Raw genomic sequence first — 52,774 nt, forward strand, 5'->3', positions numbered from 1 at the left:
TATACGAAAAATTTGTCATAAACTCTCGAATTTGGGGGTTTGAAATATTATCATGAAGATCACTGACTTAAGTAGATGAATAAATGATTAAGGTAGTGATTTAATTGGGGCTGCTTACTTTCTAATAATATTCTTTAAACTTTTCTAGAAATTTATAATTAACTTGATCTATGCTTATGAAAATAATTATGATATTTTCAATATTCTTAAGTATAGTAGACTCCTAATATTGGCATTTATTTGCAGTTATTTAACTATTTGCTGTTCTAGTGGAGGGAGAAACACCTTACAGTGTTGGAATTCATTTCCCTCTTTTGCCACAAGATGGCAGCATCTAAATATTGTTCATTTTTTCCCCAGATACTTAATACTTTCTTAGGTAAAAACTTGGTCAGTGCAGTCTGAGTCGAGATTGTTGCTAAATAAGATCTTGATCCCAGCAGCACTACTGTGCTGTGTAATGCTTCCCTGTAAAAATAAGTTTTGTCACATAGGAAAATGCTCACATTTGAAAATTTTGCATAAAAATTATGTATGCTTTTTGGAACATTCTAAAATGTTAGAAATACTTTTTAGTAAAGTTCGCGACAGATTTCAGCACTAATATAGCTTTCTACAATTTAATTGCCTGAGATTTTATTTCTATCTTAAAATTCGGATTTGGGGCCAGAGAGATAGTACAGGGATTGAGGCTCTTGCCTGCCACTGGCCAATCCTAGTTAAATCTCCAGGATTGCAAACGGTTCCCCAGGCGCGGCCAGTAGTGATCTATCTCTGAGCACAGAGCCAGAGTAATCTCTGAACGCTCCCCTACTCCAAAGAGACAGATCTAGCATTCATAAATCTGAAATTTCTCTCTCTGTCATCAGAGTTAAAAATATAATCCGTGTGTGTGTTGTCTGTGGGTGAGAAAAATCCTTTCTCGGGAGATATTTTAATTTTCAGAAACAGGGTTCTCACAATGTGATGTATTACAGGCATTAGCAAACAGAAAAAATATACACAACATTTTCTCATTCACCATTCCCTTCCTGGCATCAAGTCTAGAATGAGTCACTAAATTAATGATGGTTTCTTAGTCACAGTATGATGCTTCATCTCTTCTGGAGCTTTGCTTTGGTTAATCTTTAGTATCATCACAGAATAATACAAAAATCAGTCGCCTAAAATTTACTCTCTTTCAAAAATAACTGCAACACATAAATTTAAAATTACTAAAAAGTCTTTGAAAAGACTTTCTAAAAAATATATGGGAATGTGCTATGGAATTACATAGTTTTTTGTGGAAATTAAAAATGTAAAGCTTATCATGAGAACATTGTGTGAGATGGCTTTTCACACAAGATTAAAAAAATCATTGGCTCAATAAAGATCAATAAAATAGGTATTATTAAACATTCTACATTTCAGTTTTTCTCAGTTAGGTATTTTTTTCATACTAAGTTCTCTAAAATTTAGATCCTAATACACAAAATGAGGATGAAAATACAACTCTTGGGGCTGGAGCGATAGCACAGTGGGTAGGGGGTTTGCCTTGCACTCAACCAACCTGGGTTCGATTCCCAGCATCCCATATGGTCCCCCGAGCACCCCCAGGAGTAATTCCTGAGTGCAGAGCTAGGAGTAACCCCTGTGCAGTGCCAGGTGTGACCCAAAAAGCAAAAAAAAAAAATACATCTCTTAAAGAGTTTTGGATGACTCAGTGAATCATATATACAAAGCATGACAGTGAATGTTAGAGGTGCTTTAGTTGCTATTTCTATGATAGAGGCTAGATAGTAATACTTCTAGAATTGGCAATGTAATGTTTCTGCATTGTAGTGAGACAGCTTTATAATGGGAATAACTAAGATGAATAGGACATGACAAAATTTCTTTCTTTGATTTATTGCTGGTTTGGAGTATCTCTACAGTTAAGAAACATCAAGAAGTGCTTTTCACTTGTGGTGCCAGGGATTGAACCCAAAACCTCACATAAGCAAGATAATTGCTCTCCCACTAAGTCATCTGGCCCCCAAGAGAAAACACTTGACTTTATATTCTCCCATAGGAAATGTAGGTGGAGAAGATTGACTACTATATTACATAATTTTTTTTAATCCTCATCCTTCCAGTTTTGTTCTTCTTTTCTCCATTTCAGAGCTTATTTTATGTTGTCTGTGATAGGAGTATTTATCTTTTTTCTTCTTTTTTTCATTTTGGGTCACACCCGGCGATGCTCAGGGGTTACTCCTAGCTCATGCACTCAGGAATTACTCCCTGGAGGTGCTCGGGGGACTATACGGGATGCTGGGAATCGAACCTGGGTCGGCCGCATGCAAGGCAAATGCCCTACCTACTGTGCTATTGCTCCAGCTCCAGTAGTATGTATCTTAAATATTTAGAAAACCTCTTTTGTTCCATTCCAGGTTAGATATTTTGAAGCAAGAAAATCAAACTTTTTTTAACTTCATAAAACTGTGTGACCTCCAGAGAAAAAGAACCACTGAAAACTTCTGCCATATCAATAGACAGAGCTCCACATCTCCTGAACCTCTCTGCTTGCTTCCGCACTCTTCCAGGTAATATTAATTTCCCAGCTGACATATCTGGGGCTGTTTTGGAATGGGAAATGATTTCCTCTCCTTTCCAGCTAGGTTCTGGGAGCCTTCGTGCCAGACCTCCACCTTCAGATCTCCAACTCTGAATCTCCTGAACGGTGTGATCACACAACAGCTCTACTCATCAAATCTCTGCTCACAATTATGCTTCCTGTTACCGGCTGAAGACCAGCAAGGAAGGAAAAGAATAACTCCCAGCCTAATCCCTGAGAGACTCCCAGGAGGGCTAACTACAAAGACTCACCCTCAGCACAGCAGGAACACAGCAAACCCAGTGGGGAAGATGCATAGAAGTCTACTAAGCTTAATGAGCAAAAGCAGTAACACAGAAGGCTTAACTAGTGCCAATCAGCTCTATAGAGCCTGAGAATAACTTTAGTGACACCACGTGTTGAGGATGTTTTGTGAGCTCAAAGGAATCATGCCACAAATAATCAGCAAAACGCAATTATGTATGAGTGAAAATGAGAAAATTGCAAGCTGAAATGACAGAAATGAAGACTATGATAGGTAATATTTAAAAATATATAATAGGAGGCCACAATGATAGTACAGAGTAAGACATCTGCCTTGTATGTGGCTGACCAGAGTTTGACCTACACACCCCAGATGGTCCCCTGAACCCACCGAAGTGATCCCTGAGTACAAAGAAACTTCTAGAAAACAAGAAAAAACGTACAGAAAGAAAAGAATATATCAGATAACTATCAGATAACTATGGGGTGAGCTCAAGAGGAACAATAAAAGAATCATGAGAGTCCCTGAAGAGAGCACTGTAGTACTGTCACTGTCATCCCGTTGTTCCTCGATTTGCTCGAGTGGGCACCAGTAACGTTTCCAGTGTGAGACTTGTTGTTACTGTTTTTGGCATATCGAATACGTCACGAGTAGCTTGCTAGGCTCTGCTGTGCAGGTGGGATACTCTCAGTAGCTTGCTGGACTCTCCAAGAGGGACAGAGGAATTGAACCTGGGTCAGCCGTGTGCAAGGCAAACGCCTTGCCTTACCTCTATGCTATTGTCTACGGCCGTATCACCCTAAATGCACCTGATCTCGTCTGGCCTGAAGAGAAGGAAAGTAAATTTGATGAAGAACCAGTAGTTAAATAAATTGTAAATAAGAATTTTCCAGCATTGAGGAATATAGGTAGAAGAGACCAAAGGGTCCCACTCGAAATAGACTCAAATAGGAAAATGTTAAGATTCATTGTACTCAGAATGATCAAAGACAAAGACAAAGACAGAATATTGAATGCAGCAAGATGGAAAAAGGAACTTACATACAAAGGAAAGCCCACAATATTCACAATTGATCTAGTAACTGAGACTCCATGAGCCAGAATAGAATGGATGGATATAGTACAAAAATCTCAATTAAATAAACAAATCAAGAATATATCCAACTAGATTGGCATTCAGATTTGAAAAAATGATACAGAAGTTCAGTGACAGGCAATAGTGCATAGGATTCATAACCTTGAAATCAGTTTTGTAAGGAGTGTTAAAGGAACTTCTTTGAAAAGCAAAACAGACACTTCCCATTTCGCATCGTGTATGGCATTCACTTGTGTGCTTATGATTACCTCTATATTGAGAAAGGTTTGTATACTTTTGTAGGATAAAACACTTGTATTTTTATAGGACAATTCATATTTCTCCCCTAATATTTTCTTAAAATTTTTTACTAAATCTTACATTCTGAGACTTACATATTTCATGTAAATTTCAAAATGTTTTAGCATAGACTTAATCAAATTAATTTTTACTTTACATATCTATAAAAAGTAAAGGTATATAGGATTTAAAAAAATTTCTCAACTTAACACTGATTTACAATTCTGTAAAATTTTAAGAGCTCAGACATCTCTATCTATATTTCTGTCTATCTTTCTACCTATCTACCTAGATATTCATCCCAACAATAATTTAATAAATATAAACCTTTCATATGTGGAAAAGGGAAAAACAACTGCACAAAGTCATCAGCTCTAGTCTTTTTTGTCTATTGAGATTTTGTCTATAGGAGCTTACATTGGAGAGTGTTTTGGAGGGTCCTTGGTGCACTGGTGAAGGGTGTGGGGTGGAATGGCATAAACATGAAAAGTATAATTAACAGTACTGCAAATTCAAGTACTTCCATAAACATGGTAAAAAAAATAGAACAACTTGAATGTCTCAAATCGCTAGTTTCCCCAAATAAAAAATTTCTTTTATTTAACACTATTACCGTGAAAACAAAAGCTCGAATATAGCCATTCTTCAGTCAAGGTTTATTTTTTCATTGTATTTCAATATGACAAGTTTATCTGGGGGCATAGACACATATTTTCTGAATTTGTGTTTTTTATAGTCCACACGTTGGAAAGTTCTTGTCACACATTTCTTCATCTTTCTCTCTCTTTGACACGTAGAGATTCAGCTGAATATATCTCTCAGAACTCATCATCTAAAATTCCATTTACTTGTTGCCTTGAGATTGCAGTGCTCTGAAACTCTCTTAGATGCTCTGTATTTGCTTTTAATATCCATTTTCCATTCTCTCCTTCAGTTTAGATAATTTGTATTCATTAATATTCAGGTTTGTTGTTTAATCTCATGGTGTATTGAACCTGTTGATAGTTCTACTGTTAAGATTTATCTCTGATACTGTGTATTGACCCTGAAGACGTTTTTTTTTTTCTTCTGTAGGTTTCTCTTCTATCTTTACTTTTTGTTTTATCTTAGCAGTAAGGACCTTTATTTCTGGATCTGGAGGACAATGAGTGAGTGTTCTGCCCTTCTGCAGCATCAAAGAACTTTTGCTTTGCATGAGAAGATGACCCACTTATTATATCTGTTTTAGCAGCAATCACCACTGGCACATATTAAACTATGGAGAGAACTTGGTAATGTTTGCCTTGTAGAAATGGTTTGGAAAGATTTCTGTTTCTTCTACTTTTCTGGAGGAGCATGAGAATTATTGGAAGTAGGTCTTCACTGAAGGTTTGAAAGGATTCACAGGAAAGGCCTGGGTTTTCTTTGGGGGTATAATTGTATTTCTATTACAATTTTTATTTCACTGTTAGTAATTGGCCTGTTCAGGTGCTCTGTTTCCTACTGATTCAGTCTTTGAACATTGTGAGTTGGGAAATGTATCCATTTCTTCTAGGTAGTCCAGTTTTTAAAACTTATTTGTTTTGGGGTCACACCTTGCGATGCTGAGGAATTACTTCTGACTCTGCACCCAGGAATCACTCCCGGTGGTGATCAGGGACCATATGGCTGCCAGGGATCAAACTCATGTCGACTGCATGCAAGGCAAGTGCTCTACTCACTATATTACCACTCCTGTTGTAGGGAGTTGGTCTAATTTTGTGGCATAAACTTTTCATACTAATCCCTACTAATGTTTTGAAATTCTGCTGTATCTGTTGTACTATATTTCCTTTCATTTCTAATTGAGGTTATTAGTGTTTTCTCTCTTTCTACATGAGTCTAAGGGCTTGTCAACCAGTATTTCTTATTAAAATATGTGGGGGTGTCTCACTTGACTCCTGCATAAGCAGAAGTAGAATTTCTTGCTGATGTTGGCCATACCTGGCAGTGCCAGGGCATACTCCTGACTCAGTGCTCAGGGATTACTCCCAATTGTTATTGAGGTTCCATAAGAAGTAGTTGGCCACATGCAAGGCAAGCACCTTATCTCCTCCAGCCCCCGCTTTTTAAAAAATTTTATTGAATCACCATGTGGAGGGTTACAGGTTACATAGTTCTCAGGATTATGTCAGTTATACAATACTCAAACACCCTTCCCTTCACCAGTGCCCCTATTCCATCACCAACCACCCCAGTATACCTCGTGCCCCCCCCGTCCCCGCCCTTGTAATTGATAAGTTTCACTTCATTTACGCTTTATCTTGGTTACATTCTATGTTTCAACACATAACTCGCTATTGTTGCTGGGGTTTCAAACAAGTCCCATTGTTTGTTACATAACTTTTCTATTTTTTTTCCCCCCTCGTCCCATGCCACCGAGTTCATGCCTGTTTAGTATTCACCACGCTGCCTGACAAAGGAAAAAAAAACCGGAAAAGATGGTTATTTCCTGTCATCAGCCGGCATGGGGCTCTGGCTTAGTTGATAGTCTGGTAGAAAGTCTGCAGTTTCTGGAACCAAAAGTAGTGTGCTGGTATCGGCCCCGACTCGAGATTCCACCAGCGTCCCGCTGTTCCATGTACATAATACTTTATTCCCTTGTATCCCATTCCCATGCCACCAGGTCCGTGTCAACTTAATGGACATCATACTATGGTTAACGCCACGCCGCGTTTCTTCCCGAGAAAGAAGGATATTTCTTCTCAGCTGGTGTGGGGATATGGCTTAGTTCAATCTAGAGAGATGGCTACCCTTTTGGTTGCCTTCAATATTTCAACAAAAATCTTACTATTCTTGTTAGGGTTTCCCACCAAAGTCCGACCCGTTAAAAGGGAACCATTTCATATTGCTGATGATTAGATGACATTAGGTCGCACGGCCGCGGTTTTGGGTTTCTGTATAAAGTCCAGGGAAAATTCTGCCTGAAATTCTATCGCTACAATCTTTTACCCTTTTATGGTGCTCATAAGATGGGAAAAACTAGAGAAATACCGGGCCCCCACACGGGCGGAAGTGGGAAAGCTCCCTTGTCCTCCTCAGTCATACTGGAGCTGCGGGCGCGGTGAAGTGGGAAAGCCCACGTGGCTGCACTCTCTTTAAGTGTCTGAGGTGGGCGGAGACCGGTACTTCCCCGCCCTCGATCTCCCGAGCGTTTCCGCCAGGACCCCCTCGTGCGGGGGCCCAGCGTTTCTCTCTCTTTTTTAATCTCTCTCTCTCCCTCAACCTCTCCTGGGCTCCAGCCCCCGCTTTTAAAACAATGGAATATTTTGTCCCCCTTAGACCATAGAACTAACTACTAACGACTACTAACTACAACTAACTACTTAGACCATAGAACTAACTACTAAGAACCCTCTTTTAACATTTTATTCAGGATGTAACAGCACATACTATAGACGAAGGTAGAATTTTGAAGTTTTGTTTCTTATCTCTGTTTGGAAAAGAACAAATAACAATAGGAGATCATATCCCATAAGTCTTTCCCCCTACCTTTTATATGCTTGGTTGGAGGTCTAATTTAGAACTACCTTTAAAATGCTTGGTTGCAAGTGGGGGGGTGGTTTGTCTAATTTAGATCCATTAGAAACTTTCTAATGGATCTTCCATTAGAAGCTTTCTAATGGATCTGGACAACTAAAGAACATAAGCGGACACATTTCTAACAACAGGAAAGCTGCATGCTCTGGACAAATTCCCCAGTAGACCTTTCCAACAGGGCATGGAGTAAGAGAAAATAGAGAAATAAGTCTGGGGTGGCTTTCTTGATTCATACTCTCAACAAAGGTATCAAAATTGTATGAAAAAATGCAGAAATAAATCACCCATTTATTAAAGTATGTAGCTCCTAAATGTCAGTCTCTAGCTACTCTATGGAATTTAATGAAGATGTCTGAGCAAGCAGGGAAGAAAGAAACTATTGTCACTCCATTTCTGCCAAGGTAAGAAAGTATAATTTTAATTGAACCCTAACAGTACATTTTTCTAAAAAGAACTTATTTTCCAGCTTTTAAGTTCCAAAAAAATGGTTTCATAGACTGTTTTATTACCCTGGGTAAATTTATTAATAAGTATGTTCTTAGACTTTATGCTAAAAGACAATTTCTCATTATTTATGTAGATTAAGTACCGTATGAACGAACAGGGAGTGCTTTAAAATTATTTGAGAAAACTACAGCTCCCGGAAGAGAGCGCCGCAGGATGTACTGACCCTGTGCCAGGCTGTCTTGACCAGGGCACCTCAGAGGGGAGTGGGTTGAGTTTCCCTCCCGCCCCAAGCAGAAACTCGGCAGCCAAAAACTTCCAGAACGCAACCACCGCCATGCCCAAGGCCATTCCCCACATATTCAGACGACTTAAAGCAGGGGTGAGCCTCACTCAAGACAGGATGAACCTCACTCAAGAGTGGACCAGCAGGAAAACCCAGGTATGCGGGACCTGTGGCTGAGATCTCCAAGCCCACTGGGATCGGGGCTGGGCCTCTCCCCCAACCTCCCCAGTTTTCCAGTAGCCTGGCAGTCATACCCATAAACTGCCCCCAGCGCTGTCGAGGTCCTGGCCAGTCAATCCCGGCACACTAGAGTGTGAGCCCCGAAGTCACCGGCCTTACTCCCTATAGGAGAGGGAGTGGAAGGGGAGAATCCTCTGCCCTGACCATCTGCTCGCTGCAGGATTCCTATTGTTGAGAAAGAAGCCAACCGAGAAGGTCACCAGCAGAGCGGGGTAGCCTGGTGGTCAAGAAGACTCCGTTTATTGATTCTTACACAGGGGATTTTATACACACAATCTAGGGTGGGGGGACATTCCATGCATGTATCACGTTTACCCCGTGGAGCTCAGTACAGATGCCAGTTAATGATTTGTATTCCCCAATCTCAGGACCATGTTAACTAGCTCAGGTAAATGCTAACTGTCACACCCCTCATCCCATTGTCTCCTCAACCAGAGTGCCTGTGTGTGGAATTCTGGAGTGTATGGAATGCAGAGTCCCTGGGCCCCTATAAACAGGGCCGACTCTTGCTTTGAGGAGCAGGGGGTTTAGTCAAAATCTTAGGCCGGCTACTGAGACCCCAACACACTAATCATCAGAGAGATGCAGATCAAAACAACCACGAGATACCACCTCACACCACAGAGACTAGCACACAGGCAAAAGAACAAAAGCAACCTCTGTTGGAGAGGATGTGGGGAGAAAGGGACCCTTCTACACTGCTGGTGGGAATGCCAACTGGTTCAGCCCTTCTGGAAAACAATATGGACGATTCTCAAAAAACTAGAGGTTGAGCTCCCATTTGACCCAGCAATACCACTGCTGGGAATATATCCCAGAGATGCAAAAAAGTATAATCGAAACAACATCTGCACATGTATGTTCATTGCAGCACTGTTTACAATAGCCAGAATCTGGAAAAAACCCAAATGCCCTAGAATGGATGACTGGTTGAGGAAACTTTGGTACATCTATACAATGGAATACTATGCAGCTGTTAGAAAAAAGGAGGTCATGAATTTTGTATTCAAGTGGATCGGTATGAAAAGTTTCATGCTAAGTGAAATGAGTCAGAAAGAGAGAGACAGACATAGAAAGATTGCACTCACCTATGGCATATAGAATAACAGAGTGGGAGACTAACACCCAAGAATCGTAGAAATAAGTACCAGGAGGTTGACTCCATGGCTTGGAGACTGACCTCACATTCTGGGGAAAGGGCAACTCAAGGAAGGGATCACCAACTATAATGTAGTTGAAGGCCATGCGGGGGAAGGGAGTTTCGGGCTGAATGAGGGCTAGAGACTGAGCACAGTGGCCACTCAACACCTTTATTGCAAACCTCAACAGCTAATTAGAGAGAGAGAACAGAAGGGGATGCCCTGCCACAGTGGCAGGGTGGGGTGGGGGGGAGATGGGATTGGGGAGGGTGGGAGGGATGCTGGGTTTACTGGTGGTGGAGAATGGGCACTGGGGAAGGGATGAGGTCCCGAATTTTGTATGAGGGAAGCATAAGCACAAAAGTGTATAAATCTGTAACTGTACCCTCACGGTGATTCACTAATTAAAAATGAATAAATTTAAAAAAGATGTTACTACACACAAATTAAAAAAAAATTAGAAATTGAGCTTCCATTTGACCCAGCAATACCACTCCTGGGAATATATCCCAGTAGAGATGAAATCTGCATTTCTATGTTCATTGCAGCACTGTTTACAATAGCCACAATCTTGGAAAAACCAAATTGCCCCAAAACAGATAACTGGCTAAAGAAACTCTGGTACATCTACACAGTGGAATACTATGTAGCTGTCAGAAAACATGAAGTCATGAAATTTTCATATAAATGAATCAACATGGAAAGTATTATGTTGAGTGAAATGAGTCAGAAAGAAAGAGGCAGACATAGAAAGATTGCACTCATATGTGGAATATAAAATAGCTAAGAGGTACGAGCTTGCAATGATGCAATTTCTGGCAGATATTTCTCTGGACTTATTTACTAAAATACTAAAATACAGAAATCCAAAACCGTGCGACTGCTAGTGCGGCCGATTGGCCTCATATCTCTTCATTCTCAGCAATGGAAAACAAATTATCAAATGCTTCCTTTTCAAGCAGGTCCGACATTAGGTGGGAAAAACTCCAAATAATAATAGTGAGGTGTCTTTATTGAAATACTGAATGTAATAAAAGTAAAGTGAAAGTAAAGTGAAATTTATCAGTTACACAGGCAGGGTGGGGGGCTGGGGATGTGGGAGGAAGGGGTGGAGCTATACTGTGATTCTTGGTAGTGGAATATGTGCACTGGTGAAGGGATGGGTGCTCGATCATTGTATAACTGAGACTTAAACCTAAATAAATAAATAAATAAATAAATAATTTTAACTTCTTTATTTATAGGGTAATATAGCAATCATTCCTCACACCTTAATTTCTAGGCACTTATTTTCTGATAATTCCTTTTTCCATCCCTCTAAGCTTTATTCAAGCAATCAAACAATATGAAATCAGTTTGTTACATGCTTGGCAAGGGATTAAGCTTGGGGTGGGCAGAGACCTGGAGACATTGGAGAGAAGGGCACACTGGTAATGGAATTGAGTTGGAATACTGTATCCCTAAATCAACTCTACTTTTTTTTTGTTTTTTTTTTTGCTTTTTGGGTCACACCCAACGATGCTCAGCGGTTACTCCTGGCTTTGCACTCAGGAATTACTCCCGGCGGTGCTTGGGGGACTTATATGGGATGCCGGGGATCGAACCCGGGTCGGCCGCCTGCAAGGCAAACGCCCTACCCGCTGTGTTATCGCTCCGGCCCCTAAATCAACTCTATTAATGAAAACTTTGTAAATTATGGTGTCTAAATAAAAATAAATTCACTGTCATCCCATTGCTCATGGATTTGCTTGAGCGGGCACTAGTAACATATCTATTGTGAGACTTGTTGTTACTGTTTTTGGCATATTGGGTAGCTTGCCAGGCTCTGTCTCATGGGCAAGATACTCTCAGTAGTTTGCCAGGCTCTCCAAGAGGGCAGAGGAAGCGAACCTGGGTTGGCCACATGCAAGGCAAATGCCCTTCCCATTGTGCTATCAGTCCAGTAAATGAAAAAATTCAATCTAAGAAGTTAGCGACGGACATAGTGGGTCATACAATCCAATTTGTGTTTTTGATGACTACTTGTTCTGTACTCCAAAGAATTTTGATAAGTTGCATCAAGTTGGCAACTATAGAAGAAAGATATGACATTTGAAAATTATTTTTAAAAGCCATTTTAATTGCATATTAACTTCAATATGATTGAAGTGTGGGAGTCAGTTTAATGTTCAGCAATTCAGAGTTAAGTCATGTCAAACCAAGTATTCAGTCCCTCAAAATGACACTGGCCTTTCATAATATTATGACCTTAATTCAGAGCAACAAACATTAGATAATGTAAGAATGTAGCACTGAGAAAAAGAGACTATAGCCATATTTGCAATTCATTTGATGAGTCAACATTTAACTTTTTTAAAAAATTTTATTGAATCACCGGGAGATAGTTACAAGCTTTCATGTTTGGGTTATAATCACACAATGATCAAACACCCACCCCTCCACCAGTGCACATTCCCCACCACCAATATCACCAGGGAACTTTTAACTTGTAAACCTGGAAACAGAAGCATAGAAGTGACAGAACTACTTGAATAAAATAATGTAAAATGTAGAATAGACTTTGAGCAGAGCGTGCTGACAGAGAAATCAGGGTGGATTTAGAGGTCAAGAAGGAAGGGGGAGGGGAGGGAGGGAGGGGAAGGGAGGGAGGAAGGAAGGGGGGAGGGAGGGAAGGCAAAGAAACAAACATTCTAAACAACATAAGTTGGTTAGAATGCAATAACTAATTTAACCCAGGAGAATTCTTCAGTTAACAAATTGCAGCTACCAATAACAGAGAAAGATGGGCTTAAACTGGCTCCATCAATTCTGTGTTTCCTGTTTATTTTGCCCAGGCCTCTTCTATCAAGGAAAGGGTATGTTGAAGAAGAATCTGTTGAGCTCATTTTTCCATTTTTGAGGAGACTTTTTATTGCTGTTGACCTGAGAGTGCTTTATATATCTTGTATATTCGTTCTTTGATGTATGATGTGCAAATATTTTCTCTCAATTGTTAGATTGCCTATTTTTTATGCCTCAATTCTTCCACAACGCAAAAGCGTTTTTATTTTGATGTAGTTCATTTATTTCTGCTTTTGTTTTCTTTGCCATTACTCCTACATTAGGTATGCGTGTGTGCATATGAATGTGTGTTCTGTTTTATATGTACGTATGTTGTATGCTGTTTTGAAGTATGAATATCTTTGTTCTTTATTTTCCACCATTGCCTCTTTTTTCACCAGATGCATATAATATGATTATGGGTTTTTCCTTCTATTCATTTCTAACTGTCTTCCCCGGGTCCCCTCGGAGGGGATGGGCTCCAGCTTCCCTCCCCAACCCGAGCAGAGCTCCCAACTACCAGGGACCACCGGAGCCTAGCTACAGCCATGTTGGAGGCCCCTCTCCACACGTTTGGACAGGCTTCGTGCATGAAGATACCGGCAGAGAAACCCAGGTCTGTGTGGTCCCATCAGCGGCCAACATCCAGAGAGAGACTTGAAGGCAAGCTCTCAGAAGCGATATCTTTGGTCTGCTTCTCCCTCTGGGAGAAACTGGCAATCTTCTGAGAGTTTCCTGCCCACATGGGACAGCCTTGCAAGCTTCCCATGGTGTGTTCATGTGCAAAATCCAGTAACAAGCTGGATCTCATTCCTCTGACCCTGAAGAGTCCCCAGTGCAACACCGTTGGGAGGGCCAAGTCAAGATAGACTTCTAAGATCTCAGGGAAAGGACGAAATGAGATGTTACTGAGCCCGCCCGAGAAATCAGTGATTAACGGGATATTGTGATTGTGATTGATTGTGATTCGGATTCATTTCTACTTGACTTGGAATAGCATTGCAACAGTTCCACTTTCAGTGTTTGTCTATATAAGTGAATCTCTTGCAAAAATCATATAGTTTGGCATTTTTGTATCTTTTCAGATTCAGCAAAATAATATTTGTTATCTTGGCTCTGGCTGGACCGATAGCACAGTGGTAGGACGTTCGCCTTTCAAGTGGCTGACCCGGGTTCGATTCCTCTGCTTCTCTTGGAGATCCCGGCAAACTATCAAGGGTATCTTGCCCTCACAGCAGAGCCTGGCAAGCTACCCGTGGCGTATTGGATATGCCAAAAACAGTAGCAATAAGTCTCACAATGAGAGGCATTACTGGTGCCCACTCGAACAAGTCGAGCAATGCGATGACAATGACAGTGACAGATCTTGGCTCATCAAAGATAACTTTTATTACCCGACAATATAACATGTTATTGGTCTCTGAGGACAATTATTAAGATAACTGATAACTTTTGTGGATGTCTAGTCTAGCACTGAGTGAAAGAGTACTAGAATTATTTATCTTGGTGCTTTGTTGACTCCTCAAAATAATTGCAAGCTAAAATGTTTAGTTAAACTAAGTCATATAGAAGGCTGGAAAAAATTTGCAAGCTCTATCTGGGAAACAGTAGAACAGATTTCTCTTTCCCACTCCTCGTATTATTAAAGTCAAATTATTTCATTTAGTTCCCACCAATTATTGGGCAGATTTAGTTTGTGCATAAGGGTCAGAGAAAACATTCTTGCCAACTATGATAATAATATCATCTTTTATCTAATGCAATTTTTCTCCTAAAGGAGACCAAAATTGAAAATTTTCATCTTTAAGTAATTTATATCAATTGTGATATAAAAAAGAGCAAGTTAACTACAAAATGTAATGGATTTATGGTAAGTAAAAGACATACACACAATAAATAACCCTGTAATTCAGTAATCTACTCTACCAGTTTAGTTCTGTGAATTTAAACTACTTTTAATTAACTGCCAATATTTTGTGTACAGATTATGGTGATCTAAATTGTATGAAATAAGACTACAGAAATTAAAAACAAAAGAATTTTAAACAAATTTAATGCTATTAATTTATTTGTAATTTATTGTAGCTTAATTTAATCATCATTACATCCTAAACATTTTAAGCATTAAAAATCATCAAATAGGATGGGGGGAAATAGTACAGCCAGTTAAAGCACTTGCCTTGCATATGCCCAAGTGAGTTTAATCCCTAATACCATATATGGTCCCTTGAAAACCCCCTGAGCACAGAGCCAGGAGCAATCCTTAGGCATCACTAGATGTCACCCAAAAGCAAACCCCCAAAGATTAACAAATAGTAATTAATCAATAGAGTTATACCATTAATTTTCACTTAAAATTATAAATGCATGAGTAAATTACAAGTAATCATAAATTGAAAACTGTGAAACATGAATGCTATAGTTTTAGCAGACTAAAATTTGTAATGGTGCTGATCAAAAGAAGTTTATAACTATTACAAGTTTCCAAAAGTTACGAAGTAAAGGCGTTAGCAATTGCTTCTATTAGCAGTTGAACTGCAGTCCTCACTCCAGGTATATTCATCAAAAATTTCCACAGGGTTAAAGATAATGAACCTAAAAGAGATATAAAATTATTGCTGGTAAAGTTATAACTATTGTAAAAATAATTTTTCAGCAAAATTTGACGTTTTGCTTTCAGCTGCTGCATGAGCATGATCCCGGAGGCCAACTTTGGACACTAGCCTCTGGACTGTGAACTGAGCCGCTGCCCCATAGGGTGCCAGCGGGGAAGGGTTTCTCTCTCAAGGCTTTTCCATCTTATGAGCACCACAAAAGGGACGTAAAAGCTTGCAGGGATGCAATCTCTGGCAGAATTTTCCCTGGACTTTATACAGAAATCCAAAACCAAAAATATCTCTTAATTGTCAGCAATGTGAAATGGTTCCTTTTTAGCAGGTCTGACTTTGGGGGGAAACTCCAAACAATAACAGTGAGTTTTTTGTTGAAATATTGAAGGTAATCAGAGTAGCAGCCATTTCTGTAGACTGTGAACTAAGCCATAGCCCCACGCCAGCCAAGGAGAGGAAATATCCCTCTTTCCTGGTTGTTTCTCATTTTCCGGGAGAAACGCGGCGTGGCGTCCATCATATTATGAGGTCTATTAAGCAAGTACGAACTGGGAGGCACGGAAGGGGAAAGAGAAAAAAAGAGAAAAGAATAAGGATAAAAAAAGTGTTATGTACTTGGAGCAGTGGGACTTCATATCTCTTCATTCTCAGCAATGGAAAACTAATTATCAAATGCTTCCTTGGTAGTAGGGCTGTCTTTTTGGGGGGGGAAGTACAACAACAAAAGTGAGTTTTGTGTTGAAATATGGAATGTAATCAAGTTAAAGAGAAAATGAAATGAAATTCATCAGTTATGCAGGTGGGAAAGGGGGCGGGAGATGGGTGTTATACTGGGGTTTTTGGTGGTGGAATGTGGGCACTGGTGAAGGGATGGGTGTTTGAGTATTAAATAACTAAGACATAAGCCTGGGAACTTTGTAACTTTCCACATGGTGATTCAATAAAATAAAACACACAAAATAAAATATAAAAAATTGATGTTTTGCATATAAATATTAAATGTTTATTTTGTGATGTTTACACATGTAAAGTTTTTAGTTAAAAATTAATTGACCAGTTCTTGATATTTGTCTAATAATTTTTCTGTTGTTTTTCTCTCTTTATCTTATTCATAGTGATTTTATGAATTTCATAGTGGAATGCTTAGAGTCCGTTACCTTTATTTTTTACACATCTAGCATAAAATTTATAAAGCACATGATATGTAAGCAATCTGTTTTTGATGATAACAATTTAAACTAGAATGCGTTTAACATTTTTAATTTGATTTTCATGCTTTTGATTTTCTATTACCATATTTTATATATTTGGTAAAACAATTGACAATATTTTGACTTTGGTATTTACTAAGAAACTTGTAACAATATTTTTGCTGCTTACTAGATTTATAGCTGATTAACTCGCCACCATTGCAGCATTAAATTATTATTAATTCAACTATATATGAACCTTTACTAGTGATATTTATACTTTACATTTTTCTAAGGCTTATTTGCAGTTCTTTCAGTTGGCAATTTTTATCTAAGTACTTTGATACAGAACCCGGCAATATTCGTGGCATATTCGATATGCCAAAAACAGTAACAACAAGTCTCACAATAGAGACATTACTGGTGCCCACTCAAGCAAATCAATAAACAACAGGATGACAGTGCTACAGTGCTACTTTGAATATATTGGGCTATTTCCTCTGACCTGCAATTTTTGCTTTGAATTAACTGCTACTAGTCTTATGGGTGTTCTTTGTACATAATAAGTTGTCTTTAGTTGATTTTTAGAGACTATCCATGTGTTTAAATTTAGACATTAACTATAATGCATCTAAGTATGGTTCTCCTAATTTTATTTCATAAAAGCAAGACAAAAGATGTTCTCTAAGATTTATGGATGCGGATGCCTATTTCCACAGACTTTTTAGGTATTATTATTGCTTCATACATATTTTATGTCTCCTTATATTTCTCTTTATCCCTCTCTTTTCCTCCTGGAATTGCTAAAATCTTAACAATGGTCCATTCAATATTGTTCTTATTTAAGCTAACTTCACCTTTTTTCAAACTTTCATCCTTTCACTACTCTGAATTAATTGCACTTCTTTGTCTTTGATTTACTTATTATTGGATTCTCTGCAAACTACAACACCAAAAAGGAGAGGGAGCAAAAGGGAATGCCCTGTCACAGAGGCAGGCTGGTGTGGAGGGGACAGGGTGGGGATTGTGGGAGGGATGCTGGGACCATTGGTGGAGGAATATGGGCACTGGTGGAGGGATGGGCACTCGACTATTATATAACTGAAACACAAGCACGAAAGTTTCTAAGTCTGTAACTGTATCTCATGGTGATTCATTAATAAAAAAAAATTTAAATAGTAATAATAAAAAAATAAAATAAAACATGAAATTGGAAGAAAAAATAACTGCCCCTTAGTTAATTTCAACCACATGATTTTTATAGAAACCAGTCCTGGTGGATTTTTGGGAAACCATTCTCTAAGAGAAGGTCTTAAAATTTGGGATGTCAAACTGTTTATTCTCCAGGCAGAAGCTAGAAGTTATGAGATCCCTCTTAGTTAAGTGTTGCAGTGGCAGTTTTTTATTTGTTCAGGTGGTTTTTGACAAGAACACGTCACAGAATTTTCTGATTATATGTATTATTTTCCTCATTCTCATAATGTGCAAGAATCACTTAGCTAGTTTCTGGGTTTCCTTCAGAGGGAATTGTTCTGATGTGGCTGTGGATTTATTAAATTCATCAAAAGAAATAAGTTTGAGAAACTTATGATGTCATTTGAAGTTTATTAAATTCTCCAATATATTTATCTACAAAATGTTAAGGTATTATAATATACATGTCACTATATATATGCAATTTTAAATTAATGTTTATATTTTCTATTTGTTTAATTATTTTACTCTCTTAATGTTTAGATTGTGTTTTAAATATGATTCCTGGATTCACTGAATTAGAATATTTTAAATAGTTGTGATCATATGATTATTCAAATTGCAAAAATAGAGTCCTATTTATACTCTGATAAGACATCCTATAGTTAAATGGCTAGAATATAGTACTTCTTCTATTATAGTAAGGTAGGATAGAGGAGTTTAAAAGAATAAATATGCTATTTTTCCCATTAACTGTGGAAGATTTTCTTTTGAGATTCCTTTATTTTTCTATTTAAGAGTGATATATAAGGGGAAAGAAGAAAAGTAACAAAAAAATCTTACGTGTATATATGTGGGTTTGGATATATATGTGTATATATACACATATCTATGAGTCTGTGGATGAAAAGTGTCAACCGGAGTTATTCTGATACTCCCATGGGCCAATAAGGACCCAGGAGAAAGGCTAGAATCAAGATAAGTAACATATATACCATAAAAAAACTGAATATTTTTCTAGAATAACTGTCGCAATGATATATATGACATAATCTTTTTTCTTTATCTATTAAACGTAATTTTGATTTTCTTTATTGTTTATAAGGCACTTACCTGAAGCACTGTCCACTTTGTAAAGGAGATTTAGACCAAGCAAAACTACATTCTGAAAGTTACTAAAGTCTTTTATGAAGGGAGCTTCATCTCCATTAACAAGGATTCGTGGTGGCAGTCCTTTCTGGAATTCATATACTGTAGTCAAAGTTGTATGGAGCCGGAACGCTGCAAAATATTCCACAGCTGTATTCCAATCTTTCTCAAACTCTACTTCAGGGTTAGAGTAATATGCAAACCTAAAAATCAAATGGAAAAAATAAATAATTGCTTCCCTCAGAATTTCAACCACACTGTTTTATAGAAAGGTTCATTACCTGGCAACAATTATGTTTATGATCTATCACTTATACTATTCCACTTATACTCTATATATGTGTATATATATACATATTCAAGAATAGGAGCTATAGGTAATATTCTAAGAAATAACTGGGGAATTATAATTTTTTAGTTTGATAAGAGCATCTCTTGAATTATTGATAATTATTTATTTTGAGATTTTATCCCTTGAACCAAACATCTTATATTTGATTATTATGTAATAACCAAATGCTATGTGGTGAGCTCTCTTTAGAAATGTGTAATACCGAAAAATCAAAGATGTGAAGATCAAATGTTTGCTAGACTAAACATCTTTTAAAAACTGATGATATCTCTTTTTTACTTTTTATTGAATCGCCGTGAGATAGTTACAAGCTTTCATGTTTGGGTTACAATCTTACAATGATCAAACACCCATCTCTCCACCAGTGCACATTCCCCACCACCAATATCCCGGGTATACCCCCACTTCTCACCCTCCCTCTGCCTCCATGGCAGACAATATTCCCCATACTCTCTCTCTACTTTTGGACATTATGGCTTGCAACACAGTCACTGAGAGGTCATCATGTTTGTTTCATTATCTACTTTCCGCATGCATCTCCCACCCAACTGGTTCCTCCAGCCAAATACTGATAATATCTTAAAGTCAGAACACCCTCAAAATATTTAGCATTGTCCAAAAAAATGATGATTTTTTTCTCTGGTTTCCTAAATACTTTTTTGACATTGTTCTTATTCTACTGGAACAAGTCTGCTAGGAAGCCAAACTTTTTTTGTGTTAAATTTTATATGGGAAAGGTTAAAGTTCTGGAAATTGGTTTTATCACTATATAATGCACAATTTTATCTCCATCTACTATCTAAACATGCTGAGCAACTTAAAATATTTTAAGATATATTACACCTGAAATATCATTGACTCCTTTCTTTATTCACCAACTACATTCTACTTCAAGTCTGATAGATGTCACCTCCTTAACAGCATTCTCAGTGCACCTGAGTTGAAATCTACTATATCCTCCTGCACAAAATTCCCATCGCACTCTGCCATTCACATATTTAAGTTTGTTTTTTATTATATTATACCTTCTAGAAATTTGATCATCTTCTAGGTTTCAATTTTCACATAACATTTACTAGACTTATTAAAATCAAAATGTTTGAATTATTTTTATTTATATTAAACAAATTATAACACAATCCCCCCAAAAGAAACTTTGGTGCTAAGTTTCCAAACTTATGGGCTCCTTACTTGCTTCCTATACACAGAAATAGAAAAGTGGGTACAGCGGACCCTTCATGAGAGAATAATTTTATTTGAATTTCTAGTTGGCTATCATTAGTCCCATCAAAGGTGACTATGAGGGCTGGAACAATAGCACAGCGGGTAGGGCATTTGCCTTGCATGTGGCTGACCCAGGTTGTTTCCCAGCATCTCATATGGTCCCCTGAGCACCACCAGGAGTTATTCCTGAGTGCATGAGTCAGGAGTAACCCCTGTGCAATGCCGGGTGTGACCCCCGCAAAAAAGAGAAAAAAAAGGTGACTATGAAAGGAAATGTAAATTCATAATAATTTAGTGTAATGGACACTCAGCCCTAATAAATAGTTAATGCAACAAATTCACAGGAGTCAGCAACATTAAGGGAGGAGGAATAAGATAGAGTATTAACTCAGCACACAAAGTGTACATGAGCAAAAGTTAAAATCAACAGATGTCATTAAATGATTAAACAGGTGTATTATTAGACATTCAGGATTAGTAGTGAAATATGATATTGTTAAGTAAAGCTTTGAAAAATAATGTTAAATGGCTCCATTTAAGACATAGCAACAGATGCATCAATCTTTGGCCTCAGGGTCATAGTTTTATTTAAGTATATGTAGAGTACAGTGCTGTTTCATATATATAGTTACTACCTAAATTACCTACTTCAGCTAAAAACAATAACACAAAATTTTAAGTAAGTTTCTTGATGTGTAGCAGAAGCATAGCCTTAAATTTTTTTAACACAATGGAAAATAAAGCTTATTAACCCAAAGGAAATAAAGTGATGAAGAAAAGTAAAAATATTAATTTTTTCATGCTCAAGATGTGATTAATAATACTATTCAAATATATATTGAAATAATAAAAGTCCCCATATAGCTATACAGAAAAAATGAAATGCGGAGAAAAATGTGTGTGAAGTGGGTGTGAAATATCGAATTTTTGTATAATTTTTAAATATATCTAAATATATACCATACTTCAATATGATTTCCCATAGTAATGATTCAAAGTCTAATACCCACGACCAAATATTATAGGAAACTCTCAAAAGTTTGATATTATTACATATCAAATAAATTTTAAAATAAATGAATGGGACTATATATCAAATTAGGCAAAATATTTCGAAATAATGAAAGAACTCACTAATACAATGAAGACAACTTGTGGAATCAGAAACATATTTGAAACTGTTTATCTGATTTAAAGTCAGTGCACAAAACACAGAAATATCTCAACTTAATAGTATATTCAATAACAATAAACTGACTTGTTTTAATACGTGGCAAAGGTGTTTGTCCATTTGGAACAACACAGGACTGGAGGAGCTCATACTGAGTATTGTAAGTCAAAAAGAGAAAGGAGAATTATGGTTTGTGAAATGTAAATAAACAAAGCAAAAACACCCAAAATAATATAAAAGAAGCTTTAGTCTCAGAAAACCAAAAGAAGGTTATGCTTAGCATGGAGCCTGATGCTGATATAGGGTGTCAGTTGGTGGTGGTGAATGATGATTGGGCATATTTGAACATTGTATTGGTTTTACATGTGCAGCTTCTCACATGAGCAACTGTATATATCATACTACCGCACTACCCTCTTCTTAATAAAATATTATTTTAAACATAGAAATGCTGTTTTGGGGTGTTTTTTGCTTTTTTGGGTCACACCTAGTGATCCTCAGGGGTTACTCCTGGCTCATGCACTCAGGAATTACTCCTGGTGGTGCTTGGGGGACCATATGCGATGCTGGGAATAGAAATCTGGTCGGCCCCATGCAAGGCGAACGCCCTACATGCTGTGCTATCACTACAGCCCCTAAAAATGCTAGGTATTGATGGCATGTCATTGAAATTTCCAATGATTAAATATATTATTCATTAGGAAGTAAGATACACATATTAGGAAAATAAAAAGGCATAAATAAGACCAAAAATTATTTGCCTTATAAATAAAAGTTTGGGGGGAACCCATTCTTACCTATCTTCAAATTTTGAGAAAGTTTCTTTTAGAGTTGAGGTGTGTGCATCCCATAAGTACTCCAAGAGGTTATCAAGGCTAGTAGAAGGTAACTGAATACGCTATATTAAAAAAGGAAAATTTTTATTCATATTTGATTATAACAATTTCTCTATAATTTAATCTAGTTCACTTTTACATGTAGCAGTATTTCACAGAAGAGAATTTTGTTTCTAAGAAATAATTTAAGTCTTCAATTACTAACTTCCTAGGATTATAATAATCATGTATTATTTTCATTAATATTGAATGTAGATATAAAAATGAACTCCAAGTGTTTTTCTGGGAAAATGAGTTTATAATTTCTAGAATAATGTATTTTTGCTTATCATTTGTTTTTCCTCTACCATACTTGAAGTCAACATAAAAAAATTAAGATTAACTAGAAGGAATTAGAGTATTAATCATCACTGTTACTGTCACTGTCATCCCATTGTTCATCGATTTGCTCGAGTGGGAACCAGTAATGTCTCCATTGTGAGACTTGTTGTTACTGTTTTTGGCCTGTGGAATATGCCACAGGTAGCTTGCCAGGCTCTGCCATGTGGGCGAGATTCTCTCAGTAGCTTGCCGGGCTCTCCAAGAGGGGCAGAGGAATTGAACACTGGTCAGCTGCATGAAAGGTGAACACTCCAGCTATAAACTGGCTCCAGCCCAGTTTAATTGTATTTAAAATAATAAACTATCAGGGCTAGAGTGATAGCCCAGAGGGTAGGGCATTTGCCTTGCACGCGGTCAACCTGGGGTCAATTCTCAGCATCCCATATGGTCCCCTGAGGACCTCCTGGAGTAATTTCTGAGTGCAGAGGCAGGAGTAACCCCTGTCCATAGCCAGGTGTGAGAAATAAATAAATAAATAAATAAAAAATTGTTAATCTCTGCAACTAGTAAATCTATCTCTTAAGTGTTGATATAATCCAATGTCTATATATAAATCATTATATTTTATTTTATCATTGAATGGTTTTGGTTGCCACATTAATTGCAATCCACGGACTTGTGATCACATACTAATTCTCTTTAAATAAGTTCATTAACTCTTCTAAAACTAACTCCATAATCATATTTATCTCAAGTATTATTTGCTAACTTATTTGGTGATTTACCTCATCAGAATAACATTTTAGTTTAATAAATATTCTGTGGTTTTGCTGTTGTTGATTTGGGGGCATACCTGGAGATGCTCATGGTTTACTCCTGGCTCTACACTCAGGAATCACTCTTGGCACTTCTCCTGGGACCATATTGATGCCTGGGTTGGAACTAACATGGGCCATGAGCAAGGAGAATGCCATTAGCTGCTGTACTCTCTCTCCTGCTCCACAATTACACTCTTAAATTAGAAAATGTTGGTAATTATTAGAAAATAATTAGAAAATGTCTGGTAATTAGTGCAAAAACCTAGATGAAAAGATGTTAAAAGAAATTATCTTATCAGTTCCTAAGAATGAATAAGAAAACATAAAAAAATAAGAAAGAAAATGAACCTGGTAAAAGGCTTTCCATTTTTTCATTGTGGTAGGGTAAGATGACTGACAACTAGAAACACTATAGCAAAACCTCGACCCATCCTTCGGTGGCAGCAAAAGTTCAACCTGGTCTGATGATATCCCCATGATGCCAGAATCCACCGCACCAAACACCGGCAATACACATAGAAAATAGTTCAAATCTGTAAAGACAAAACCCTTGTGTTACCATAAGCACTAACAACTGTGAGAGAAGGTATGTTCAGTACTTTGTAAATAACTAAGCAAAATCTAAAAAATCCAGAAATTTAGGAGAAAGTCATTGTGGAAAAAAAAAATCTCTCTGGGATCTTGACTGATAGTCCAGCCAGCAGTGACCAACCAGGAACCAGGATTCCATCCACTGCACCCTATGTGGTTCCCAGAACCTACCAGAAGTGAACCCTGAATGCAGAGCCAAGAGAAAATCTTGAGTTCTGCTTGGTTTGCCCCCAAAACAACAAAAACAACAAAATTCCTTCTACAGTGTATGCAAAACTTAAACCTATTTCTGTACATAACTCTGCAATCCTAAGTAAGCATGAGTTTAAGTGCATTACTGAAACTTAAAACAAAAAGAATTGAAATGGATTTGGTAATTCATTAGTTTTAAAGCTCTAAATTGAAAAAGAAAGTGTCCACTTGCGCTTAGAATAATACAGCACTTTTTAAATGAAGCTTTACCATGAAATGTTACTTTTTCCTACCATATTTTATTTTATTTTATTTTATTTTTGATTTTGGGGTCACACTTGGCGATGCACAGGGGTTACTCCTGGCTGTTCACTCAGGAATTACTCCTGGCTGTGCTCAGGGGATGATATGGGATGCTGGGAATTGAACCCGGGTCAGCCGCATGCAAGGAAACCACTGTGCTAACACTCCAGCCCCCCTACAATATTTTAATAGCATTGGCATATACTATTTACCTGGATTCAATGTGCAAACATGACTTTGAAAAATCCTTATCTTAAAGTGTCTCTAAAGCAAAAAAGTAAAAGATTGAGAATACACATTTGGATGATTTTTTAAAAGATTTAAAAAAAAACTGTCATTGTCACTGGTCACTGTCACTGTCATTCCATTACTCATCGATTTGCTCATGTGGACACCAGTAACGTCTCCATTGTGAGACTTGTTACTGTTTTTGGCATATCTAATACTCCATGGGGAGCTTGCCAGGCTCTGCCATGTGGGCGAGATACTCTCAGTAGCTTGCCAGGCTCTCTGAGAAGGGAAAAAAAACAGTTTACTTAAATATGTATGACTTAGCTAATGGATTTAGAAGCTATTTTATCACTGTATCACTGTTCATTGATTTGCTCGAGCAGGCACCAGTAACGTCTCCATTTGTCCCAGCTCTGAGATGTTAGCAGCCTCTCCTTACTGTCTTTCCTAATGATTGAAGGCTCTTTCAGGGTCAGTGGAAAGAGACCTGTTATTGTTACTGTATTTGTCATATTGGATATGCCACAGAGCAGCTTGCCAGGCTCTTCCGTGTGGAAGCTATTTTATAGTTGACTAAAAGCAATATTGATTCCTATTGGTGATACAGAATTTTTTTTTTTATCATAAGCATGCATTTGTGAGTGCAATATACAATTCTCTAAAATCCTAAATTAATTTGAAAATAAAGAAGCCTGAATTTTACAGAACTCGACACTGGTGGCCATAACTATTTGTGGTTTTTGAAAAGAACCAATACCTATTAGAAAACCAGCTACTAGTTCACATGTTTGTCACTCCAGGAAAGCAAAATTTAATGTTATTATATTCTAATTATTGGTAAAAATTTCTAATTTTTTTATAAATTCACTTAATTCCTAAAGCACAAAATAAAACTTAAAATAAGAAACTATTTTTAAATTATCTTGACATTACATATCTGAATGAAGACCAAGAACTAGTAATAACAGTAGTGATTACAGGACTTCATCGGGTCTTGTGGTAGCTTAATCTGTGACTTGTTTATAGGTTAAAACGTTAAATAGGTTAAAACGTTAAATAGATTTGATCTGAACAAAATGAGTAAAAGCATTATTTTCTTGCTGTCTCATTTCTCTTCTGTTTTTCTGGAGAGTCTCCCCTAGAGTGGAAACTCCCAGCTAACTGCAGGAGCTATCTTTCAAAGGTAGCTATCCTTTTTGTTATTCCTCTTTGGGGTGGAGGGAGTGGGGTTGAAGGGGGGGAGGGCAAGGAAATGAGAGGAGGGAGTAAGCCCTGGGGAATCTTTAGTGAAGTTGTGGTTGTTAAAGCCTAGAATGTGACATAAGAGCATAGGGTACTAGAGTTGGTTTCTTTGGGGCAAAGAAATAATAGTATTTACGTTTTAATCTCTGTGACTAAATGTTAGGTTGAATGTTGTTTTGGGGGGAAGGTTATTGCCTGTTCAGTTATATAAATGAACTTACCAGCCCACCAGCTGTCCTCTGAGATACATAAAGGATCAGATTCGTAACCACAATCTGTCGTTCTTGTGGGATCAGCTAATCTACCTAGGAAAGAAAGGATATACAGAAACTTTTATTATATTCATATTGAAACTGCTTATAAATGTCAATTAGCTGCATTTTGTTTATAAAATTAGACAAATTTATCTATTATATGATTTCTCTATCACTTTGTAACCCTTCATTTTCTATCTCTAAAAAAAATTGCTTGCTTTGTCTGACATCAACACAATTTTCTACTTTTGGGCCACCTGTCTTGTCCATTCCTTCATTTGCTATTCTCTCTTCCACTTCTGTTCCACTTTACCTTCAAATTTAGGGAGGCAACATATAAAGAATTAGTTTTAGTCCCATACTATCTTTCTTTATAACCCACAAGTGAAATGTGAGTAAAAGTATTATAAGTATTATGAGTATTACAAGCCACAGTGCCTAAAGTAAAGTTAAAAATAAAGAAGATTTTATCAGAATAAAAAAAAGGTGGACTTTTAGAGTTCAAACCAAATATTGGCTCTGTTATTTGCTACATGGATCTCTGCAAAATTTCCCTCATGCCATTAACTACGTTCAACGGGGTTGTATTTGAAGGGGGTAAACTATTAATTCCAGTTAGGAGTTTTTTTCCCCTTCCTAACTGAAAAAGTGATATTTTTTCTGTCATTCTCTTCTCTTAAATTATATGTGCATGTTATGCAATGTTCTTGTTTCCTTTTCCTAACCATTTTTAATTTTCTGATTTTCTTTTATGATTCACTTCCACCTTTCAGCCAACTTCCTTAGCCTCCTGCCCCCTTTATTCCACTATAGTTATGTTTTGTCTTTTTGTTTTCCAGGGTGTTTTTGTAAAAAATAAAAGTCTTTTTTTTCCATTCCTTATTCTCTGCATTCCTAATTATCCTTTTTTTTCCTTTTCCTAAGTCAATGACATATTTACCTCAATATATTTACCCTTGCTGTCATATCTCGATTTACCAGTCTGTTGCATATTTTACATTTTTTCACCCTGTTTGTGAACTCAGCTTCACTTTTATCTGTTTCCCTGAAAACTCACCACCTTAATTTTTTCCATTAGCTACTTATGCTCATTTTTTCCCCATCCATATCTTCAGTGTTTTTCTCTTTATCACATTTCTTCTGAATTTTCAGCTTTTCTTAACTTCATCATTGCCAAAGCAAAGATTGCTGAAGAATTCGTTAATGCTGTTAGCCCCATGAATATTAAAAATATAAATTCCTAATGGACTATTTCTCAGGGTGCTGATTTAAAGTCTATAAAAATTTCCTTTTCTATTCTATTAATTTAATTTAATTTGATTCTATTTATTTAATTTATTTTCATGGGTCTAGTGACTCCTTCTTCTGTCACTCCTCCTTTAGATTTCACTCATCCCTTCAAAGAATTAAATTGTCTGACACCTTCATATATTGGCTTAATGTTGGTAACAACTACGTTTCTAGCCTGAAGCATTCACATGAGGCTGTGTCTATTTGATTCCTTCTAGTCTTCAACTAAACAAGCCTACAACATCACACTGATCTAGATCACCACATAAGCTTGAATATCTTCTTTTCTGTCCCTATAATAAAATTCGCATTTTTTCATGTATAGATTTTCTCAATAGCCTCTTTTTCATTGTATCAAATATGAAATATGAACACAGAACCTTTTTTTCTATTTAAAAGAATCTTTAAAATTTTCACCAGAGGGGCTGGAGCGATAGCACAGCAGGAAGGGTACAAGACAAAACTTATACAAGGCCAACCCGGTTCGATTCCCAGCATCCCATATGTTCCCCTGAGCACCGCCAGGAGTGGTTCCTGAGTACAGAATCAGGAATAACCCCTGAGCATCGCCAGGTGTGACACAAAAAGAAAAAAAAATTCACCAGATAATTACTTTTACGTTCCTCACTCAGGTTTTTTTTTGTTTAAAGAATTTGAGCTTAACACAATAATGCCTATTCTGCATTCTAATTCATCTATATCAAAATATTAAAAATGTCAATGAAAATACAATTTTATAAAATTGTATTTGTTTATGATCCTAGAAATTTTCTACTTCTTAAAACTTAAATCTCAAACTACTAAGTAAATTAACTAATATCTCAGCACACCTTATTCCTGAATAAAAATAAATACTTTATCAGTTTCTTCTTTCAAAGATCCAGTACAAACCTTCTTTCTCTAAAATCCTCCATGTCTTCACTTTCATTCCTGTTTTCTTCTTTACATAGACACACACACACTCACACAAACACACACACATCCTCCACTCAATCACATACACATATGTCGTGTGGTTCTAGGTTTGTTATTTTGGCTAATTTCACATAGTATTAAAACTGAATAGAATTTCTGTTAGTATACCTTAGAATATGCTGTTCTTAAAAACGAAGTTGTTGATTTCAATGAACAGTCAAATCTGAGAACTACTAATTGAACTTATCCTTTTACTCTCTAAAAAGAAGTTGTTTCTATTTCTACTGTGAAATTTATCCATATTTAAAGTCTTATTTTAGGAGCAGGAGCGATAGTATAGTGGGTAGGATGGTAGCCTTGCATGCGACCGACCCAGATTCAATTCCCGGCATCCCATATGGTCCCCCAAGCACCATCAGGAGTAATTTCTGAATGCAAAGTAAGGAGTAAGGCCTGAGCATAGCTGGGTATGACCCAAAATGTAAAAACAAAACAAAACAAAAATAAATAAAATCTTATTTAGTTAATTACCTGATTATTCCACTTCATTCTATTCCCCACACCCCTTTTCACTTTTAACAGTTATATAACTGCTGATATTTATTATTCTTTGTTGAATTTCTCCTATATTTACTGTTCTAATGATGTTGTTAGGTCTTCCATGGCCGAGAAACTGACCCACTGTTTGTTTATGACCATTAATACTCCCTTTACCACATAAGTTTAAACTGTATCCTACCATAATGTAATGTATATAATAAAATAAAATGAATGTGAATTTAATTAAAAAGGAAGATTCAGCCAGCCCATTCATGTTCCATTACCAACCTCTCTGAAGCAGATGTTTTTAAAATCATAAACTTTATGTTAGTGTTTCCCCAGAACCATGGCCATTTTGACCCCCAGGAAAGTCAGATAAGTGAGAGTAGGTTTGGGTCTCCATGTGTTCCCAGACAAAAGTGGTTGACTTGTCAATTTCAGTAGCTCCTACATAAGATCACTGCTCAGACTTGAGATAAATCAAACTAACTTGTTCACTCATTTTGTTTCCATCTAAAACAAAGAAAACTTTCCTATTGGCACTGTTCTCAATATGGACTAGGCAAGAAGCACACCTTCTCATGTGAATCTTTGGTTTGTCAGATAGGACAAGATTTTACATTTAATTTATGAAGCTCTGGCCTAAGTATACTTCAAATAAACATTAGTACATGCATTGCTTCTTAAAAAGAGACAAACAAAAAACATTATTCTCAGAGAACCCCCCAAAAAATAAATATTCTCAGAGAAATATGCTTCTACACAAGATTCTGCCCTTTTGCACTTCCATTCCCAGTGGCTAAGTAATAATAACTTCAAAAAACTTTCTAATTGGAAGTCATCTCTGGCTTCAATGGATATCTCCTTGATGGTTTTATTCAACCCAATGCGTAGAATGGAGTCGAATGCTTACAGAAGTTTAACAAATATCTGTGGAAAGATCAACAAATTATACATAAAATTTCTCATGAATGGCAACTATGTCTTATGTCCAATTATTGTTTCTAATAAAAAATACAACACATAAAAAATTATGGTGAAGGGCAAGAAAAAATGTACAAGAAGGAAAAAAAGAATTTGTAAAATGAATGCATGATATATACTGAGTCCCACTTACCAACTATTGCATGGTTATATTAATAGATCATTAGAACAAAAATGAGAGAGATACTTACCTGAACTAAATTGCCAGCCATGCTGCAGAGGCAATCCCCATAAGATATTTTCTTCATTATCTTTTCCAAATCTTTGAAAATATTTGGCTGTCTTGTTTAATAGGATTTTATACATCCCCAATCTCTCGGGGTATACCCAAGGATTAATAACATATTTTCCATTTTGTGATGTATAGTCACTGAATTCACCAGGACTCTCCTCCCATTTAGGAGGGTACAGAGCTGAGAGGTTGAGCATCTCTGCTAGAGAAACAGAGAAGCAACCAACTAGTACGCAGGACCACAGAGCGAAGAACGCCATCGTGCCAGTACTGAGGACTGAGATTCGATCAGAGTATTTATTGGGAACCGAAGGAAGAACTCTGCTGTAGGTTTATTGTCTATCTACTGTTTTCTTTTTTCAGGAGATGAAAAGATGAAAATGAAAATGCCTTCCTTGCCAATGAAAATAGGGTAACCTTTCCAATACGACCTTCTATTCACATAACAGGTGAAAAAAATGTTCCAGGAGAGTTTAATTTGGTTATTTATTTTAGACTTGTTAGTTTTGGGTTTGGGTTTGGGTTTTGGGTTTGTTTTGTTTTGATTCTACACCTGCCAGTTATCAGATTTATGTTCATTGTAGAACAATGTTTTCTCCCCCCACACCACACGACAGTAGGATAAAGATGAAAATGCCTTGCCAATGAAAACAGGATGGTTGTATTGTTAACTAACATTACTAATATTGATTTATATTCACATGCCAGTAGAAAAAATGTTCTTGAAGACTTCTTAATGTTGAGTATTTTAGAATTGTTTTGGTGTTGTTTGGGGGTCACAAGTGTTAGTGCTTAGGGCTTACTCCCATCTCTGTGCTCAGGGATCACTCCTCACAAATGTGGAGAACCATAGTGCGTGTTAGGAATCAAATCTTGATTGGATGTGTGCAAGACAAGCACACACAATGCTAGCAATACTATCTCTGTGCCTCATTTTAAACTTTTAGAAAACTGTTATTATATTCATTTTTTAATGTGACTAGAAAATTAAGGACATTCCTTACATACTCATCTAGAAATTTTAAGACAAGGCATTTACTTGCCTTTGTAGAGGAGAGCTTACTTATTAAGTCCTCTATAATGATTAAGATCTCATTGAACTGAAGGTGGAAGCAAGAAGAAAAGACAGGAGGTAACCTGGGTAGGGGGCAGAAGCCTCCAGCATATTAGTGCCGTAAAGGTGTGATCCAGGTATATATCTAAATCACAGAGCCAAAAAGCACTGTAAATATGAGATCCATACTGCACCACCAAACTTAAAAGTGTGTCTACCCTGGTGAAGGGATGGTTGTTTCACCATTGTATGACTGAGACTTAAGCCTGAGGGCATTGTGATTTTCACATGGTGATTCAATAAAATGAAATTTAAAAAAATAAAAATTTTTTTAAAAAAAGTGTGCCTACCAAGAAGGCAGGCTAGAGAGTATAAAAGAATCTGGGGACACTAGTGGAGGAAAGTCAAAACTGTAGTGTGATTCATGTTGGAATATGTTACGTTTGAAACTCAACTAGGAATAACAACCAGGAGTTACTTCAAAATTTCATAGTCCTGTCAGCCCAGTAGGATCACAGCAAATCTGATTGGAAAGTTGCATAGAAGACCACCAAGCTCATTGAATCTAAATAGTAACACAGAAGCCTCAACAAGCACTACATGGCACAGTAGATGCTCAGACAATGATTTTAGTAACATCATTGTGACACATAACAGTTATCACAGATGGACTCATTAATCTAAGTTCTGATAATACCATTTGCCTTTGTGTTGTAAGAAACAATATGAAGTAATGTTATTGGCGCCCACAATGGGGCATACGGGGATAGAGATGAGAAATGGGGAAGGAAGGGTACACTAGTAGTGGGATGCTGTTGAAAGAAACAATTAGTGCCTGAAACAACTATATTATAAACAACATGGTAAGTCATGGTGTTACAATAAAAGTGTTGAAACTGATGCTTGTATGGTGTACATTTTGATGACCAGAAATCTAAAGTAGGACGTTTGTGATCAGAATTTTTGCTATGGATCTGTCAACAAATGTGGACAGATATTTTCATGGTAAGCATAAGCTTTTCATTTTGAAAAGCCAACCTTCTAATCCTGAAACTGAGCTTTTGTGCTACTAGTACTAGTACTGCATCACGAATCCTGTGCTACTAGTACTCAAACAAAGATATGCATGTTGGACATATTTGGTTCCAGACTAAAACTATAGTGTGCATACCATAATGCTTTTACAGTGTCTTTCAAGCAAAGACTCTGCCCTTCTAAATCTTCCTAGAATTTGCCATGCCCTCACCTTGTTGTCGAAAACTCGGATGATGTGGATGGGCTTTTCAGCTAACTTCCTGTTTTCTGGAAACAGTAAGACCAGTATCACTCTCACTTTCAGTAATCTCTTAGTCCTCATTAATGTATCTCAGCTACCAGTTTCTCTTCTGAGATCTCTCTGAGGCCAATTAGGCAAGATGAAGAACACAATAAAAATAGAATAATGTGGGAACAGAGGAAGAAGACATAATTCAGAGTCAAAAAGAAAAATAATAGACCAAAGTAAAGAGCACAGGGAATCTCCAATAGCATGGCTTAAAATGAGAAAACACAAAGCTCAAAGCGTCTTAGGACAATTAGATGGACTTCACACAATACTTTTGAACCTTTCCAAGTGACCACACACTGAGCAACCCTCTATCCCAAAGGAGTCCCTTTTTGTCTGTGAACTCTAGGCAACTGGGAACAGAAGTGAGAGAGAAGGTAGAATCAGAAGGCAAACAAAAGCTACTAACAACATGAGGGGAAAAGTATTTCATAAATACTGTATTTTTCTAAGGATTAAAGGAGTTTACTTAAGCTCTGTAAGTGTACATACAAATAATCTAATTATTTTTTTTACACTAAACTGGAGCCAACAGAAAACATTTATGGTAATATTCATGTCTTACTTGTCATTAATAAAACTTTAAAAAGATTCCATGCTAATATATTTTGGAGTTTACATGAAATAGGTACGGCCTACGCATATAAAATTTTTTTCTCCTATACTTTATTTAAACACTGCGGTTTACAAAGTTGTTCCTAATCATCTATTACAGGCATTCAATATTCCAACACCAAACCTACCATCATTGTCTCTAATTTTCCCAAGCACTCCTCAAGCCTGCCCCTAATAGCAGGCCCACAATAATTTATTTTATATTGCTTGATACTAATAAATTGCTAATTGAATGATCAGAAAATCATTTTATTAGCAGAAAATTAGTGTAAATGGTTGTCATTTACCATGGAGACACTACATCCTTGTCTGAGGGATTACTAAAGTGTTGTTGCAAGTCGGGCCTTCTATGTTAATGTTAATGTTTTTAGTAGTCGAAATTGGTCGACTTCTCTGTGACATCCCATCCAATCTGGTGTGCTATTACTGCATTATCAGTATTGTAGAGTTTGGAGATGGCATGCAGGCGCATTTGCTCCAGAAAAATCCAGAATTTTTAACTGAGCAGTACAGTTGGCATTAAACTTTTAACCAGGCAGTGGCTTTGGCATATGAATGTGACTGTGGGGGTCTTTTGAAAGTACAGGAAAGTGTTTCAACAGAAAGTTTTAACTATTCCCTTCTAAAACATGGCCTCAGAATTTGCTCAAACCAGAATGACAGTACAGCTGACAGGGCACTGGCGCTAGCCTTGCTCTCAGCTGACCTGGGTTCACTCTTCAACATCCTGGAGCACCACCAGGAGTGATGCCAGGTGTGGCCCAACATTCCCCCCCCCCCAAAAAAAAAAGAATTTGCCAAAACCAAAAGGGCAAAACAACGTTTCAAGATTCTTCCTGGTGGAATAAAATCAGAGTAGACTGATTTTTTTCTAGAGGGTTATCTCCATCCCAGATGATTTCCAATGAGTTAGCTGCAATGTCTACTCTTAGTGTAGAAAGAGGCTGTTCTTTCTTTGGAAAGGTTCAAGTTGTCACAGGCTTTTGAATACAGAAAACCTAAAATGTAACCAAATTATTTGGAAGCTGATTCAGTAACGATCTGTGGTAATATTTTATACAATACTCTTCTGGCTGAAAAGGGGAATAAAAGTAGGGAAGAAGTGAGAGGAATATCAGTGTCATAGACATGTATATCCCTTCCTATTCAAGATTTTATACATTCATAACTTTCCAAAAAAATCTGGATAAACTCAGGGGCTGGAGAGATAGCACAGCAGCTAGGGCGTTTGCCTTGCACGCGGCCGACCCGGGTTCAAATCCCAGCATCCCATATGGTGCCCTGAGCACGGCCAGGGGTAATTCCTGAGTGCAAAGCCAGGAGTAATCCCTGTGCATTGCCAGTTGTGACCCAAAAACCAAAAAGAAAAAGAAAAAAAAAACTGGATAAACTCAGTTTTTTTCTTCCTTTATTCCTTCCTTCTTTTCTCTCTTTCTTCCTTTCTTTATTTCTTTTCTTTCTTTCCTTCCTTCTTTTCTTTCTTTATCTTTCTTTCTCTCCTACCTTCCTTCCTTCCTTCCTTCCTTCCTTCCTTCCTTCCTTCCTTCCTTCCTTCCTTCCTTCCTTCCTTCCTTCCTTCCTTCCTTCCTACCTTTCATTCCTACCTTTCTTTCCTTCTTTCCTTCTTCCTTCCTTCCTTCCTTCCTTCCTTCTTTCTTTCTTTCTTTCTTTCTTTCTTTCTTTCTTTCTTTCTCTTTTCTTTCTTTCTTTCTTTCTTTCTTTCTTTCTTTCTTTCTTCTTTCTTTCTTTCTTTCTTTTTCTTTCTTCCCTCTTTCTTTTTCTTTCTTTCTTTCCTTCTCTCCTGCCTACCTTCCTTCCTTCCTTTCTTCCTTATTTTCTTTCTTAATCTTACTTTCCTACCTTTCTTTCTTCTCTACTTTTCTACCTTTCTTTCTTTCTTTCTTTTTTTATTTCTTTCTTTCTTTCTTTCTTTTTTCTTTCTTTCTTTCTTTCTTTCTTTCTTTCTTTCTTTCTTTCTTCTTTCTTTCTTTCTTTCTTTCTTTCTTTCTTTCTTTCTTTCCCTCTTTCTTTTTCTTTCTTTCTTTCCTTCTCTCCTGCCTACCTTCCTTCCTTCCTTTCTTTCTTTTCTTTCTTTCTTCCTTCTTTTCTTTCTTAATCTTACTTTCCTACCTTTCTTTCTTCTCTACCTTTCTTTCTTTCTTTCTTTCTTTCTTTCTTTCTTTCTTTCTTTCTTTCTTTCTTTCTTTCTTTCTTTCTTTCTTTCTTTCTTACTTTCTTTCTTTTCTTTCTTTCTACCTTCTTTTCTTTCTTAATCTTTCTTTCTCTCTCTTTCTTTCTCTCTTTCTTTCTTTCTCTCGTTCATTCTCTTTCTCATTCTCTCTTTCTTTCTCTTTCTTTCTTTCTTTCTTTCCTACCTTTCATTCCTACCTTTCTTCCCTATCTTTTTTTCTTTCCTTTCTTTCCTTCTTTCTTTCTTTCTTTCGTTCTTTCTTTCTGTCTTTCTTTCTCTCCTACCTTTCTTTCTTATTTCCTTTCTTTTCTTTCCTTCTACCTTCTTTTCTTTCTTAGTCTTTCTTTCTCTCTCTTTCTTTCTTTCATTCATTCACTTTGTCTCGCTATTTCTTTTTTTCTTTCTTTTTTCTTTCTCTCTTTCTTTCCTACCTTTCATTCCTACCTATCTTTCTTCCCTAACTTTTTTCTTTCCTATCTTTCTTTCCTTCTTTCCTTCCTTCTTTCCTTCCTTCTTTCTTTCTTTCTTTCTTTCTTTCTTTCTTTCTTTCTTTCTTTCTTTCTTTCTTTCTTTCTTTCTTTCGTTCAATCTTTCTGTCTTTCTTTCTTTCTCTCCTACCTTTCTTTCTTACTTCATGTCTTTCTTTTCTTTCTTTCTACCTTCTTTTCTTTCTTAATCTTTATTCATTTCTTTCTCTCTTTTTTCTCTTTCTTTCTCTCATTCTTTCTCTTTCTCTCTTTCTCTCTTTCTCTTCTTTCTTTCTTTCTTTCTTTCTTTCTTTCTTTCTTTCTTTCTTTCTTTCTTTCTTTCTTTCTTTCTTTCTTTCTTTCTTTCTTTCTTTCTTTCTTTCTTTCCTACATTTCATTCCTACCTTTCTTTCTTTCTTCCCTACCTTTCTTTCCTATCTTTTTTTCCTTCTTTCGTTCTTTCTCTTTCTTTTATCCTATCTTTCTTTTCTTCTTTCTTCTTTCTTTCTTTCTTTCTTTCTTTCTTTCTTTCTTTCTTTCTTTCTTTCTTTCTTTCTTTCTTTCTTTCTTTCTTTCTTACTTTCTTTCTTTCTTTCTTTCTTTCTTTCTTCCTTCCTTCCTTCCTTCCTTTCGTTCTTTTCTTCTTTCTTCCTTCTTTTCTTTCTTAATCTTTCTTTCATTCCTACCTTTCTTTCTTCCCTACCTTTCTTTCTTTCTCTCGTTTGTTCTCTTTCTCTCTTTCTTTCTCTCTTTCTTTCTTTCCTACCGTTCATTCCTACCTTTTTTCCTTTCTTCCCTACCTTTCTTTCTTTCCTATCTTTCTTTCTTTCTTCCTTTCATTCTTTCTTTCTCTCCTACCTTCCTTCCTTTCTTTCTTTTCTTTCTTCCTTCTTTTCTTTCTTAATCTTTCTTTCTTTCTTTCCTACCTTTCTTTCTTTCTTTCTTTCTCTCTCTTTCTTTCTCTCTCTCTTTCTTTCTCTCGCTCATTCTCTTCCTTCCTTCCTTCCTTCCTTCCTTCCTTCCTTCCTTCCTTCCTTCCTTCCTTCCTTCCTTCCTTCCTTCCTTCCTTCCTTCCTTCCTTCCTTCCTTCCTTTCTTTCTTTCTTTCTTGCTTTCTTTCTTGCTTTCTTGCTTTTTCAAATTAAAAAATAAATCTGGAGGGGCCGGAGCGATAGCACAGCGGGTAGGGCGTTTGTCTTGCACGCGGCCGACCCGGGTTCGATCCCCGGCATCCCATATGGTCCCCCAAGCACTGCCAGGAGTAATTCCTGAGTGCAAAGCAAGGAATAACCCCTGAGCATCGCTGGGTGTGACCCAAAAAGCAAAAAAAAAAAAAATCTGGGGGACAATTCCTGAATTGGGATAAATAGTTAACCAAATCTCCAGCATTGTTTATATTTGCAAGCAGAGCAAAGCAGAAATGTTATAGTGCCTTCTAATGGTCAAGTGTAGTCATTTAGACAAACTTGCCATAGTCGTCTATTTATTTTATTTTATTAAGCTATTATTTATTTATTTATTTATTTTGGGGGATTTGGAACGATATTTTATTTATTTTTTAAATTCTTCTATTGAATCACCATGTGGAAAGTTACAAAGCTTTCAGGTTTAAGTCTCAGTTATACAATGCTCGAACACCCATCCCTTCACCAGTGCACATATTCCAACACCAAGAATCACAGTAAACGTCCCCCTGTCCCCCGGACCTACTCAGCCCCCCACCTCTCATGTGTAACTGGTAACTTTAACTTTACTTTCACTTTACTTTGATTACATTCAATATTTCAGCAAAAAATTCACTATTATTGATTTGGAGTTTCTTCCCCCTAAAGTCGACCTGCTGAAAAGAAAGCACTTGATCATTTGTTTTCCATTGCTGAGAATGAAGAGATATGAGGTAAATCGGCCACACTAGCAGTCGCACGGTTTTGGATTTCTGTATTTTAGTATTTTAGCAACTAAGTCCAGAGAAATATCTGCCAGAAATCGCAACATTGTAAACTTGTACCTCTCAGCTACTTTATATTCCACATATGAGTGCAATCATTCTATGTCTGTTTCTTTCTTTCTGAATCATTTCACTCAACATGATACTTTCCATGTTGATCCACTTATATGCAAATTTCATGACTTCATGTTTTCTGACAGCTACGTAGTATTCCATTGTGTAGATATACCACAGTTTCTTTAGCCAATCATCTGTTTTTGGGTACTCTGGTTTTTTATATAATGTGGCTATTGTAAACAGTGTGGCAATGAACATGGAAATGCAGATGTCATCTCTACTGTACCTTTTTGCCTCTCCGGGATATATTCCCAGGAGTGGTATTGCTGGGTCAAATGGGAGCTCAATTTCTAAAGTTTTCAGAATCGTCCACATTGTTTTCCAAAAGGGCTGAACCAGTCGACATTCCCACCAGCAGTGAAGAAGAGTCCAATTCTCCCCACATCCACGCCAACACCTATTGCTTTTGTTTTTTGAGCTGTGGGCAGTCTCTGTGGTGTGAGATGATATCTCATTGTTGTTTTGATCTGCATCTACCTGATAATTAGTGATGTTGAACATTTTCTCATGTGCCTCTCAGCCATTCAGATTTCTTCTTTGGGAAAGTTTCTGTTCATTTCATCAGCCCATTTTTTGATGGGGTTGGCAGTTTTCTTCTTGTGGAGTTCAACCAGTGCATTGTATATCCTTGTTATCAACCCTTTACCAGATGGGTAATGCGTAAATATCCTTTCCAATTCTGTAGTTTGTCTTTATACTTTGATCACTGTTTCTCTTGAGGTGCAGAAGCTTCTTAGTTTGAGAAAGTCCCATTTATTTATCTCTGTTTTCACTTGCTTGGCCTGTGGCGTGTCAGCTTTGAAGATACCGTTGGCTTCAACGTTATGGAGGGTTTTGCCAACCTTGTCTTCAGTGTACCTTAGGAATTCTGGTCTGATTTGAGGTCTTTAATCCATTTTGATCTGACTTTTGTACAAGGTTATAGGTGGAGGTCTAAGCCCATTTTTTTGCATGTAGCTGTCCAGTTTTGCCAACACAATTTGTTAAACATGCTTTCCTTGCTCCACTTCACATTTCTTGCTCCCTTATTAAAGATTGGATGATCATATATTTGGCGGGATGTTTCAGAGTATTCAACCCTGTTCCATTGGTCTGCAGATCTTTTCTTGTTCCAGTACCATGCTGTTTTAATGACTAGCGCTTTGTAGTAGAGTTGGAAGTTGGGGAGGTTAATTCCTCCCATTTTCTTTTTCCCAAGAATTGCTTTAGCTATTCGTACGGGCTTATTGTTCCATATGAATTTCCGGAACACTTGCTCTATTTCTTTGAAGAATGACAAGGGATCCCTTCTAGGGATCGCATTGAATTTGTACAATTATTTGGGGAGAATTGCAACTTTGACAATATTCATTCTTCCAATCCATGAGCACGGGATATCTTTCCATTTCCTCATGTCCTCTTTTATTTCCTGAAGTAGCGTTTTGTAGTTTTCATTATATAAGTCCTTTACCTCCTTAGTTAAGCTGATTCCGAGGTACTTGTATGTTTTGAGGCACAACTGTGAACGGGATTGCTTTTATCATGTCGCTTTCTTCTCTCTCATTATTTACATATAGAAAAGTCATGGACTTGGGGTATTGATTTTATAGCCTTCAATTTTACGATACAATTCTATTATTTCTAGGAGTTTCTTAATAGAGGTTTTAGAGTTCTCTAAGTATAGTATCATATCATCTGCAAATTGTGAGAGCTTGATTTCTTCCTTTCCTACCTGAATGCCCTTAATATCTTTTTCTTGCCTAATCATTATTTCAAGTACTTCCAGTACTATATTGAACAGAAGTGGAGAGAGTGGGCATCCTTGGGCATCCTTGTCTCATCCCTGTTCTCAGAGGGAAGGCTCTTAGTTTTTCTCCTTGAGGATGATGCTTGCTATATCCTTTGATAACGACTTTGACTATGTTGAGGAAGGTCCCTTCTATACCCATTTTGGTGAGAGTTTTCATCATAAACGGGTGCTGGATCTTGTCAAATGCTTTCTCTGCATCTATTGATATGATTATATAATTTTTATCTTTTCTTTTGTTGATATGATGGATTATGTTGATTGATTGATTTCCGAATGTTAAACCATCCTTGCATCTCCGGGATGAATCCCACTTGGTCATGGTGTATGATCTTTTTGATAAGTTGTTGAATTTTGTTCGCTAATATTTTGTTGAGAATCTTCGCATCTGTGTTCATCAGGGACATTGGCCTGTAGTTTTCTTTTTTTGTGGTATCTTTGTTTGCTTTTACTATTAGGGAGATATGAACCTCATAGAAACTGTTTGGAAGTATTTATGTTTCTTCAATTTCCTGGAAAAGCTTGAGAAGAATTGGCAATAGGTCCTCTTTAAATGTTTGGAAGAATTTGCTAGTGAATCTGTCTGGATCTGGGATTTTGTTTTTGGGAAGACTTTGATTACCGTTTCAATTTCCTTGATATTAATAGGACTACTCAGATAACCCAGCTCTTCTTGGTTCAGACTTGGGAGATTATAGGAATCCAGGAATTTATCCATTTCTTCTAGGTTCTCTTGTTTTGTGACATACAGATTTTCAAAGTAGTCTTGATGATCTTTAGAATTTCTTTGGTTTCTGTTGTGATGTCTCCCTTTTTATTTCTGATTCAGCTTATAAGGGTTCTCTCTTTCTTTGTGAGTCTTGCTAGTGGTTTATCAATCTTGTTTATTTTCTCAAAGAACCAGCTCTTGGTTTCATTGATCTTTCAGATTGTCTTTTGGGTTTCCATGTCTTTAATTTCTGTTCTAAGTTTTATTATCTCTTTCCTTCTGCCTGGTTAGGGCTCCTTTTGTTGGTCCTTTTCTAAGGTCTTGAGCTGTGAAGTCAAGTTATTTATGCGGACCCTTTCTTCCTTCCTGAGATACGCTTGCAGAGCTATAAAAATTCCCCTTAATATGGCTTTACCAGCCTCCCATAGATTCTGGTATATCGTGTCTTCATTCTCATTTGTTTCCAGGTAACTTTTTATTTCTTCCTTGATTTCCTTCCTGACCCACTCATTGTTCAACATAGACCTATTTAATTTCCAGGTGTTTGATTTAGTTTTCTCCATCTGTCTAATCTGTTTTAGCATCAATCACCACTGGCACACATTATACTACGGAGAGAACTTGGTAATGTTTGCCTTGTAGAAATGGTTTGGAAATATTTCTGTTTCTTCTACTTTTCTGGAGGAGCTTGAGTAGTATTTGATGTAGGTCTTCACTGAAGGTTTGAAAAGGACTCATAGCAAAGGCCTGGATTTTCTTTGGGGGGTATAATTGTATTTCTATTACAATTTTTGTTTCACTGTTAGTAATTGGCCTGATCAAGTTCTCTGTTTCCTACTGATTCAGTCTTTGAAAGTTGTAAGTTGGGAAATGTATCCATTTCTTCTAGGTGATCCAATTTTTAACACTTATTTGTTTTGGGGTCACACCTTGCAATGCTGAGGAATTACTTCTGACTCTGCATCCATGAATCACTCCCGGTCTTGACCAGGGACCATATGGCTGCCAGGGATCAAACTCATGTCATCTGCAAGCATGGCAAGTGCTCTACTCACTATATTACCACTCCTGCTCTAGGTAGTTGGTCTAATATTGTGGCATAAACTTCTCATACTACCCCTACTAATGCTTTGAAATTCTGCTGTATCTGTTGTACTATATTTCCTTTCATTTCTAATTGAGGTTATTAGTGTTTTCTCTCTTTCACATGAGTCTAAGGGCTTGTCAACCAGTATTTCTTATTAAAAAATGTGGGGGTGTCTCACTTGACTCCTACGTAAGCAAAAGTAGAATTTCTTGTTAATGTTGGCCATACCTGGCAGTGCCAGTGCATACTCATGACTCAGTGCTCCGGGATTACTCCCAAATGTTTTTGGGGTTCCATAAGAAGTACAGAGAATCAAACTCTGGTTTGCCACATGCAAGACAAGTACCTTATCTCCTCCAGCCCCCGCTTCTAAAACAATGGAATATTTTGTTCCCCTTAGACCATAGAACTAACTACTAACTACTACTAACTACGAACTAACTACTTAGACCATAGAACTAACTACTAAGAACCCTCTTTAAACATTTTATTCAGGATGTAACAGCACATACTATAGACAAAGGTAGAATTTTGAAGTCTTTTGTTTCTTATCTCTGTTTGGAAAAGAACAAATAACAATAAGAGATCATATCCCATAAGTCTTTCCCCCTACATTGTATATGCTTGGTTGGAGGTCTAATTTAGAACAACTTTAAAATTCTTGGTTGCAAGTGGGGGGGGGGTGGTTTGTCTAATTTAGATCCATTAGAAACTTTCCAATGGATCTTCCATTAGAAGGTTTCTAATGGATCTGGACAACTAAAGAACATAAGCGGACACATTTCTAAGAACAGGAAAGCTGCATGCTCTGGACAAGTCCCCCAGTGGACCTTTCCAACAAGGCATGGAGTAAGAGAAAATAGAGAAATAAGTCTGGGGTAGCTTTTTGATTCATACTCTCAACAAAGGTACCAAAATTGTATGAAAAAATACAGAAATAAATCACCCATTTACTAAAGTATGTAGCTCCTAAATGTCAGTCTCTAGCTACTCTATAGAATTTAATGAAGATGTCTGAGCAAGCAGGGAAGAAAGAAACTATTGTCATTCCATTTCTGCCAAGGTAAGAAAGTATAATTTTATTTTTTTAAATTTTTTTTAAATTTTATTTATTTATTATTATTATTTTTAATGGAATCACCATGAGATACATTACAAAGCTTTCCTGTTTGAGTTTCAGTCATACAATGATCAGACACCCAACCCTCCACCAGTGCACATACTCCATCACCAGTGTCCCAAGTAGCCCCCACCCTCCCACCTATCTCCCTGCCTCTGTGGCAGACAATCTCCCCTATATTCTCTTTTTTTTTAAAACATTTTTTATTGAGTCACCATGTGGAATGTTACAAAGTTTTCAGGTTTAAATCTCAGTTATACAATGCTCGAATACCCATCCCTTCACCAGTGCTCATATTCCACCACCAAGAATCCCAGTATAGCTCCACCCCACAACCCCCCACGCCCCTAGCCCCCCCACTCTAAGCCCCCCCTCGTCTGTGTAACTAATAAATTTCACTTTACTTTCACTTTGATTGCATACAATATTTCAACAAAACTCACTATTATTGTTTGGAGAGTCTCTCCCCTAAAGTCAGACCTGCTGAAAAGGAAGCATTAGATAATTTGTTTTCCATTGCTGAGGATGAAGAGGTATGAGGTCGAGTGACCACACTTAGCGACCTCTCAGTTTTGGGTTTCTGTAATTTAGTATTTTAGTAACTAAGTCCAGAGAGATATCTGCCAGAAGTTGCATCGTTGCCAACTTGTACTTCTCAGTTACATTATATTCCACATATGAGTGCAATCTTTCTTGTCTGTCTCTTTCTTTCTGACTCATTTCACTCAACATGATACTTTCCATGTTGATCCACTTATATGCAAATTTCATGACTTCATGTTTCCTGACAGCTACATAGTATTCCATTGTGTAAATATACCAGAGTTTCTTTAGCCAATCATCTGTTTTTGGGCACTCTGGTTTTTTCTATAATGTGGCTATTGTGAACAGTGTGGCAGTGAACATGGAAATGCAGATGTCATCTCTACTATACCTTTTTGCCTCTCCAGGATATATTCCCAGGAGTGGTATTGCTGGGTCAAATGGGAGCTCAATTTCTAACTTTTTGAGAATTGTCCATATTGTTTTCCAAAAGGGCCGAACTAGTCGGCATTCCCACCAGCAGTGAAGGAGAGTCTCTTTCTCCCCACATCCACGCCAACACCGGTTGCTTTTGTTTTTGGGGATGTGGGCCAGTCTCTGTGGGGTGAGATGATATCTCATTGTTGTTTTGATCTGCATCTCCCTGATGATTAGTGATGTTGAACATTTTCTCATGTGCCTCTCAGCCATTCGGATTTCTTCTTTGGAAAAGTTTCTGTTCATTTCATCAGCCCATTTTTTGATGGGATTGGCAGTTTTCTTCTTGTGGAGTTCAACCAGTGCATTGTATATCCTTGTTATCAACCCTTTATCGGATGGGTACTGCATAAATATCCTTTCCCATTCTGTAGACTCTCTTTGTATTTTGGTCACTGTTTCTTTTGAGTTGCAGAAGCTTCTTAGTTTGAGATAGTCCCATTAATTTATCTTTCTTTTCACTAGCTTAGCCAGTGGCGTGTCAGCGTTGAAGATACCGTTGGCTTCAATGTCATGGAGGGTTTTGCCGACCTTATCTTCAATGTACCTTAGGGATTCTGATCTGATGTTGAGGTCTTTAATCCAGTTTGATCTGATTTTTGTACATGGTGATAGATGGAGGTCTAAGCCCATTTTTTTGCATGTAGCCGTCCAGTTTTGCCAGCACAATTTGTTAAACATGCTTTCCTTGCTCCACTTCACATTTCTTGCTCCCTTATCAAAGATTAGATGATCATATATTTGGGGGTGTATGTCAGAGTATTCAACCCTGTTCCATTGGTCTGCCGCTCTGCCTTTGTTCCAGTACCATGCTGTTTTAATGACTACCACTTTGTAGTACAGTTGGAAGTTGGGGAGGTTGATTCCTCCCATTTTCTTTTTCCCAAGGATTGCTTTAGCTATTCGTGGGGGCTTATTGTTCCATATGAATTTCAGGAGCGCTTGCTCCATTTCTTTGAAGAATGTCAAGGGTATCCCTATAGGGATCGCATTGAATTTGTACAATTCTTTGGGGACAATTGCCATTTTGACAATATTAATTCTTCCAATCCATGAGCAGGGGATGTCTTTCCATTTCCTCGTGTCCTCTTTTATTTCCTGAAGTAGTGTTTTATAGTTTTCATTATACAAGTCCTTTACCTCCTTTGTTAAGCTGATTCCGAGGTATTTGATTTTTTGAGGCGCAATTGTGAACGGGATTGCTTTTCTCAGGTCACTTTCTTCTCTCTCATTATTTGCATATAGGAAAGCCATGGACTTTTGGGTATTGATTCTATAGCCTGCAAATTTACTGTACGAGTCTATTGTTTCTAGGAGTTTCTTGGTAGAGGTTTTAGGGTTTTCTAAGTATAGTATCATATCATCTGCGAATAGTGAGAGCTTGATTTCTTCCTTTCCTACCTGAATGCCCTTAATGTCTTTTTCTTGCCTAATCGCTATTGCAAGTACTTCCAGTACTATATTGAACAGAAGTGGAGAGAGTGGGCATCCTTGTCTCGTCCCTGTTCTCAGAGGGAAGGCTCTTAGTTTTTCCCCATTGAGGACAATGCTTGCCATAGGCTTGTGATAAATGGCTTTGACTATATTGAGGAAGGTCCCTTCTATACCCATTTTGGCTAGTGTTTTCATCATAAACGGATGCTGGATCTTGTCAAATGCTTTCTCTGCATCTATTGATATGATTATATGATTTTTATCTTTTCTTTTGTTGATATGGTGGATTATGTTGATTGATTTCCGGATGTTAAACCATCCTTGCATCCCCGGGATGAATCCCACTTGGTCGTGGCTATGATCTTTTTGATGAGTTGTTGAATTCTATTTGATAATATTTTGTTGAGAATTTTTGCATCTGTGTTCATCAGGGATATTGGCCTGTAGTTTTCTTTTTTTGTGGTGTCTTTGTTTGTTTTGGTATTAGGGAGATATGAGCCTCATAGAAACTGTTAGGGAGGGTTTCTGTTTCTTCAATTTCCTGGAAGAGCTTGAGAAGGACTGGCAAAATGTCCTCTTTAAATGTTTGGAAGAACTCACTAGTGAATCCGTCTGGACGTGGGCTTTTGTTTTTGGGAAGACTTTTGATTACCATTTCAATTTCCTTGATGTTAATTGGACTATTCAGGTACTCCAGGTCGTCTTGGTTCAGCCTTGGGAGATTATAGGAGTCGAGGAATTTATCCATTTCTTCTAGGTTCTCTTGTTTCGTGGCATAGAGATTTTCAAAGTAGTCTCTGATGATCTTTTGAATTTCATTGGTTTCTGTTGTGATGTCCCCCTTTTCATTTCTGATTCGGTTTATAAGGGTTCTCTCTCTCTCTTTCTTTGTGAGTCTTGCTAGTGGTTTATCAATCTTGTTTATTTTCTCGAAGAACTAGCTCTTGGTTTCATTGATCTTCCGGATTGTCTTTTGGGTTTCCATGTCATTAATTTCTGCTCTAAGTTTTATTATCTCTTTCCTTCTGCCTGGTTTTGGCTCCTTTTTTTGGTCCTTTTCTAAGGTCTTGAGCTGTGAAGTCAAGTTATTTATGTGGGCCCTTTTTTCCTTCCTGAGATATGCTTGCAGAGCTATAAATTTTCCCCTTAAAACGGCTTTAGCTGCGTCCCACAGGTTCTGGTAGCTCGTGTCTTCATTCTCATTTGTTTCTAGGTACCTTTTGATTTCTTCCTTGATTTCCTTCCTGACCCACTCATTGTTCAATATCGAGCTATTTAATTTCCAGGTGTTTGATTTGGTTTTCTGCATCTGTCCACAATTAAGTTTTATCTTCAGTGCATCATGGTCTGAAAAGATAGCTGGTACAATGTCTATCTTGTTGATTCTGTTGAGGTATGTTGTGTGGCCCAGCGCATGGTCTATTCTGGAAAATGTTCCATGTGCACTGGAAAAGAATGTGTTCCTTTTTTGGGGGATATAAAGCCCTGTATAGATCTATTAGCCCTCTCTCTTCTATTTCTTCCTTCAAAGCCAGTATTTCATTGGTGAGTTTTAATCTTCTAGATCTGTCCAGAGGAGACAGTGCGGTGTTGAAGTCTCCAACTACTATTGTGTTGTTCACAATGTCCTTCTTAAGGTCTCTTAGCAGCTGTTGTAGGTATTTAGCTGGTCCCTCATTGGGTGCGTAGACATTTAGGAGTGTGATTTCTTCCTGATGTACACATCGCTTGATTAATAAAAAGTGGACTTTACTATCCCTTCTAATCTTTTTCAACCTGAAGTCTATGTTGTCCGATACTAGTAAAGCCACCCCGGCTTTCTTGAGGGAGTTGTTTGTTTGCAGGATTGTTTTCCATCCTTTGACTTTGAGTCTGTGTTTGTTCTGGCTATTCAGATGTGTTTCTTGCAGGCAACAGAATGTTGGGTTGAGTCTCTGAATCCATTTTGCCAGTCTGTGTCTCTTAATTGGTGAATTCAGACCATTGACATTAAGGGAGATTATTGTTATGGGATTTTGTGCCGTCTTTGTGCAAGGGTTTGTTGTGCTTATAGGGGTTGTTCTTGTCTTACAATAGCCCCTTTAGTGCTTCTTTTAGGTGTGACTTTGAATCTATGAAGTTCCTGAGCTGTTGTTTATCCCCAAAGTAGTGTATGATTCCTTCTAGTTTGAATGAGAGTTTAGCCGGATAAAGTATTCTTGGTGAAGCTTTGATTTCATTGAGTTTTTTCACTATATCCCACCATTGCCTTCGAGCTTGGAGGGTTTCCTCTGATAGATCTGCTGTGAGCCTAAGGGGTGCTCCTTTGTATGCGATTTCCTTCTTGGACCTTGCTGCTTGGAGTATTGTGTCTCTCTGGAAGATGTCCATCATTGTAACTATGATATGTCTTGGGGTTTTTCATTTAGGATCTCTTTTAGCTGGCACTCTTCGGGCGCCTTGAATCTGGATGCCCGCATTGTCCAGCTGTGGGAAGTTTTCCGCAATGATTTGCTTGACTGTGTCTTTTTCGCTGGGGTTGGTTCCCTGTGGTTCTGGTAGTCCAACGATTCTAATGTTATTCCTCTTGAAGTCATCCCCTAGGACTCTGATTCTGGCTAGAGCTATTTTGAGGTCTCTTGCCATGGTTTGATGTTGCCTGTAGGCCTCTTGCAGCTCATCTTCAATCATACTGATTCTGTCTTCGGCTGCAGTCATCCTATTGTTGAGGGAAGCCAGAGAGTTTTTGATTTCATGTATGGAATCCTTCATTTCTTTTTGAAGGTTTTTTATTTCTGCTCTCATTTCTTCCCGTATTTTGTCGGCTGTCTGTTGTATTGTTTCTGCCAGGTCTTCCTTGAAGTTGTCCATCTTTGCATTGAGTTCATTGAACATGTTGAGGATTTCAACTCTGAATTCTTTCTCAGAGAGGTCAAGTTTGTAGGAAGTGCCCATTGAGGTTTCCGGACTCCTTTGATCGTCCTCTGGTTGCAATGGGGATTTTCGCTGTTTCTTCATGTTGTTTGTGTTGATATGAAAGAGGGCCCTTGATGATGAGTATCCCTGTCTCCTTTTGTTGTGAAAAAGGATTGTGGATAGGCTCAGTTAATAGTGGTTACCTTTTAACTTGCTGTTTGTAGAACCTGGTCTACTGAGATGTTTCCTTCAACCCTTATGTGGGGTCTTGTGCATTATTGTCCTACTGCTTGCGAATAGCTAGGATGTTAGTCTTGGATAGGATGTCGAGGAAACTACCTGCCGCCGTGTAGGAAAGTATAATTTTAATTGAACCCTAAGAGTGCATTTTTCTAAAAAGAACTTATTTTCCAGCTTTTAAGTTCCAAAATAATTGTTTCATAGACTGTTTTATTACCATGGTAACTTTATTAATAAGCATGTTCTTAGGGTTTATGCTAAAATATAATTTCTCATTATTTATGTAGATTAAGTACTGTATGAATGAACAGGGAGTGCTTTAAAATTATATGAGGTTTGGGGTGAGGGGGCGGGGCAGTGGGTATACTGATGATTTTGGTGGTGGAATATGGGCACTGGTGAAGGGATGGTGTTTGAATATTGTTTAACTGAGACATAAACCTGAAAACTGTAACTTTACACATGGTGATTAAATAAAAATTAAAAAAAATAAATAAATAAAAATAAAAATTTAGTAATATTAAAAAAAATTATTTGAGAAAACTGCAGCTCCCGGAAGAGAGCGCCGCAGGATGTACTGACCCTGTGCCAGGCTGTCTTCACCAGGGCACCTCAGAGGGGAGCGGGTTGAGTTTCCCTCCCTGCCCCAAGCTGAATCTCGGCAGCCAAAACATTCCAGGACGCAAACGCCGGCATGCCCAAGGCCACTCTCCACATACTCAGATGACTTCAAGCAGGGATGAGCCTCACTCAAGACAGGATGAACCTCACTCGAGAGTGGACCAGCAGGAAAACCCAGGTATGCGGGACCTGTGGCTGAGATCTCCAAGCCCACTGGGATTGGGGCTGGGCCTCTCCTGCCAGCTCCCCAGTTTTCCAGTAGCCTGGCAGTCATACCCATAAACTGCCCCCAGCGCTGTCGGGGTCCTGGCAGGTCAACCCCAGCACACTGGAGTGTGAGCCCCGAAGTCACCGGACTTACTCCCTATGGGAGAGGGAGTGAGAAGCGGAGAAGCCTCTGCCCTGACCACAGGATTCCTACTGCTGAGAAAGAAGCCGACCAAGAAGGTCACCGAGCAGAGCAGGGAAGCCTGGTGGTCAAGCAGACTCTGTTTATTGATTCTTACACAGGGGATTTTATACACACAATCTAGGGTGGGGGGACATTCCATGCATGTATCATGTTTACCCCATGGAGCTCAGTACAGATGCCAGTTAATGATTTGTATTCCCCAATCTCAGGACCATGTTAACTAGCTCAGGTAAATGTTAACTGTCACACCCCTCATCCCATTGTCTCCTCAACCAGAGTGCCTGTGCGTGGAATTCTGGAGTGTATGGAATGCAGAGCCCCAGGGTCCCTGTAGACAGGGCCGACTCTTGCTTTCAGGGTCAGGGGGTTTTGTCAAAGTCGCAGGCCATCTACTGAGACCCCAACACAGTGCTATGTAATCTCATCAATGGCCAAAATCCAGAGACTATAAACTAAAGCTCCAGGAAAAGAGTGCTATAGAATGTCTTGGAGTGGCATTCATGGCCATGCAACCTCTTATTCTCTACCTCACTTACTTATCAAAAGTAGCACGTATTTGTTTGGTTTTAACATACTTGCTTGTAGTCTCTCATATTCGGGCTTAAACAGCTCCAGAATGAAATACAACAACCTTCACACATTTCCTTCTTATTGTGGTGGGAAGGTGCTTGGTGGTGGGATTGGTGTTTGAATACTATCTGCAATGAACTATTGTAAACTACTTTTATGAAAATAAAATATATATAACTATAAAAAAATCTATTTGAGAGTTTGGGTAATAAATGATCAACAGTATCAGAATGTATCAGAGAACTGGAGTGTATAAGAATACTACTAGAATTCATCCAGGCTATGCAAATTTATTTGAGGAAAGAAATACCTGCCTTGTTAGAGAGTATTGAAAGAATTTGTCAGAAGGGAATTCCCTGCCACATGGGTAGGGTGGAGAGGGGGAGAGGGCGGGAGTGGAGGGATACTGAGATATTTGGTGGTGCAGAATGGGCACTGGTGGAGGGATGGGTAACCGATAATTGTATGACTAGAATGCAAACACGAACATAAGTAAGTATGTAACTACCTCACGGTGATTCACTAATAAAAAAAAGTTTAAAAAGAAATAAAACTAAATAAAATGTTTAAATTATCTCAAGAAATAGTAAAGAATTTGTCAAAACTTTCTTAAATTACTTTTTTATGATGACTGTGAATTACAATGTTACAAAGTTATTTGTTTTTAACTTTCAAGCATATAAATTTCCAACACCAATCCCTTCACCAGTGTCCACATTCCTCTACCACTGTCCCCTGTCTCCCTCCCTTCCCAACCTGCCTCTAGAGCAGGCACTTTCCCCCTCCACCATTGTCCTAGTGTTCCTTTCATAATTTATCCCTCCACCTCCAACCCAGTGGCAATCTTCCTCCTGAAAAACAGTTTTCCTGATCTTTATTTTGATTGCCTTTTGGACTTTTGTTATTCCCTTACGCAGTCAATTATACCCTGAATATGAAAGAGATCACTGTCTGTCCTTTCCTGATGGTTAACATCACTCAACTTGATACTCTTCAGATGCACCCATGTAGCAAAAAATTGTATGACTTTTTCTTTCCCTTTTACTGCCAAGCAGTATTCTATTGTACATATGTACCATAGTTTCTTATCCGGTCATTTGTTCTGCAGCACTTGTGTTGTTTCCAGATTTTAGCTAATGTGACCGGTGCTAAAATAAACATAGGAGTGTAATTGTTTTTTTTTTAATTGTGCCTTTGGATTGGATTTCAGGTCATATGGAAACTCAACTGTTAGTCTCATGAGTAATGTCCATACTGACTTCCAAAAGCATAGATCAGTCTACATTCCTACCTACAGTGAATGAAGGTCCTTTCCCCACAACCTCCACAACACCAGATGGGGTTTTTTCTTTTATTTTATTTTAATGTGTGGCAGTCTCTCTGGTGGTATGAGGTGGCATTTCATTGTTTTGATTTGCATTTTCCTGATGATTAGTGATACAGAATATTTTTCCATGTACCTTTTAGCCATTTATGATTTTTCTTTGAGAAAGTTTCTGTTCCTCTTTTCTTTGCATTTTTTTAGATGCGGTTAGATCTTCTTTTCTTATAGAGTTTTATCATCATCATCATCCCATTGATCGTCGAATTCTCGAGCAGTCTCAGTAACGTCTCCATTCATCCTGGCCCCGAGATTTTAGAAGCCTCTATCTATTCAACCTTTCCACTGATGCCGCATTGGAGGCTCTTTCAGGGTCAGGGAAATGAGACCCAACTGGTTACTGCTTTTGGCATATGAAAACACCGTGGGGACCTCACGAGGCTCTCCCATGTGGGTTGGAAACTCCCGGTACTTTGCCATGTTCTCCCAGAGGGAGAAGTAGGTTATAAGATATTGCTGTTTTATCACTGTTTTATGTATTTTGGATATTAATCCTTTATCAGATGGGTGGTGAACAAAACGTTTTTCCCAGTCTCTGGAGTGTCTTTGTATTCTGACCATCATTTCTTTCAAGATACAGAGGCTTCTTAATTTAATAGAGCTCCATTGTTTGTCAATGCTTCCACTTGCTTGGTTGATGTCATTTCATACTTAAGATGCCTCTAGCTTCAATGTCATGGAAAGTTCTGCCAATATTTTTTTCAATGTACCTAATGGATTTAAGTCTGATGTCAAGGTCTTTGACCCTTTTTGATTTGACTTCTGTGCATAGCAATAGGAAGAGGTCTGTGTGAAAGAATTTTTTTAAAAAGATTATCAAGTGTTGCTTCATATAGTCAATAGCTTAAAGTGAAGTAAAAAATACAATGGGGGACGTTCAAAGTACATTAAAGGATGGAAAAAGTGAACCTAGAGCCCTTTGTGTCAACAGGCTAGTCTTACCTGGCTACGTTAAGTCAATGTTAAGCCCACATGCAGGACTAGAGCTAGGGATGAGGGGTCAGGAAGGACACTGGGGCAGCCTCATCAGAAAAAAATACAGGAAGGACATTGACAAATACTCAAAAATTCAGCCTTTGCAAACTTTATAATAAAATAAAATATCAAGCTTGGTCTTTAAATCTTTTCTCTTAAACTATTATCATTTACTCAAGTGTGGCTAAAGCATACTTTTGTTAATGGGAAAGACATTTAATTTTTTTTCAATATCCAGAATTTTTGAAACAGTGAGTATTCTTATAATAATGGCAATAAAATCCCATTCTTCTTGTAAAGAGTTTTGTGTAATAATTGATTATGAGCAACGAAACAGATTTCCTGCTCTTGGCACATTGGCAGGTATTTAAATATAAATATAATAATAATGATAGCAGTAATGATGCCCTTTTTGAATTTTCTTAATTGAAAGATAATTTCCAATGTCTTTAGACAACCACTACATCAGTGT

At 37.6% G+C, this 52,774-nt stretch overlaps 1 protein-coding gene across 1 annotated transcript; it reads right to left on the reverse strand.

Moving 5' to 3' along the window:
* Positions 1-14,744: 14,744 nt before the first annotated feature.
* LOC129404298 (protein LEG1 homolog) lies at positions 14,745-30,614 on the reverse strand. The gene is made up of 6 exons (XM_055136456.1): positions 30,297-30,614; positions 26,344-26,427; positions 23,912-24,096; positions 22,386-22,486; positions 18,806-19,044; positions 14,745-15,294 (listed from the first exon to the last, which is right to left on the reverse strand). Exons 1-6 carry the CDS (start codon positions 30,595-30,597, stop codon positions 15,191-15,193), a joined length of 1,014 nt encoding a protein of 337 aa, XP_054992431.1. The 5' UTR covers positions 30,598-30,614; the 3' UTR covers positions 14,745-15,190.
* Positions 30,615-52,774: the final 22,160 nt, after the last annotated feature.

Source organism: Sorex araneus, chromosome 4, assembly GCF_027595985.1.
Source record: "Sorex araneus isolate mSorAra2 chromosome 4, mSorAra2.pri, whole genome shotgun sequence".
NCBI classification, from domain to species: domain Eukaryota; kingdom Metazoa; phylum Chordata; class Mammalia; order Eulipotyphla; family Soricidae; genus Sorex; species Sorex araneus.

What these genes read in the sequence shown, in the direction of transcription:
- LOC129404298 (XM_055136456.1), bottom strand. Translation starts at nt 30,597, where the DNA reads ATGGCGTTCTTCGCTCTGTGGTCCTGCGTACTAGTTGGTTGCTTCTCT. An exon ending in AGAGGACAGCTGGTGGGCTG is followed by an intron (nt 24,097 to 26,343) that starts GTAAGTTCATTT and finishes TTGTCTTTACAG; the next exon opens with ATTTGAACTATTTTCTATGT. An exon ending in AATGGAAAGCCTTTTACCAG is followed by an intron (nt 22,487 to 23,911) that starts GTTCATTTTCTT and finishes TTTTTAATATAG; the next exon opens with CGTATTCAGTTACCTTCTAC.